At 37.1% G+C, this 72,089-nt stretch overlaps 1 protein-coding gene and 1 pseudogene across 3 annotated transcripts; both read right to left on the reverse strand.

The window, feature by feature from the left end:
• Positions 1–13,927: 13,927 nt before the first annotated feature.
• DIPK2A (divergent protein kinase domain 2A) lies at positions 13,928–49,121 on the reverse strand. 3 transcript variants are annotated; one of them, XM_074191134.1, is made up of 3 exons: positions 48,450–49,121; positions 20,791–21,094; positions 13,928–17,770 (listed from the first exon to the last, which is right to left on the reverse strand). In XM_074191134.1, exons 1-3 carry the CDS (start codon positions 49,104–49,106, stop codon positions 17,439–17,441), a joined length of 1,293 nt encoding a protein of 430 aa, XP_074047235.1. In that variant the 5' UTR covers positions 49,107–49,121; the 3' UTR covers positions 13,928–17,438. The 3 variants fall into 3 exon arrangements, with proteins under 3 accessions (XP_074047235.1, XP_074047238.1, XP_074047236.1); XM_074191137.1 differs by lacking the exon at positions 48,450–49,121 and adding an exon at positions 46,226–47,667 and having other exon boundaries at positions 13,930–17,770; XM_074191135.1 differs by lacking the exon at positions 48,450–49,121 and adding an exon at positions 21,942–24,386 and having other exon boundaries at positions 13,930–17,770.
• An 18,246-nt stretch (positions 49,122–67,367) lies between these two features.
• Positions 67,368–68,605, reverse strand: LOC141491647 (uracil phosphoribosyltransferase homolog pseudogene; annotated as a pseudogene).
• Positions 68,606–72,089: the final 3,484 nt, after the last annotated feature.

Below are 72,089 nucleotides of genomic sequence, written 5' to 3' on the forward strand. Positions count from 1 at the left end.
CCTAGTAGCTTTCTCTTCATTGGACAAAAAAGCCACATTCTCTGACTTGGAAATTTCTCGGCTCTTTGGACTTCCCTGTTGTGTATGGTATCATAGATCTAGAAGAAATTCTCAAAGGCCATTTCATCTACTCCAAACTTTTTAATTTACACTTGAGGTAGCTGAAATCAGACAAGTGAAATGATTTGTCCTAGATCACAACAGATTGTAAACATTATCAGTTAGGGTGGAATCTATATCCTCTGACTCATTTACATCAATTAAATTTCTCTAATTAAATGATATCATCAATATTTTTGTCTATTCCTCAAGTTTCTGAAATAAAAATTAACCAATTTAGGCTAGAGTTTCTGTAAACCCACTCTGCTTTATTCTGTTGTTCAGTAGTATTCAATTCCGCATCCAACTTGATTGGTCCATGGGGCTTTCTTGGAAAAGGTATTAGAATGTTTTGCCATTTCTTTCTCCAGTATATCTCTACTTTGTAGATGAGAACTTAGGCACCTAGTCAGTGAGACTGAATGTGAAATCAGATCTTCCTGACTTCAGATCCAATGCTCTATGTACTGCACCAGTTAGCTGCCCCCTTTGTGTTCATAGTAGGCATTTAATAAATGCCAGTTAACCATCTCTAATTACAGTCCATTTCTTAATATCAAATCTAAATTTCTTTCTTTACAGCTTTCATGCATTATTCCTAGTTCTGCCATAATAAGGTTGTCAAACCGGATCTGGGTTTAAACCTTAGGTAAGTTATTTAACTTCTATCAACTTTAGTTCCTCTAGGTTTGTTGTGAAGATCACATGATAATATATGTAACTTTGCAAATCTTAAAGTGTTACATGTAACAATCAGCATATAGAAACTTTGGTGGAGGTCTCAAATTGTATATTTTATTTTTTTTAGATTCTTTCAAGGCAATGGGGTTAAGTGGCTTGCCCAAAGCCACACGGATAGGTAATCAAATAGTATATTTTAAAATAAAAAAATCCTTGATTTTTCAAGATAAAACAAAATTTATTAATATTCTTTCCCTAAATGAAAAGAGCTTTCTGTGTTTATACACTATCTTTATTAATTTTCAGTTTGAAATCAATCACTTGGCAATTATGTCTTCTCTTCTTTTTTTTTTTTTTTTTTGGCAAGGAAGTGGGGTTAAGTGGCTTGCCCAAGGCCACATATAGTTAGGTAATTATTAAGTGTCTGAGGCCATATTTGAACTCAGGTCCTTCTGACTCCAGGGCCGGTACTATAGCCACTGCCACCTAGCTGCCCCATGACAGTTATTTCTAAAGCACCTATTATGTGCCAGTCACTGTTCTTGACCACTGGGGATTTTAATCCTATAAATAAAATAAAGCCTACTGAAAAGGATCTTATTTTCTAAGGAGGGAGAGATATAATATTACTCAAATGACCTGAATTTTTGCAAATAACTTTTAGCAAACAATTCTTTAATTTCCAGATGATGTCCTGGAATTTTTTTACATTCAATTTTTTAATCAATAAAAGAGTGCCTCCTAAGGTTCCCCCCCCCCCCACCATTATCTAGAAGTTAAATTATTATTTCAGTTTGAAATCCTGAAAAACCAGATTAAAATCCACCATTCCTTTTAATAGTTCAGAATCAGGGAAGAGGATCAAAGCTAAGATTCAAGGTTCTACTCATAAAATTTCTGCATTTATGTATCCTTTTGAGCAATCAGGCTGTCTATAACTATTCAACAATGGTTAAGAAAATGCAATAATAATGTGTTTTATGCTCTACTCACTAAGTAAAACCATAGTACCTATCCAGCCTGCAAACATATGGGTTACAGGAAGGAGCTATTTTTACCTGGAATTCCAGATTTCTCCAAAAAGCATTCAGTAATCATTATTTTAGTCTTAGAGAGATTAAGCTGAAATCTAACTGAGCACTTGGAAATGATTTCTCAGAGGTTAAAAAAAAATAATCTGCTTTACAATCATTTGTGTTTTTTCCCTTTATAATACTGTCGTGTTAGAATCTCGTCTGAGTTGGGATGATGTTTCATAACTGAAAAATGTCTATTTTGATGCCGTAATAGAGACATGAATTGGAAAAGGCATGGAATCCAACTACTTGATGATAATTCTTTATTCATTTGTTTGTTTGCTTTCCCTATTTGAGTAAGTGGACCAAAACTTTTGTAGAGATTACATTGTTATTTAAGAAGCTTTGTGACATTGCCCTGTTAGATAAAAGCAGAACATTGATGACTGGGGCGGGGGGGGGGATGTCCACATATAGAGAATTCCTATTCCATTCCATTTGATTTCTGCATAAAATAACCTCCATAATAGTGGCACTTTTCCCCCCTCATTTTTTGTTGTTATTTTTCACTCAATTAATCATGTCCAACTCTTCATGATGCTGTGGGCCTTCCTATGCCAACACTGTCCAAGGGGTTTCTTGGCAAAGATACTGGAGTAGTTTGCCATTTCCTTCTCCAGTTAAATTTACAGATGATGAAACTGAAGCAGAGGGTAAGTATCTGAGGTTGAATCTGAACCCCACATCTTCCTCACTCCAGGCCCCAGCTTGTCTCCTTTAGACTTCATTTTTGATTAATTACCAAAGAGGTATCTGTTATTTATCTCTGTTTTTATCTCTTTTGAGGGATTTTATATGCTTTTAACATATGTAAAAGAGGAGACAACTTGTTAAAGAAGAACCTTTATGGAACCTTTTTTTGCTCTACCAAGTCAAATGCTTTTCATAGACAATCATCAAAAATAAGAATTAGATCTTGTACACCCTACACCTTTTAGGTAATTATGTGATGTTAAGATGCAGACTGCTATACAATAGCTTTTTTGTTCTGATCTCATATTTCATTAAGATAGGAGGAGTCCTACTAAGGGATGGAAGAGCCCCTGTATTATTAAAGGTGATGCCATCAAAATTTAATGGTTGTTTTCCGCATTCTGGAAAGGCTTTATGGAATGATCCCATCAAGAAACTTTGAGTTTTGAGGATCATTCAGTTAAAGTTCTGAGACTGATAGCTAATGGTTTGATGTAAATAGTGGGGACCTAGAGTCAGAAAGATATAGGTTCAGATCCAGTCTCAGGCACTTACTAGTTGCATGACCTTGGCCAAGTCACTTAATCTCTCTCTATCTCAGGTTTCAAAATACTAAAATAAGGAAAATAAAATCTACTTCTCAGCATTGTTAGGAGGATAAAATGAGATAAGATTTGTAAGGTATTTTGCAAACTTTAAAATGCTGTTAATGCTGTCATCATCATCATCATCACTATCATCATCCAGTAGGCTGTGCACTAGTTGAGAAATTCTTTGGAACAAAAAAAAATACAAACTTGTCCTTAGACTTGAGAATCCCTTTTCTACTTTTGCAAAGAAGCTGGTAAAGTAGCAAGAAAGGTTTCCAAAGGAACTAAGAATTATAAGGTTTTTAGACAATTTGTAAATAATTCAGTTATTCCTACTCTGCATGTGATAACTTTACTAGTGATCAATGACAGACATTTTACTGGGGAAACAATAATTTCAATTTTCCTTCACACTTTGCAGATGAGCTTATATTCTGAATTATGATTGCCCTGGGACCATATCTCTTTGCTTGGCAGGCAAATCAAGCTCTGGTTGACTAAGGAAGCTTCTATAATATTCTGGCTTTTTCATATGATAACTAGTTTCCATTGGCTAAACTTCTCTAATAAATGGTGATAATAAGAGTCAATAGCTTTGAGGCAATATGAAAAGAAATTTGACTCTAGAACCAAGGACAAGAGTTGGAAAATCAGTTGTGCTCCTTTCTATATATGATCTTGAACAAGTTATTTGAACTCTATTTTGAACTCTGAACTCTATTTTCCACATCTGTGCGATAAGGGGATTGGGCAACATAACCTCCACAGCTCTTAATCTCTCAAAATCGAAGACCCCATTTTCTCCATTTTTAGCTTATTTAAATAAATCAAGTTGGATTTATCATTTCTGCTCATCTTTAATCTTTCTTATAATTTGTCAAATTTTGAACTCTAACTAGTTGACTGATCTGACTGAACACTAACAGTTGTCAAACTAATCTGGAAATTATTCCTACAGCAATAACAAGTCATTTTCTCTCTCTTAAGATATTGTATAAAATCAGTCATGAATACAGGCATTCTGAAATGACCCCCATGTTTTAACCTCTCGTGGCTTTGGCTATATGAGATCAGTCTAAAGAAGAGGGTGACCAGCAGGAGCATTAATCATATCTCCTTAGAGCTCATCACATCTCCTTAGGATTCTGTAATTGGGAAGGAACTGAGGCTTCACTAAGACCATTTCCACATTGGACTGATCAGAAAAGACCTCTAGTATGTGGGTTTGCCAAGTTCTTTTCAAGGCTGCTTATATTGGTGTCTACCTAGCACTCAGCTCTCATCTGTGGCTCCAAAAAGTTGTAGCATATGCAGTGGCCACACCTTAGTAAATCCATCTAGCATGTGAAGACTTCTCCCAACAGAATGAATGGGTGAGAAAAATGTATTCCAATGGCCATGTAGGCAGCTGAAGTAGAACCTGTGGAGAGTTTAGAGTTCAGTCAGATATGGAAGACACTAAGGTCAATCACTACACACCGGGCCATTACCAGTCAACTTACTTTTGTCTTGCCACTGGACTTTAACAATTTCAGAAGGAGTGAGTCTGACTCTGTGCAATTCTACCTGACTTAAATCCAAGGCAATACCTCTGATGTTACTGATGTTACTGATCTTCCAAAGAAATAGGAACAATAGTTAGAACTGCCTCATCTTTATAATGAAATTGTTTACTCCTGTCTCTAAAAGCAGGCTCCTGGCTGCATTTAAAGCATCTGACTTGGTTTACTACAATAAAATTCCTTTTTTTGTCTTAATTTTTCTAGGTTTCCCTTATTAATTGGACTGGGAACTGAACAGAATTTTTTCCTTTTAATAATGTAATCGATTTTCTTTTGATAAACTTGTTTAATATGTTCTTTTAGAAGAAATTACTCATTATATAAAGATGTAATATTTACCACCAATTAATTATCCTTTTGGCCACTTTCATTTCTTAAAAATTGAACCACATTTTCCTTCATCTTTTATTTCGTGTGTATGGCAAATTAATCCATAAATAAAAATGCATTTTAAATAAAGAGGGATACTGCTTCCCTCAGAACAACCTCAAAACAATCGCTTTGTTTGACTATATTTTCTACAGCTAAAAGTATCTCATTGGTAATGATTAAGTGCCAGGGAACAAGCATTGAAAATTACATCACAGGTATATTTTTAACTAGCAGCAAGCTGTCAACAACATGTCAGGAGGTAACAAACATTCCACAAAAAGGTGTCAAGAATTTTCACTGTGATGAAAGATCTGAAGAGCCAGAAAATCTTTTGGCAGTAACACTAAATATGTCCAGGAATAACCCAATATCTCACAAACTGGTATAGAAGTTTTTAAGCTAACTGCATCAAAAGTGTTATTTCTACAGGTGTAACTTGGACAAGGTAAAAAGAATGCAAAAATTTTAAAAAGAAAACCCACAAAAATGAAATAATAACATCAGGATTAGACATGGTAAAAACCTTAGCTTACCTCCTCCAATTCCTCGGTGTCTGAAGGCAGGGTTGATTTCACTTTTGATTTTGTACTATCAGCACTTAGGACAGCATTTGGGATATAGTGGACACTTGACTAATATTTCTTAAATTGAACTATAGATAAGACTAACAGCCAGTCTTTAAATCATACTTTAAGATTGGCAAAATGTTTTACAAATATTATTTCATTAGATCTTCACAATAATTCCACCAGTTGAGTGCTGAAAATCCCAAAATGGAATTATGAATAATCAGACAAAACTGGACAGCACATCTAATTTTAGCCATCTATAAAAATCAGACATGAAGGTAAAGGTCCTAGTTTGAACTAATAATAATCATAGTCACTCTGCTATGCCCACAAATCACCAGATTCAACTCAATGCATCTTCAATGGGCAGTCTTTCCAGATTTCCCTAGTTACTAATGTTTTTCTCTTTCTCCTCTTCCAATGATCATGGATATGTTGTCACTGATTGCATGTCATTCTTGTAGAATGTAAGCTTCTTGCAGGCAGAGACTTTTTAAAAAATCTTTGGCTCTGTATCCCAAATGCCTAATGAGCCTTCTGCATGATAGTCACTTAATAAATGCTTGTTGAATTGGGTTGGATTAAATAAATGGAAAAGAAAGACAGACAGATCAAAACTACAACTTATGAGTGTCTATGAAAAACACTTTTGCAAAAAGAGAAGTGGCGAAGTAGAAGTGGAGTACAAACTATGGTGTAATGTGCTTAGAGGTGGGAAAAAGAATGGGTCTATACAATAGACAGGAAAACCTGCTGATGCCCTTTCATTCAGAAGAATAATGTGAATAACTTTTTCTTAAGGGACCAAATTACCTAGATGTATTTCTGACAACTTGGACAGCATGTCTGAATAACAAAAGCACTGCTGAAGATCCATCCTGCCTAGCAATTTTCTTGGTGATTGTCAAAAGTCATCTGTACTTTAAATATGCTAACAACACATTCATAATTCAGGGCTTATTTACAGGATTTAAGGTTTCTGTGTAGACAACTAATTTTCTTAAAAATGAAGCCTGAAACAGTTTTTCTGGAAGTATTATTTAAAAAAAACACAACTCGTTCAATAATATTAATTCCACATCATTTTTTGTGAATTACCCAAGAATTCATATTTTAAAAGATTTAAATTTTGATAATTAGGTATTTTGCTGAATGGATTGTTTTGTTGTTTGTTTTATAAATAACATTTTGCAACACTTAGCAATATGGAGTTTAATGTTTTTGTTTTTTAGTGTGTATCTGATTTCAGTTTTAGTGAGCAAATTCCTTCTACCAACTGAAACCTCTTATCATAGAGAGATATTTTATAGAGACAGTATGGGTCAGTGGCAGGGTCCAAGGACAACATTCTGCCATTCTGCCACAATATGGAAAGCTGAGGACAAGAGATATAAGACAGGAATAGCAGAAAGTGTTAGGAAGAGGTCTGAGTTACTTCCAATCCATAGAAGATATTTGTCTGAATCCCACTCAGTTCTATCACTAACTGATGGTCCTTTCTCTACAAATGCAACATCTATTTATCAGGTGCTTGTGTGTGTGGAAAAGATGGGAAGTTGGGGCAAGATAGGTTTCTGATTTCAAAAAGTTTAATTTCTAGGAAGTGGATAAAGCACCAAGAGAGACAGTCAGTAATACCAATGGTAAATTTATTAGAGCATTGACAAAATGGTATGAAAGGAAAAGTTGTCAGCAGCCCTTCTATTGCTTTATAGTTTTTTGGCAGTTGGATTAGGTTTTAAAGAATGGGTATAATTTCAAAAGGTAAAGATGAATGAATGAAAAATGAATGATGAACAAAGAATTTCTTAAATATTTTACCATGTTCAAAACATTGTGCTAAGCTCTGGGGATACAAATGGAAATGTAAGACTCTCCTTGCTCTTAAACACTCACTTTCTAATGGAAGGAAACATTTATACAAGGTTTCATCTGCAAGTCAGATAGATAGGCTCCACAATTCTTAGGATGCTGCAGCAAAGCAGATGGTGATGTTTCTTCTTTGATACCATTTCCACTGATAAAATCATATCAGCTTCTGATGTACCATTTGACAATGACAGAGACTTTGGTGACAAGAACTTTTTTTCCCAGATCATCAATAAATGTGGCTGTATTATCTGCAGGAACAATGACAAAGCTGCATCCCCATAGGGTTTGCTTCTCAGGATGATAACTGAGGACACTGGGCTGGGAAAAGTATTCTCCTCCCAAAAGCTCTTGGGTTCAGCGTCCTGGACTCAGTGAAGGTCTGAGGGGACACGATGGTCAGAGCGGCAGTTATAATTTACTTGGCACATGTTGCCTACAGTCTCCCTATGGGTTCATTTTTCTGCTCTGCAATTAGCAGTGGGTTGGCAGTTGATGGCAAGGGCTAGTCCTGGCTACATATGAATTGCCTTTCCAAATACTGTGCAGATTTGTCTGAAAGTGGGACTCATAGTATGGCAGCTTTGGGTGCTGCTACTCTTGGGGCTCTTGAGCTTATCTATATGGGACCTAGTTGGTGACAGTTGGTTAGCAGTTGACGGTGATGTTGTAACCCTGGCTCCATAATTTCTTCTTAATGATGGGAAGTGGGGCTGGATTTGAAACAGAAGTAGTGACTATTTCCAAAACTCTTGGGCTGAAGGTTTGAGAGAAGAAAAAAGGGGAAAACATTACAGACATAGGAAAGATGGCAAAGAAAAGACATGAAAGCATTCAGTGAAGTAGATGGACAAGGCAGAGAACAGTCTAGTTAGCGGAGCATGGAAGACATGAAAAGGATAGGAAAACTGATAGAAAGGTGAAGAAGTGGTTTTGAATGTCAAGAGAATCTGAACTTTAATCAGTCGATTTCTCAGAAAGGTTTGGTGTTTGTTTTTTAAATTTTTTCTTTAAAGCAACAGGGTTAAGTGACTTGCACATGATCACACAGCTAGGCAATCATTAAGTGTCTGAGGTCACATTTGAACTCAGGTTCTCCTGGCTCCAGGGCTGATGCTCTACCCACTGGCCACCTAGCTGCCCCATATTTGTGTGTTTTCAATAGAGCTTTCTAGACACTTAGTCTAATTAATTTAACAAATTATAACCTAGATGTTCAGAGTCGGTAAGTGACTTGCCTACAAGTAGGGAAGTGGTTTTCCCAATAAGCATAATTGACCTCTTGGAGCCTGGGAACTCAGGTAAACACTTATCTGACTACAATTCCCTAGGTAACTACTACATTAGGAGAGGGACAAGCAGTGCACAAGGAGGCTCGATGAGGTCTCAGAATCCTTTTTACTGGATTCTCAGGGCAGTTTCAAGTCAATGGCAGTCTGGAAGGAGTTAAACTAAGCGTGATTTCAAATGTGTCATGGTGCCCTGACCCAGAAAGTGTTGGACTTAGCAGGCAAAGCACTACACAAAAATAAACTATTATCAAGAGCTGTGAGGTTCTTACTGTGCATGTTTTTCTCCCAAGCGGAACAGTTGTGCGACTAGAAAGAGGCAGGTCAAAATGGTTAATCCAGCCTCCATATAGTTGCCGAAAGGGTGATTTCCAAAGTTTAGGTTTGACCATGTCATTTTGCTCTTCTTCAATAAGCTCTAATAGCTCTCTATTAACTCTAGGATCAAAAACAGACTCCTTTGACTGGCATTTAAAGTCCTTTGCAACCTGGCTCTAATCTGCCTCTTCATCAGCCCTCACATTCTCAGCACTCTAGTCAAATTAATGTTCTTCACACATAAAATCACCTTTCTCAGTCTTTATATATTAGCTTCCAAGTCTGAAATGTACATTCTCGTCTCTCCCCCCCCCCAAGAATTTTGTTTCCTTCAATTTTTTTCTCAAGGGCCCCTTCTACAAAAATTCTTTCCTAATCCCTCCAGATGCCTACCCTCATTCACACCCACCAAAATACATTTATTTTGTATTTACTTTCAGATATATATGTGTATGTACATACATATATATAGGTATATACACACACACACATATTTATTATATGCTGCTTTCCCTTATAGAAAAAGAGGTCCACAAAGGCAGAGAGCATTTAACTTTTGTCTTGATATCTCTAGCGACTAGTAGCTTCTGGAACTTTGGAGACATTCAATAGATACTTATTGATGATAAATTGAGTAAAGGTAAGGAGGGAAATAGTAAAAGAATACTGATATGACCTTAAGTACATTATTAGTTCCTATTAAGAGACATGATTGTGAAGTCAGTTTTCTTTGAAAATAACTAGAAATAAAGCAGTAAGCACACACACATACAAATAACATGGCTTCATCAAGAGTAAATCATATCAGAGGGCAAGAATTGCATTTTCTGCAGGTTTACCCTGCTTGTAGATCAAAGGAATGCTGCTGATCTAGTCTACCTACATTTCAATAATGTATTTGAGGAAAAAAAGTTGGAAAGAAGATAATTAGATGGATTTAGAAGCAGTTGAATGTCCCCTCCCCCAAACACTGTCATTAATGGGTCTGTGTCAATTTGGAACATGTCTAGTGGATTGTGCTGATTAACATTTTTATAAAAAAACTTAAAAGAACAGATAACATGCTTATCACATGACACAATGTTAATAGAAGAAATTTAAGACCTCTTGAAGGTCCAAGCAAATCTACATCAATTGGCACATGGGTCCTTCTAGAGTTAAGGAGAGTTGAGCTGTAGTAATAATTGGCTTTTATTATTTCAACAATATGAGGTAGGTGCTATTATCTTCATTTTCCTGATGAAGAAACTGAAGTGAATAAAGATTAAGTGACTTGCCCAAGATGGTCCATAGCCAGCATGTGTCTGAGGCTGGACTGGACTCAGGTCCCCCTGACTCTACACGTGGTGCTCTGCTCATCATACAAACCATTTTGGCAAGGCTTTCACTTTCCCCCCTTAATAGGAATAGTCTCCCCCCACAAGTCTTCTCTCCTGATTGATTACAATTCTGAATATTGAGCACATGGGTTAGCATGTAAAACATAAATAATGAAGGTAACTAAGGCTTCCAGCATATGAATGACTATAGAGATGGCAATTCTGAAGCCAAACTTAACCCAGGTGAACACCAAAAACAAGAACAAAAGAATTAGAAGAGAAAAGGCCCAACAGAACTGTGTAAAGTCAGTCTATATTCTTCATAAACCATGAAGCTAGAAAGTCAGTCTTACCCAATACAGCATTATGTTCAAATAGTCTTTAGAGATGTAAAAAACTAAAATAAGGAGAGACTGTCACACAGCAAATGGTCAGTTACAAAATTCAGAACAAAGGGACTTTATAATCGGCAAACAATGAAATAACAGTCACAATTTCAGAAAACTGAGTTGGAGAAAGGAAAAACATGAAAACAAAGAACAACGGATACACTATACTTTGAAAGCAATGTTATCAATTATTTTCACAACTTTACATTTTAGAGAATTTAATAAGGATAGCTTGTAGCCTTGGAGGAAGTGTGACTTACACTATCCTATTGACATGGTCCAACAGAATGCTGCTTAGTTCTTCCTTCCTAGAGGTATTTTTTCCTCTGTTGGGTACAACTAACTCTTCCTTCTGTCCCTACTTATATAATCAACAGTATGCTTGCATCTCCCTGGCACAGTTTGACCTTTTTAGCATGGGACCTGGGCCCCTTTATCAGTTTGGAAAAGTTTACACATCTCTTGTCATATTTTTAAATATCTAAATATTCAAAATTATAATGAAATCAATTATAATGAAATAGAATCACTAAAATTGTTTTTTAACAACTTCACAGACCCTACATCAGAACTTTCCCCCATCCTTTCCTTCCTTCCTTTTTATTCAATAAACATTGTGCCTACTTTGCTGTGATAAGTTCTGGAGATACAAACAAAGGCCAAAAACTATCATTGTCCTTAGGGAATTCACAATCTAATGGTGAAGACAACATGTAAAAAGCTATTTACAGCTCTTCTGTCTCTTTACATGTGTGCGTGCGTGCGCGCGCACACACACACACACACACACAAACACTAGGAAAGAATCACTCTTATGTAGAAAGAAGACTGCCAAATCCACATTTCAACCTCCCCTACCCACCCTGGTTTCCCACTTCTCTGGGGACAGTCATCAAGAGTATCATTGTTCTTGGGAAGGGCAATTAACTGCCCAAGATATCACCTCAATAGACCCGAGATTCTCCAAACCAAAGTTCCTTCTCTGGCCACTATTCCTCTCTGGATTGTCTTTCCCTGTGAGAATATAACCTGCTTGAGTAAAGAGATTAATTTTAAAAACTAAAATTTAAAAACTAAAAGAAAAACACTAGAAAAACTCACTAAAATTTAAAAAACCTAAAAAACTCCTAAAATTAACTCTGCCTTTTCCCTCCAACAAATCTTCCTCTCCCCCCAAAAGAAAAACCAAATCTGTGAAACATGAATTTATGCTTAGCAGCTGTGTCTGGGGCTTACAGAAAGTACTTAATGATTTTTCATTCATTCATGATAGGATAAAGGAATTCTCATTATCTCTATTTTCATGCCACTTCACTTCAACTAAACTGCTAAAAAATTTTTTGGGGGGGAGGGAAGGATAGCATACATCATGGAATAGTACAGCTAAAAGTAGCATTAGAGATACTATGGTCTAAGGTTCTCAATTTTACAGGTGAAGATCTTGAGTCTCAAAGGTTTTAAAAGACTTGACCTAATTCTCACAGATTTTTGAGACTAAGAAATTAGGTCTAAACTCCCAGGTTAGTCACTTTCCACTATAGCACCCCAAAGGAAAGAAAATAATTGTAGTCAGCCCATAATTCTTTATCTATTGGATAAAAAATAAGGACAAGACTATCCAAAATCTGGGGCTAGAATCCTAAAGGCAGAGCCTAGACCATGGAAAGACCTGAAGTTTTATAGGTACATTTTGCAGAGTATGCTGAAGCTCATCCATAGTAATCATCTGGTATAACCATTATTTTTCTAGAAATCAGACTGTTTCTCTCCACTTCAGATTGATTATATGCTTCTAAAGGTAGATGGTGGAAATTTCTTTTGTTCTCACTTTAGTATCTAGTTTAATGACATATACAAAGGGGATACTCAAGAATACCCTTAGGCACTCTTTTATTAATATACATCCTTGTTTTAGGCTAGAAGAATCAAACATATTCTCTTTTCACATCCAGATACAAAAATTAGCACATCTTTAATTTGTTCTAACTGGATTCTAAAAATTGGTATGTTTAACCAAAGAATAAAATCAATCCCCCAAGTCTTGGTAACTAAATTTTACTTCATTTTATTTGCTCTGTAACAGAATTGTGTATTAATTCTTTACCACCTACTTAAGTTATCCATGGTGAATTGAATGATGTAGGTGGTTTGGGAAGTTATTTAAAATAACTACTTCCAAGCAAAAGCTAGTGCTAGGAGAATTAAGTTACTTTACAAAGTGGTCAAAGACAGGTTTTAATGTGAGGCAAGGGGCAACACAGCTTTGAGTAGAATAAAGATTCTGACTATAAAATAAAATGATTTTATATCACTTATTCTTTTGCTAAGTGTGATTTTAACATTGTTAAAAGCTATGTCAAATTATTTCTGAAAGTTTATCAAAATGTTAACCCAAAGAGTCAGGATAAGATAGGAGAGTCAAAGGAGCATGGAATAGAAAAACATTTTAACAATTTAGCAAGAAATAAACTGGAAATGCCTAAAACACAGATCTAAAATATATCGCACTTTACACAAAAGTGATTTGCTTAAGATCTGAGAGTAAATAAGGGGAAAGGTCTTGTCCTACTGCTCCCCAGACCACTTCCCACTACACCACCAGTCCCGCTTCAACATGTTCTGGAATTAAAAGGAGACAGTCTATATCAGTGGATAGAGAAGTCTTAGATTCAGAGATCCTGACTAGGGTCCCACATCAGTCATGTACTAGCTGTGGGACACAGGGCACACAACTAAGACCACAGTTGCTCATCTGCATTAGTAAATTAATTTTCCTGCATCTAGAGGTCCTTAAAATGTCTATCTCACCTGGATGTACCCATCCTACCTTCACTCACTCCACCCATCCCCAAACTATATAGTAAGTAGAAGAAATTGCTTCTGTTCCAGAGGGGAATCTGACGTGCTAATAAATATTTCATTATAAATTTGTATAATCTATTTCCAATGGTAAATAGAAGTAAAATTCAGGTAGAAGTACAGATGCAGGTCTGTCTGTAAAAATGAGATTGTGGGTCTCTCCTAACACAATGGGTGTTTTCTAACACAATCCTTTTTCTCCTAGGAGACTCTTACCACCCCACCCTCCCAAACCCAAGCTGGATTCATTCTCCTAGTTTCCAACAGTACTACAACTCTGCCTCTTATCTTTTTCCCTCCCTGAACTGGCCACAGTATGAAATGTTTTAATATACTTACATTTACTTTAAGAACTTTATGATCCTTGTTCTTAAAAATGATTATGATAAAATAACATGATCTCTAGAAAAGAGATTCAAGTCTGGTTTAAAGGTTTGCCATGAACTAGAAATCTAACAGTGAACAATTAATTTAATCTCTAAAAGTGGCAGGTTTCTTATTACAAAAATGAGGGAAGTTAGACAAATAATGTTTTATGTTCTTTACCCATATAAATTATGAACCTTTTTTTGAAAAGAAAATGAGGGAAGTTAGACAAATAATGTTTTATGTTATTTACCCTAATAAATTATGAACCCTTTTTGAAAAGAAACATAAAAAAACTAAAAGAATGTTTTTGGTTATCCCCCAAACTTTGGAAAATATTTCACACTTCAACAGAAGAGAAATAGGTTTCAATAGGGGAAGAAAAGGCACCCGTTCCATTATAAATATATGTAATTTAATTCTAACATAGAGGATTACAAGTTTTGAACATGATATTAAAAAAAGCAAAGGTCCCTGCATTCTTCCTCATCATAATATTTATAGCATATGTTTTTAATGACTAACAAGAGGTGATTTAAAATTTTCAAAGCACAGAAACAAATAACAAATGAAATGGTATTTTTAAAAAAAGTTCACTTAAAATTTTTTGTCTGCATATAACAGATACAATCCTGACCCCTATTTATTGTACAGTTTGATAAAGAAGCTTATTTTTACTCAAAATTTAGACATTTAATATAGACAATAATGAGTTTGAAAAAGGTGAGATTCATAAAGTATTCTTTATTAAGATCATTAAAAGTTGTAGAAACAACTTTGTAATATAAAGGCACAGGGAGACAGTTCTGGTAAAATATTGAAATTAAACAGTAACTTACAGTACAAAAGACAATTTTAATGCACATACAAATCCCAAATGTCTCATTCAAAAATATTTTACTGATTTTGTCTATTAATGGGTAATGGTTAAAAATATAAACTGCTGTTGTATAATAAATATCTGATAGGTGCAAATTGAACAAAATATTTATTGCTTTTCACATATAAGTTGTTCCCTATAGTTTTACAATTCCAATTTCTTTCTGTAATCTGCTTTATCAGCCTATTTCAAAAGGAACGAAGTCCCACATCAAATTTATAAGGGAAAAATGGCAGTTATGAAAAACTACCTTTACTATAGATCATTGTTGGCAGTGTTCTCATATACCATTCAGTAATCACACATTCAGATCAAACATGGGGAAAAAGTAAACTGAACATCAATTTCAATGTTAGGTTAAGGTCTTTTGTTCTTGATTTTCACTGGTATTCTAAGTTTTATGATAAAGACTCTTCTAATGAAAAGATGCTTTGTGTTAAGAATGTAGCTGCTATTTGAAGGCTTTTGAAAGTGTTGAGTATGTGGTGAATGTCTGCCACTATTAAATTTACTTATGACTAAACCTTTCAGAATTTGCAAAAACAGTTTTCAAATCATTTTCTCCAATCAATAAATGTTTTGTAGAGAGCTAGATTATGACCAGATTTTAAAATAGTCTAAATGACTTGCATAATCTATACTCATTTTATTTTTGGCAAATATAATCTAATTTTTCATGTTTAAATAAATTTTCAGAACTATCAACTCTATTTCACCCTGCTCTTTAAAAAGAAAACAAAAAAAACTCCCTTTAATTTGGTTTGAGAGAAAATTCCAATAGAGTAATGAAAATAATCCATCATGAAGCCATAATTTTGGTTTAATTCCATGCTTTTGCTACTGTAAAAACTACAGTGGCTACTATTTTCATGATTAGTATTACAGCTCTAGTGATTATTGTTTAAAATGCAAAAAACCAAGCTTTTGTAATTTTCAAGAAAAGTTATTTTGGTTGTTCATATTTCAATAACTTTTTTTACTTAGAATAAAGTCAAATACCAAATTGTACTGTAAACAGAAGTGAGCTAAAATTACCTACAACAATGGTAGGCAATTTACAGCATGATTATCAGTCTTAAATAGCCCACACAGCATTATCATCTGTGATATAAGGAAAAGCATCCTTATATATAAGCAATGGATACCATGGTTGAGAGAGTTGGCCAACTGGCTGAATAGCCTAAACCAGATACTTATGTTCAGTCTTCCTTGGAGTAAAAATTTACATCAGTCCCTCTATGACTAAAATAGTTGCCTACTCCTGAACTAGATAAACATGAAACACTCATAAACTCAAATTATTTTGCTAACTTTTAACACACACACATACACACACACACACACACACACACACACACACACACACATTCATACAGATAAAAAAAAGTCACAAATGACCAAAATTATCCTAAAATGTACAGCTCCAGAATAACTTTGAAATCAGTTACCAAAAGTTAAAAAGAAATAAAGAAAATTTACATCTTAAAAATAAAAACAGAAGACTAAGGAATCTAGGGTTGGTCAGGCTTAAGTACTTGAAAATGCTTTTTTTTTTTTTTTTTAAATCTAGCCTAGGGACTAATGTTTCTTTGGCATATGCTTTATTTACTCCACTGGACTAATTCAACTTTAAAAACAAAATTTCAGCATTTTCCTCCTCCTCTGCTAAAAGTAGATCTTAAAATGTAGTTTTCTATTAAGCTCTTTTTAAAGCCTCTAGTCAATCTAACTTAGACATTTTGAAACATATGCCAAGAACTCCCTGCTCAATTGTATTTATTGGCATAGTGGGTAGAAATTTGTACAACTACTAACTGACCTGAAGTGCTCTTATAGAGAGCTGCAGTGACAGAACCACAAGAAAGAAAAATAAAGTTCTGAACATATTCAGAATATTAAAACAAACAAACAACTGGCATATACATAATATCCAGTTGAAAGAAGTAAACACGGGAATCCTGCCCTCATAGTAAATATGAACCACATAGCAACGAATGAAAACCAGTTAAGTTTAAAAAAAAAAGCAAGACCTACATTTAGCTGCATGTATATAAATTTAATAAGGTGAACATAAAATAGAAGAAACAACTCCCACATATCAGGAGGAAAAGAGGCCTATAAAACAGGCCATTCTAACTTGACTTTCCAAGTAAATGCAAGAGTGTCACAAAATTGTGATATGTCAAGTACCCTCTGACACACAAGCCAATTAAGCTATCAGATATCTCCAATAGCTTTAAAATAATTGCTGATCTGACCCTCAGATATTCAGAGGGGAAAGTCAATGGTAGTTCCAATCTTCATAAGACAGATACACACTTGTTTGCAGAGAAGCATCATATTATCTTTGAAATGCCACATTTGATGAATGTTAACATATTAGATTTACTAGATTAAATTTATCTTTTGAAGGTAACTTGCAATTTTCAGTTCTCCCCATAGAGTGATATCTTTAGTTTTAGCCAGTGCTAGTCAAAGGGAAAGAGAAGGAAAATAATTGGCATGGACTACCTCCCATTGTTACTTAATTGTGCTAAATATTCCCGAAGTTCTTTTGCAGCTTGGAATCGGCCAAATCGCTTCTTTGGGTGGGCACACTCATCAAGCAAGGCCTCCAATCGGCCATCTTTGGCAATTTCGCCTGGTGGGTCATGAAGTAGTCCTCCAGAAGTGCCACGCCAGGTGGCATGTCTAGACAAGAGGTTCTGACAAATAGCATAATAATTGTGATCCACAGTGGCACGAGAACAAAGAATTTCTTTTGAAAATGATAAGCAAGCTTCTTTATCACAGTCATCAAACTTGCTTTCATACCACACATCCCAGTTTTCAGGTTTATCTGTGGAAAAAAGGAAGAAGAAAATGTACTATAAAGTGTTATAAAACAATTCCAAATGGAATGAATTTCATTATTTCACATAATATTAGATGACCAAGTATGCTTCCCCCCTATTTTATTCCAGAGTCATATCTTATAAGAAAAAAATTGAAAAGTAAAAAACAAAAACTAACTTGTCACACACATCAACCAAGTCCGATGTTACATGCAGTGTTTCACATTCATAATATCCCACCTCAGCAAATAAGGGAAGATGTAGTTCTGCCTCTTCTCATTATTTCATGGTATTTTAATTCTATTATTCTATTATTTTTTCTTTTAATAACTGTGTGTCATTGAGCATGGTTTTCTTGATTCTCCTTAATCCATTTTACATCATTTCAAGTTTTCCCATATTTCTTAAAATTCTTCTTATTTACTTCTTATAGTACAGTATTACATTACATTCATATACCATAATTTGTTTAGCTATTCCCTAATGGTGGACATCTACTTTATTCCTAGTTCTTTGCTACTAGAAAAAAATGCTACTATATAAATTTGCGTTTATGAGATCCCTCTTTCTGTCTTTAACATCCTATGCTTCCTAGTGGCATTTCTAAGTCAGAGGATATAGACATGTTTATTATTTTATCATAATTCAAAATGGCTTTTCAAAATTGTTAAATAGACATGAACAAGTTGATTACAGTCACATTCATACCAATAAAGGAAAAAATTCTAATGCTAATAACAGTACATAAATTTGTCTCTCCTTCTTTGACCCAATCCCCTCTTGCCAACATTGGCCATTTCTCTCTTTGTTAAGCAAATATATTCTTCTTTAGCCATAATAGTATGCTCCTTCCTTGGCAAAGAACCAATTATAGCAAAAGTACACCAATTTAAATGATGTTCTTACCATAATTTCTAAACTCTTCTGCTACTGTGTTATTTGCAGAAAAACAGTACTTTTAACCCCTTCAAAACCTCATTTATACTCAAATGATTTTCAGTCTTTCAAAAAAGATACATAAAATCCTCATGGCATGGAAAAAAGTATAATCATATTACTCAGATCTGAACTCTAGCTAGTCCACTTTATGGATATATGATTTTAAAAAAACCCTCTTCTATACACAGGCCTTGGTTTCCTCATTTGTAAAGTAAAGGGATAGGATGAGATAATCTCAAATGGTCCTATCAGGAACAAATCCTAAGATATTTGATGAGGTAAGAGATACTTAGAAATTTAAATAGCAATGTTATCCTATAATAATGACAGTAAAATTATAAGAGTTTGTAAGTCAATTGTTTGGAGATTAAAATATACATCTTCATAGAAAAATTATATAGAGGTAATAGATAGTTATATCCATCAATAGATACAACTTAACCATTTTAATATTCTTAGGGCAATTTAAAAGATGAAGCCATGTATCTTGCATCTCAGAACTTTATTTTATAATGTGGTGGAGTATAGGTAACCCACACTCTTCTGTTTCATGGGTCACACAGAAGTACTATCTGATGGGTGAGCATTAATTCAAAGAATTAGGTACTAGATGAGACTTTCTAAATCTGGTCTTTAGGCAAAAATTATGAGCAAGAATTCCTTATACAATAAAAATTCTGTTACTAGGATGTAAAATATACATATATGCACATAAATATATATATAAATGCATACACATTGTGCATGCCTTTTCAAAGAATGATGATTTATTTAATATTTCAAAACTATATGAACAGTTTTAAATATCAAATTTAAACTTAAATGGCAGAAATTAAATATCTTCAATGATTGTATTAATTTTATGCTAAAGGTTTTCATTTATATAAATAGCAACACATATGGGAAATTTAAGCAAAGACTCGTGGGGGGGTGATGGAGGGAAGATGGCATCTTTCCAAGAAACATTACTCAGAAAAATCAAAAGTAAATGACAAGAAAAATTAAACCATAGATAGTGGCCACAAAGTTTCAGCACTGCATGAAGAATGTTCAATGAAATATGCCTGAATTTGGTAGACATCATGATTCCACAGAAAGCTCAATGAATCTGCTATCAGAGAAGCAAGGTTTGAATTCTCAATCTGCCAGGTAGGAAGCCTTGGGTGAGTCACTCTTTGAGCCTCTCTTTCTCTCTTTGTAAAATGAAGGAATTGCTCTAATATCTTCTCCTGTTATATATTAATACTTAGGAAACAATCTATGATGCCTTGGATGAGAATATTTAATAGCATTTTAAAAATTATGCAATACATTTCTCAAAGAAGCAACATGCCAAGCCTCCCTCTTCAATTCTCTTTCTTGAACAATACAGGAAACCACTTTTGCCTCCAAATGCCCCTTTGCCAATTTGTCTTATTGAGAGTTAGGATCATTATGTAACAAGATGCAAACACTGACATCACAGGGCACCAGGATGAGGACTGTAGCTCTTAACTCCCTGGGACATATCAGGAATGGAACAGTTTAAACAAAACAAAGCTTCTCTGATAACAGGAGGCTCTGGCACTGCATGTCACAGTACCAGTCAATGGCACAAATTCAAAGGGATCGCAGAGATGTTCAAATCCAAGCCCCTTATTTTTAGAGTTTCAGAGATCAAAGGATTTGCCCACAGATGTAGAGCCAGGATGTTTCGGAAGTGGAATTTGGTTCTTCCAACTTTAATTCTGCATATGTATTCATTTTAGTCACCCTTAAATCAGTGTTGTCAAACTAAAGATGGGGAGCACATATTGACTTAGAAAACCACAAATTAACATCTATATTTTATTTTATTTTTATTCCCTCTGTTAAATATTTCTCAATTACATTTTAATCTGGTTCCAAGCAGGACTCAATGCAGTTGTGAGCAGCATGCGTGACCCCTCTGATCTTAGACAAATTAAAAAAAAAATAAGCAAGAGGAAGAATGGCTCTCAACTTAAGGATTCCTAACAAACCATACAAAGACTGGGGAAAAAAATTGTTTTCTGCGTTTCAATGTAAAATTTGTAAGGAATAGGAAAAGAAAATTAAAAGTACTTACTCTGTCTAATTAATCTTTTGTCTGCAACCAAAACATTTTCAGCATCTACAATGATCACTTTTCCATCTCTAGGACCAACTGCAAAATTGTCAAAACTGACATCTAAGAGGTAGAGTGCAAATTCAAAGTCATTGTTGGTAAGTTGCTCTGCAATTTCCATTAACTGCCAAGCCAAGTCGACACGTTTTTCCCAGGGTGCATTGAAGTAGCTCCACAATTCTTCTCCAACATAATTTACAGCCACCATTCTTCCACATGCTCCAAGGTATTTTGCAAATGGCCAGCCTTCATCAGACGGAAAACTCTGTAAAAGTGGGTTACAAAATATTTTAATTTCAACACAAAGGTATCATAAAGAAATTTACTTAGATTTGAAGTAGTTTTCTGATGGATGCAGAAAAAAATTAATTCAAGGGCAATTATTTTATTACTTAATGCTAAGAACCATAGAATTGTTAAGTCTTCCTTTGCTCTGGTTAAAAGTACAAACAAAACATATTTACATATTATCATAGAGTGGTTACTCCTAGACAGAGCCTGAAAACACATTTGTTAAACTTGTACAATTATTTATAATGGATAAATGGCCATTTTTAACTAGATAAAAGCACTGTTTTTGTAAACCAAGGAAACAGCTTTGGTTTTTTTGTGTGATAGTATTAGCTCTAAGGAAATTTTGTTTTTATTTATTGAAGGCAATGAGGTTAACTGACTTGCCCAAGGTCACACAGCTAGGCAATTATTAAGTATCTCAGGCCAGATTTGAACTAAGGTCCTCCTGACTCCAGGGCTGGTGCTCTCTACCTATTGTGCCACCCAAGATGCCCCCCCAGGATATTTTCTTACACAAATTATGACTGACTAAAAATTGAGATTATCTCTACCAAAGCTTTCCCAATAATAGGAATAATCATTCTTACTTCCAAACTGATACAAAAGAAAAAAAAAAAAAAAAAACGCTTCTCTGCCTAGTCATTGAAATTCCTTCTAACATCTGCATTTCTATCTTAGAAAAATGTTAGTAGAAAGAACTGATTAAGAGTCAAAATCTAGATTCAAATTCCAGACTTAGTTAATGCTTATGATTTTAAGCAATAAGTGAACTGCTGGCTCATTTTTATGTTTTTTCATCAATAATAGAGAAAGCTTACCTAGTAATCTAAAACATTCCTTCCAATGTCACATTCCAGTCATCTGACCCTTTGATTGGAAGGTCTCTACTTCATACTTCAGTTTCCATGACTTTTCCTTCAATATTTGATAATGTAGTATACAGTAGATAACTAAAATTCCACTTTCAACACAAAAGCTGCTTCATATTTCCAATGCCTTCTCTTCGTTGATTATTTCCAATTTGTCCCATATCTAGTTTACTGGTATTGTCTCCCACATTAGACTATGAGCAGCTGGAGAATAATAGGGATTGTCCTGTGCCTCTGTTATGGAGCTTGGTGCTGAGTAGGAGGTTAATAAATATTATATATTGATTGATCAAAATGGGCTTTCTCCTCCTTGCCTTTTTTTTTAGGACCAACCCTTCATTTTTTCCCCTCTAAATTATTCCTTTAACATTCAAGACTCCATTCCCTTTTTCCTTCCAAGTAGACATGTCCTAAAATAAGAATCTGAACCTTCCAAATCATCTATCTCAAGGAATTCTCTGGCTAGGTCAAGGTGACTTCTTGAATTCTAGTCTTTAGCTGAATGGACAGGCTTCTGGGTGATCTCTATTGGCTTCACTGTGTAAAAGAGAAAACACCTGCAGTCAGACAATCTGGGTTTTAGTTCTAACTCTGACTTACAAATGTGTGATATGAGCAAAGTCACAACTTCTGAATCTATTTTTCCTCATCTATAAAAGAGGGTGGAACAGTGACAGGGAAAGAGGGATAATGGGTATCAGATTAAGTAAGCATTAAAAATCCCCTTTTGTTTTAATATTCTAGGGAATCCATGAGTCTCATTCAATCTAACCCTGTAAGATTCTGACTTACCCTCGATATTGCTTTATATGTGTGTATGTATATGTATACATTGCATTTTTATAAAATTATTCATTCATTACCTCTATAATCTTCCAGAATTTGACAGTCTAGGTCATATGTCTTTTAACAGATCAAAATGTTCCTGGTTATGTTCTTAATTCTGATTTAACTTTCCTTTAGAACCCATCTTGACTAAAATTATTACAATTAATTCCCAAATCTAGAATCTTACACATCTTGACCTCCTGAAACTCTACCAATTTCTAGTCTATTGGATTTCATTGAATAGTCTTGAATTTGTGCTGTTTTCATTCATTATAAATCTTTCATTGCTACTTAGAATGGTGATTCAATTCTTATTGATTTTTCCCCCTCATTCTCCAAAGCAACTTTTTTTTTGCTCTCCGTCTGTCCCAACAGCATCTGTCTGTCCCAACAGCATCTGTTGACTTAGTCTCTTCTTTCACTAATATTGAAACCACACAGTGAGCTCTCCTCAATCCAAAAATTCTCATGCTCTTAATCTGTTCTTTATTCTTTCCAGAATTCTGACCTCTGCAGCATCAATTCCAAATGCAATTTTTCTTAGTCATCTTCTTCTGGAGTCTAACATACTGATTTCTTTCTTCTTTCTGGACTGGGGTTATACTCTCCTGATTCCCTTATTATAGCTATAATCAGTTTTTTTTTTCTTTTTTCCTGGTTCCTCTTCCTAACTTTTAATTACAAATATTTCTTAAATTTCTGTCCCTAACCCTGTTTTCCCCTGACAATTTCATCAATTCCTATAGCTTCAACTACTGTGTATGTGCAGCAGGTACCCCCAAATCTCTACCTACATTTCTGAACTTTCTCTTCTACTTTCAGACCACCACAGCCATCTGAGTTCTCTCAGGTACCTTAAAACTGTTCTTCACTTTACACTATATAGCTTAAAACAAATAACCCCACCCTTTTGCTCTCCTTAATTTTTCTCACCAGCCTCAAATACTGGCAGTGAGGTGGTGCCACAATGCATAGTGGTGGGCCCTGAGGAAAGAAGATCTGAATTCATATCCAGTTTCACCTACTTATGATTGTGACCCTGGCAAGTCACTTTTAACTTTTTGCTTCAATTTCCTCAACTGTAAATTAGAGTTAATAATAGCATCTATCTTCCAGGATTACTGTGAGATCAGATTAGAGAATAATTTCATTTGACAAAGTATCTAGCACAAAGTAATATAAAAATATTAGTTATTTTTATCATCATTATTGCTATTATTGTTATACATATCATAGGTGTCTTAATTCCTTATATATTAACTTCAAGAAGAGACCACATTTTATTAATCTCCTCTATTTACTTAAAGCAGTACTATGCATATAATAGACATTGAACATCTAAAGTTGAATCAAGTGATTGAATATCTAAAAAGAGTTTTGTCAGATGTAAAGTAATATGCAAATGTGAACTATAATCTCATTTTAATACTGAACATAATCCAAAAACTTAAAACATTACATGCCAGGAAATTACATTCATCTGAAAATTTTAAAATTGCAGCAGTAAACTACTCAGTGTCATGTGTACTGCTACTAAATTTATATTATTCAATTGAGAATTAGTATAGAATTTATAACTAACACGAGAGTAATGTACATTAGTACATTTTGTATATATATATATATATATATATAAATAGAGAGAGAGAGAGAGAGAGAGAGAGAGAGAGAGAGAGTAAAGTGTTATCAAATGTAATTAATGATACATCTGGGATTGTACCTCACTATAGCAAGCAAAAATTATATGTAGGAAGAAAGCATAAAGGTATTCAATATTTTTGAAAGAAACAAATATATTATCAGATAAACTAAAACCATTTACCAATCTATACCTTCACTGTTTGATCTGAGGACAACAATGGTTTAAAATTAGTCACATTAATGTTTTCAAAATTGAAAAATCGCCAAACAATTCACAAATACAGAAAAATAATATGGTTTGATGACATCTTAGAACAATATCTAATAGATATTTTTGAAATGAATAATCAATATAGAGTTCTAAGAATCTGCTTACATTTTTATTTATTTAGATTTGAGAATTAACTTAAATATGTAAATATTACAAATAAAGATTTTTAATGTACATGGTAAAGGCTATGTCAACTTTTTTATGTCAGTTTACACCATAATATCAACATTCTGTAAGTTTTCTTAACATAAAATAAAAGTAACATTTTATACCAAACCATGCTCATATTATGTATTTAAATTGTATGTAATACTGCATGTATGTAATACTGTATGATATAGATATACATTATAATGTATCAGGAATTAAACAATTTGTGCCCTCTTGGTCCTCAGAGTAACATGAAATGCCTAACTCAGATATTCAGGACATGCATCCAGCACCACAAGATCCACATGCTATGGGCATACTAAATAATAAACACATTCAATGGGGTGGCTAGTGAAGACCAAGAAATATTTTAGAAGAATTACCACTACTTTTATGGAACATTTCCAGAAATGGACAGAAATAACTAGACACAAAGATTAGCAATAGTCTGTATCCTCAAGAAATCACAATGAAACAAATAAGAATGGGGCATTCTGCACCTAGGGAACATATTCACTAAAGCTAGACAACATTTTTTGAAACAAAAGGTCATTTTTGATTAATGAAAAACATGAATGGCAACTCAAGAGCTTCAGATATCCCTCACTGACAGACAGGGAGTGGGTGAGCTTTCTAAAGGGCAAAGTAGACATAGTCAACTAAAAGAACTGTAGCTAAATATCTCATGTGTTGCTGTCTTGCTCTTTTCTAACTATTGTCATGTTCAGTCTTCCCAGAAACATTTGCAAAATAGAATTGTAAGTATAAAAAAAATAAATGTAGCTATATACTATATGTGTAAACATCATTCATAGTATACCTATTTTCAAGAAATAAACTAACAATCTTCACAAAGGATCACATTAAGATGTAGGGGCAAGTTAAAGTCTCAATTTTTATAGATAAGGGAACCATGGCAATGATTTATAAAATGACTTACCTAATATGAAGTGACAGATTGTGATTAAATCCCAGACTTCTAACTTCCACATAAAGATCTTAAAAGATTTAAAAATGTATAGCAGTAAATTGACATATAGTCAGAAACAGTGATAGATGTACAACTTGCTAAGTTGAAGAAACATGCAATTAATGTTCTTAATAATCTTAAATTGATCTTTTTACCTCCAAGTTCCCTTGATTTTATTGGCATTATTCAGTATCTTGGAATACCACACTCACCAAGGTAACAACGTTTAAGGTAAAATGAAGGGTGATGGGTATACAAATATTGAATGCAAGATGGTTGAAGTACATTTGCAATAATAACCAATGATCAAGAAGAAGTTTAAGGAATATTACTGAAGACCAATACAACACTACCAGCAAGGTGGGCTGGAAGGCATCAAGACCTATTGTTCCACTGGGAATCATGAAATGTAAGACAAGGAAGCCCAACACAGCTAAGAAATGTGCCAGTTGAGAAGGCATGAACGTTTCCAGTTTGCTAGGATCCTAGTTCCTGGGGAAGTGATGAGTCCTAGGTTCTGAGTCAGAAAACCTGGCCTGGGGACCAGCATCACAACTCATTTGTAATGACCTTAGGCAATTATTCAGCTTCTGGAAGCCTAACCTTTCCAGCTAAAAATAAAGAATACTGTCTATTCTAGTTATCTCATAGGGATGACACTAAGTTCAAATCAAACTCTGAGTAAAACTAGATTGAAAAGTAAAAATGTGTTCAAATATAGTTTTTGCTTATTATTTCTGGTTAAAGTGACAATTACTGGGGAGTGGTCTTAAACTCAAACTCTCAGTAATCAATCAATAAACATTTATTACACTTACTATGGGGTCAGTTCATTGTACTAAACACTGGGATCTAGGCTAAAGGAGGTAGGTACCAGCCCAAAAGGAGATCAACAGAACAGGGCAAGAATTAAATAATCCACTGGAACATGGGATAAAAGGGTTAAAGGACTTAGAAGTCATCTAGACCAACCCTTTTATTTTATACATGAGGGAAAAAAAAGAAAACATGGTCAGAAATGGTCACAGAGCATTAGGTATGGCCAGGATTGAAATCCAGATCTGGATTCTGAAGATACCAGCACTTGGAATGGGTATGAGGAATGGCTTTATGTAGAGTTAGCTTTTGAACTACCTTTCAAAGGAAACCAGAAATTTAAAGAGGCAAATGCATCCCAGATAGTGGAGACAACCTATGCAAAAAGCACAGAGACATGAGATAGGAAGGAGGGAGAGCAGGGGGTCCAATTGGCTGAATCAGACAATGTACAAATATAATTAAGCTAGAAAGGTTAAAGCATCCAGTAATGGAGAGGGCTAAATAGCTGAAGAATCTGCCTGGCTTCCTGAGGTAACAGGAAGTCAGTGGAATTTCTGAAGCAGGGGTTTAACTGGGTCATACTTTAGAAAGTTTTGTGGAGAATGGATCTGAAAGAGTAGAACTTTTCTGAGATAGGAGTCATGATGGCTAGTGGTGATCAGTGCAAAGTAGGGACACTAGATGCAAGAGATATTGTAGGATATACAATAGCTTGGGCTTGGCAAGTAACTAAATATGTGTGATGAGTATGAATAAAGTCTAGGATGACTGATTTTGAGAATCTGGATACCTTCAAAGATACCAGGTGCCCACTCTATAAACAGTTCATCAGAGGATTGAATTTGGGAGGTGAGGAGAGAGAAGTTTTGTTTGGAATATGTCACATTTGAGATTTCTATGGGCAATACAAAGGAAATATCTTGAGCACAATATCTTGCACATGATATGTATTTGCCTTTAAGGATCTGCAGCCCTGATACTCTCCTGGCCAGTACTGTGTAGAAGAGCAAAGAACGAGGAATCAGAACTTCTCTCAAAGCCCAGTGCCACCACATGTTATTACCTCATCATCTTGGCCACATTATTTTACTTGTCTTGGCTTTAACTTATCCTCATAAAGTAAGGGAGCTGAGTTGAGATCAGTGGTTCATAATTTTTTTTCAACAAAACTCCCCTCCATCACCCATGATAATTTGATATGCTTCTTTGTATTTTGTAATAATTGACTGCTTAAGATGCCATTAAAGAATTTTTACCATGAACGACTTGGATTACCATTGAGAATTCCCAATGGATGTGAGATCCACTCATTGAATTCCACTGTTTTACCACCGGGCTATCTCTAAAGTTCATTCAGCTCTTGATCTTAAATCTTATGAGCCTAAGAGCATCTCTCTATAGCCTTATTAAACCTTATTAAAATTCCAGTATCACTAAGGCTGTAATCATTAGGTTATAACAAATATTGGTTAAGTCTTTTATTTTTTTAGGGTTTTTTTGCAAGGCAATGGGGTTAAGTGGCTTGCCCAAGGCCACACAGCTAGGTAATTATTAATTGTCTGAGGCCGGATTTGAACTCAGGTACTCCTGACTCCAGGACCAGTGCTCTATCCACTGCACCACCTAGCCACTCCAGGTTAAGTCTTTTTAAACAGAGGTGCCCTGGAAAGTTGCTTGATCTGGCATCAGAGGACCAGATTCAAAGCTACCTCTGCCATTTATATAGCCTATGTGATCCTTTCACCCACCTTCAAATGTAAAATAAAGGGACTTGACTAGCAGCTGAGGTCACTTCCAGTTCTGAATATCTAATTTTAGAAACACGCTCATCCATGCTACAGTCACTTCATATGTTAAACAGTAGATTGTGCAAAAGAAAACATCATGGAGTTAATGGGTAAAAGAAGAATGTAATGTGAGAGAGGGAAAAGAGAAATAGAACAGGTTAAGAAGAGACAAGAGAAAGGTTTTGCTGTGGAGTAATAAGGGGGGGAGCCTTATTCTCATCAGAACTGGCCCAGAGAGGGAATTATATACACATTCAATTGGGTATAGAAATCTATCTTACCCTAGAAAAAAGTCGGAGAGGAAAGGGATGCGGAAAAGGCATGGGGGGGGGGGGATATAGGTGATAAAGGGGAGAGAAGATTGTAGGTGGGAGTAATAGATGCACAAACTTTTGAGGAGGGGCAGGTTGAAAGGAGAGAGAAAATAGAATACATCGGGATAGAAGGGAATAGGATGGAGGGAAATACAATTTGCTATAATGAATGTGTGGGAAAAAACTGAAACAAGTTTCTCTAATAAAGACCTCATTTTTCAAACATAGAGAACTAAGTCAAACTTATAAAAACATTCCCCAACTGATAAATGATCAAAAGGTATGAACAGTTTTCAGATGAGGTTATCAATGAAAATCTATTTAAATCACTTTTGAAAAATGTCCTAACTCATTACTGATAGAAATGTGGATTGGAACGATTCTGTGATACTACCTTATACCTATTGGATTGACTAATAAGACAGAAGGAGAAAATGATAAATGTTGGAAAGGAAGTAGAGAAATTGAGACACTGATGTACTGTTGGAGGAATTGTGAGATGATTCAACAATTCTGTAGAGCAGTTTGGAACTATGCCCAGGGGGCTATAAAACCATGCCCACCTTTTGACCTAGCAATGCCACTAGAAGGTGTATATTCCAGAAGAGAGGGGAAAAAAACAGGAAGAAAAGAACCTATATGTAGAGGGATTCTTTACAGCAGTTCTTTTTTGGTGGTGAGCAGTTGCCCATCAATCGGGAATGGCTGAACAAACTGTGATGTGTGACTGAGATGAAATGCTGTTCTATTCTAGGAAATGATGAACAGGATGCTCTCAGTAAAAAAAAAAAAAAAACTTTCATGAGCAAATTCAATGGGTAACGAACTGTATACAAAATAATATTTCAGAATGATCAGCTGTGAATGACTTACCTTTTCTCAACAATGATGTGATCCAAGAAAACTCTGAAGGACTTATGATAAAGAATTCTATCCATCCCAAAGACAGAGCTGATGGTCTCTGAATACAGATTGAAGTATATTTTTTCCTCTTCATTTTTCTTGAATTTTCTCTTTTTTTTTGGGGGGGGGAAGGAATTATGACTATTGTGGTAATGTTTTTCATGACTACATATTTTCAATCTATATCAAGTAATTTGCTTCCTCAATGAAGGGGAGTGGGATGGGAGAAAGGGAGAAAATTTGGAATTTAAGGTTTTTTAAGTGAATGCTGAAATTCATTTTTCACATGTAATCAGGGAAAAAAGAAAAGAAAAGAAAACATCACAGATAGAACAAAATGATTTTTAAAAGAGGAGGTGGAGGAAGATCTGGAAGGTATGAAATAAGGCCACTCCTGGCTTAACAGCCTGAATAAATGTATTATGTTATCCTGTCATAAAGATCTTACCTGTAAATATCCTCAAGGATCAAATACTCTTCTTAAGGGCTACAAGTGATATGAAGCATTTGCCTATTTTCCATATAGTATTCACTAATGTTTCTCTATTTGAGTTTTAAATTATTCCCTTACCTATTCTCCCTTGCAGCAACTTTGATTATATTGTAGAACTTTGTATGTATATATTCCTAATCACCAAAAAGTAAATATTTTTTTTTTGCTCTATATAGTCACCAAACTTTTTTTTACTATCAAAGTGGACTAAGAATATCACATACTTAGTAATTTGCTAAGGAAGTCATGTTCGAACTGCTCTTATAAAAGGAAGATTTTTTTTTAATTAAGAAAGATTGAGATTCTCATTAGGAAAATATCATAAGTCACTGAAAGACTCAATCCACCAAGTATATTAACTTAGTAGTGGTAGAAATCTACTACTAGGCTAAGTAGCATCAGAAGCTGTGGGCAAAATCCAATCAACATTTAGCAGTGACAGAGCAGCTGAGGCATGGAGCAAAGAGAAGTGTGAGGCTAACATTTTAAGAAATTTTCCATTTGTGGGTAGACCATTGCAAAAAGAAGGTAGCACCTTGTTGGGGGTGAAATGGAACAAGTTTAAGGTAAGTGAACATGAAGCAGACACTCAAGTCTGGGCTTCAAAACTATATGCCTTAGCCCTGGAAAGATAGAAAAACAAAGACAGATTAGGTGACTAAACAACAATCAAGAGCACATCAAGAGGTGACTGGATCTCTGCCCACTGAGCTATAACAAACCAGGTCACAAGCATGGTCTGTCATCAATGATATGAGAGATGGGAAAGATAATTAGGAAGCCCTCAAGCATATTTTCTATAAATTCCCTGATTCTAAGAACAATTCATTTTAGTAAAATACACTTTTACATGCAAATAGAATTAAGGCACAAAATATGCCCTTAGTTTTAGGGGATTTTTTCCCCTTTAATATTGGGTTGAGAAACAGGGAATTGTGAAGTAGAATGAGGATAATTTTAAAGTGGTAGGTCTGGAGGAGAGTTTTGAAAAGTCAAAGAAGTATAAGGGATGGACAAGACACTAAGAGGTAATATGTAGAAAAATGTTGTCTAGAGACATCTCTTTTCATTCTCTTGCAATATAACAACAGCAATCTTTAGGAGTAGCATCTCTGACTATAACGGACAGCAATATGTTATACTTGATGAATGCTAGCAAATTCCTTTAATACCCTTTAACATTATAGAGGAAGGACTAATAAAATACTTTTTTATTTGGCAACTATTACATAATTATATAATTTACAAATGTTACATTCAGACTAAAAGAAATTTACTAAAATATTAACTACCTGATAAAGCCTCTTCTTAAATATAGAGCATGAGACAAAATTCACAATCATATATCTCAGTGAATAAAAATTTAAAAGACACCAACACCTTTGCACATTAAATGATAGTTTCTAAAGTTTGCATTATTTTGATGAAATTAGTACAATAACATTTCAAAAGCTTTCTAATTTATGTATCTCTTTAGATATCTATGTAGGTAAGTGATCAGATTAAGTGAAACAAAGTAAAATGTATGTAAAGTAAATCAATTATTTAAGGTGCTAATCATCTTCATGTTGAGGACATTTCCTATCTTAGAGGAAACATTTTGTTTCCCCTAGAAATAGAAATGGGTATAATAGAAATCCATCTGAAGAAAATTCCACCTATCATTAAAAATCAATTTAATATTGCTAAGTGTTATTTGCTCCCCCCCTCAGATATATACACATAAAGTATATATTTTAGCATTACTGGTGAATTTTATTTACAATGACTCCTCTTGCTCCCTACTTTGTCATTTCATTGCTCAAAGGCACCTCAGATAAAAATGTGGCAAAATCATATCAATTAATCTTCTCATTTGTGAGGAAACTTTGGTGTTATATTAACAGAAAAGGAAGAATTTTTTTGCTAAAAAAACTTATTGCAAAAAAATTAATCATTACTCCTTTAATCTATTCTAACAACTGAGCTGCCTAAATTTAAAAAGGATATATGTAAAGAATTTTTTTAAAAAATCCTTCGGTATTTTGTAACACTATATTACTATAAGTGATTTGATGTTTTAATAAAAGAAGGGGTAGGAATAAAAACAGAACTGATGCTAGCAAAGATGATTTTTTTCCTCACTGTGCTCTGTTCTAGGTATCACTAAGCTAAATGAATTTAGATATCTATTAGAAGTTCCTCCAATAATACAATGGAGATGTGGTAGTAGTGGTCACTGGAGCAGTAGTGGCTAACCACAAAGGAAGCACTTACTGGGAGATGTGGAGTTATTCAAAGACAGCAATTACTTCAGGAATTATGATGGAGAGAAATGACAACTATAGTCTCCAAAAAAAGGCATTTATCCATGGAATTCAGTAAAGTTTAGCCTAAAGGGAACATCACAAAAACAATACAAAGGAAAACAAGGACTTCTATTTTCCAGGGCTTGTGAGGTAACAAGGGGAGAAGGTGCCCATGATTTTAAGGGAATCTTTTATACAAACCATATTTTGGCTATGCAAGACTAGTAAATGTTCTTTGCTAAAAAAGTTATTAAGGCTATTGGTTGATTGAAAGAGCAAGCATACCACTGGAAACTGGTGAACTGGTAAGCAACAGTACTAGCAACATCTAAGGGCTACCTGATGATATTCTAGTGGGAGGAGTCAGTCAGTCCCCTCTGCTGGGGAGCTAATAACAATAAATGAATGAAGTTGGGAGAATAGTTTCCAACTATGAGCAGCTATAATATTATTCCTTTGCATTAAGATACCATGAATTATCCAACCAGTCTACATATAAGATTTGTGTATAATCAAACATCATTTTTTATTTCCCTTAATTTCTTCTTTTTGATAAAAATATTTCTTTTCTCCACACTCTAACACATTTGTGACCTCAAAGCAGGCATTTACACTAAGGAAGGTAAAGGAAAGAGAATAAGGATTTAAGAGGTGTCTACTATGTGTCAGGCAATGAGGCTTACAACAGCAGCCCTATGATGTGTGCTCATTAACCTTATTTCACAGTTGCTGATACAGAGGCAGCTGATGTTAAGTACTTTGCCCAAGGGAATCACAGCTGGTAAATAAATAAGGTCGGATTTGAATTCAAGTTTTCCCAACTCCTGGTGCAGGGTTCTATCTAGTGGATCACCTAGCTGTTCAGCAAAGCTAATTATAATCCATCCACATCTATCTACACTATTCAGCTCTTATGCACGTCCTCATATAAATTCACAAGAAGGGGTTCATGTGTTGAGGGTGGGGGAATGGAGGGGATGGTGTTCCTTGAATTCTCTTGACATTGCATGATACCAGGGACACATCTTATGATTGACTCATCTTTTTTTTTAATCCTTTTTCTAGCCAGATATCCTGCTGATACTTTCTATGTCATTTCTTCAGTGTAATTCCTCAAGTATGATGGACTGCATGCAGTCTGTTTAAACTTACCACAACCTTCTCCATTGCCTTTTGGGCAATTCTCAGTTTCGGTTCTTCAGATTATTATATTTCAAGACTCACAGGAATATAACATTGACAAAACAATTAGTGTCAAAAGATGGTCCTTTGTTTTAGGGAGATATGTAGTCAACAAAAGCAGAGAACAATTTCCCAGAAACAATCCAGTTTGGTTTACTAACTCATTGTCCATTTCAGCACATTTTCGAATTGTAGCTTCTATCTCAAAAATAATTTTTGATAGGATCTAAAGCTTGTATATGGATCAGAACAGACAAGAAGAACCTAGTTGCTAGCTTTTCCTGACATGGAGTGCAATATTGACTCCTGCCGTACATACATTGCTTCCAAAGGACACAAAGAATGTATTTGTTTTAAAAATCCTCTTCCACATGACAATCCTTCATACAGGTGGACAGAGCTATCATGAAATTCTTCTCTTGTCCAGATTAAGTATCTCCAATTCCTTCAATCAATAGTCATGATATGTACTCAAGGTATATCTAGAGTTAATGAACATTGAACTCTTAAGTCAGCAACCCTGAGCTTTAATTCCAGGGCCTACTATGAGGGTTGGCATGACTTTTTGATCATTCTGGGCATCACCATCATGTTTTTTTAAAATAAATATTTTAAATGATATATTAAGACACTTCCAAGATCTAAAATTCAGGAATTTTACAAACTCTGCACTAGAATGAAAACCAATAGCTGAAAAGCAATGATCCAAAACCAGCAGCATCAAACTCAAATAGAAATGGGGAATCATACAAAAGGATCCCTGTAAGCCTCTTGACTTGTTAAGATGTAATTTAATTATCTATGATTTGCTAAATTTATTTGGTAAACATTTCTTAATTACATCTTTAATCTAGTTCAGGCTGAACTCAGGAATATAGTGGTCATATCTGAGACCTCTGATCTAAACAGTTCCTTGAAAGAGAATACTTTTCTGATCAATAGGAGGATGACTTTAAGGACCCCTCCTTCCCTATGAAAATATATTATCATGAGTTGCTATATTAAGATGTTGCTGCTTAAGGTAAAAAAAAAAAACAATATAAAGTATGTAAAGGAAATAACTAAAGAGTATGAAAACATTACCTGGAAAAATCTACATCACTTGGAAAAGATAAATAAGATTGTCCACAGATATAAAACTCTAAGGGTAGAATTTAGTTTGATGACACAATGGATAGAGTACTGAGCCTGGAGTCAGGAAGACTCATCTTCCTGAATTTAAATCTAGTCTCAGATACATGCTGTGTGACTCTGAGCAAGTCACTTAACCAAACCTGTTTGCCTTAGTTTATTTTCTGTAAAAGGTGATGGAGAAGGAAATGGCAAACTGCTCTAGCAACTTTGTTAAGAAAATCCCAAATGGGGTCAGTAAGAGTCAGACACAACTGTTGAATTTAAATATTTTAAAAGCACACTACCTTTTTTAACAAAGTCTATTCATTTTACAAAAACATGTCAAGATGAAAAAGTAAAGGGAGTAGTATCATAGATTACTATAAAGGGGAAAAAATGTTCCCGAGGGGTGAGATTTCAAGGGGAGAATGAAGAGATCAGGGACCCAAGTTAATGGAATGGTTGCGTAATTGCTTCTAGCCACTGGTGAGGTTCAGTGCCAGGGGTTCATTACATGGAGTCCATAAACTTGTTTTTTGGAAATATTGTGAAAACTGAATTTCAATAACTGGCTCTTTGTGATTTTGGTATTTTGTTTTGTGCATTTGGAGACAGTATTCTGAAAAGAGACCCATTGGCTTCACTGATTGCAAAAGAAATCTGTGACACAATAAAGATAAAAATACAGAATTAACATCATTATAATGTATTGGTTCTGAGAACAACTTTACATAGAGTTTTGCTTACTCCAGTGATTTGAAATCTTACTTGAAATGAGTTAAAAGGAATTATTCAATTTAATGAAGAATTAAGACGTGAATTCAAAGCTAAAAGCCTGACTTTATGGTAGAAGTAACAAATTAGGCAAGAAGTCCTTAAAATATACAGAGTTGTTTTTTTTTCCTTCTTTTTGGATGGTAAAAGAGAAAGTGACACATTTAAGTTTAAAGTTCAAAATGTCAGGATGCTTAAAATCAAATACTAGTATTTAAAAAGTATATTCTTATTAACTTTGAAGATGCAAACCTAAAATTTCAGCAGTCCTATTTTTCTGCATTCCTCTGTCCTTATAAATTTGAGATTAAAATGACTGCAAGATATTTTAATATTTCCCATGTGAATAAATGTTCGTTTTAAAAGTATAAGTAACCTAACATTTGAAAAAACAGTTTATTATGTAAAAGTAAAAACAAAATCCTCCCCTCATACAATATTGTTATAATATTCACACACTACATTGTAAAACAGACAAATATATCTTTGTGGCAATAAAATGGTCTTTGACAACAAGAGAAAAGGGAACCCTGCCAACATCTGCACATGTACAAATGCCTCGTCTTTGGCTACTTTCCAACTGGCAAGCGACAGCCATTTCTGTACTTCATTACCCAAGTCACAAGCAGAAGAGGATAAAATATATGAACGAATGTCACAATGAGCAACTTTATATTCCTACAATGATTCTGACAATGTTAACTGAAATTCAGATATGCTACCCTGTAAGAGAAGTTCTAAAATGTCAGTTTATAATTTGCTACCTATCTCTCAGAAACATTTAATTAAAAGGATTCATATTATGGTTGATATAATAAGTTTTCATTGATTAATCAAAATAATTAGATCTCACTAAGAAGAAAATTTCATTTAACACCCTGTGGAACTCTGGTAACTCAACTAATAAAGAGTATTCAAAACAGTAGTCTTTCTAAAAGCTTAAAATTTGAATTAAAAGAAAACAGTGACTTGGCCCAAATGACCATGGCCAAGCAGAATTTCAGAAACAACCAACTTAAAAAATCGTAGCTTAAATATTAGATATTAAACATTAAAAATAAGTTGTTTCATTGATTCCCTGCCATTAGCTTATAGTGTTTATAAACTTAGTTTATATGTTTCTAAAGTAGGACAAGGACTATAATGTCCATGCTATATTTAAGGTGGAAAACTGAAATAGTGTTCTACAAGGAAGTGTTAATTAATAATGCATACACTTTATAAATGTACAAATTTAATAAAAGATTTATCTAATTATTATATCTTTATTCTATTTAGAGAAGTTTTGAGTAACTAAAAATAAAGATATTCCAAAAAACTCGAAACTTCTCCAATTCCAGTTATATCAAAGATAGTCCGTCTTATTGTTCAAGACATCAGATTTGATTTGAAAATGGCTAATATTTAATAACTTTTAAAGAAGTAAACATTAGTTTAAGATTATATGTATAGCTTTGGTTTATGTTTCATTATTTAACTTTACTTTTACAATGTATGAAGATTTTGTAATTTTTAAGACAACCTGTAAAAGACATCTACATTACATTTCTGGCAATATTTAAGAATGGCATTTTAGCATATTAGAAGTTCAGCAATGTTGAAAATAAGACAAAAATTATAAAATATCTTGCGTGTTATAATATTAAAATATTTCTGACACTGAAGGGAAAAAAATATCCAAACCCATTATGCCTAATTCATAGTCATTATTTTTGTAAAAGCAAACCACAAGGAAATCTCACACAATACCAGTAGCACTGTTGGACACTAGATACTGACTTGAAGCCAAGATTCCAGAATGAAGTAAACAAAATCTTCTAATAATGGAGAAAATGAGATTAAGATTATGCAATATTAATAACTATTGTTAAAATTAGGGGGGGGGAAACACCTAAATACTCATGACTTTTTTTAAGTGTTTCCATACAAAGCAAATTTAACACCAACAGAATTATAAATTCCTTCTATACATAAACCATAGACTAAACGTTCTCTGGGTATTAGAGCACCACTCAATAAATACCTGGGACACACAGCACAATAACAAGTAAAACTTTTAAGAGTTAATAGTTAAGGACATTTAACTAAGTATTTTAAGCAGTTATGAAACTTCAAAATGTTACCAATGCTTTGAAAACCTTAGTGGAAACAAAATGCAAATTAAAATTATCTGCCAGGCTTGTGACTCAAAATCAAAGGATATTAAACTACATATTAAAAACAGTGAGAGATTTTGTATAGAACCAGACTGATTCATATAAATATGTGCATCAATAAGATCATCTTCAATTTACATGGAACTTCTTTTCTATCTCCCCCCTAAATTGTAGAAGCATTTTAAAAGGTCTAATTAAAGTTAAAATTTTAACTTGTAGCCACAAGTCCCTTTTGTCAAAGGAATATAATTTTTTTTCAAAATTCTGATGAATGGGAATATGGTGGAATAATTAAAAACAAGAAACAGAAGCTTAAAGCAAAACTTTAACCATAAAAATTAATTCTTTAGAAAAATCATCCTTATCTAATTGTTAAAATATGAAAACTTAAAATCTGGTAGATTTTCAGCAGAAACAAATATTGCTAAAAACAAAAATGTTAATATTGAATGTTCTTGAAAAGTTAAGGCTATCAAAAGTGCAAAACTTTAAAAACCATGTATATTGTGTATATGTGTGTGAGTGGGACAATTCAAATTGAACTCTAAATCCCATTGTAGTAATGCATGTTATAACAGCTGTTCATCAAGATTAGTGGATTGTGTTGGGGGGAAAATAATGTAATGTATTCACAGTTGTATGAATTGTCTGGAAGAGGAATGTAGCAAAATCACAGGAATGACTTAATGCTTATCTAATTTTTACTGATATTTCAGTGGGAAGTTAGTTTCTTGATTTCTACTGCAAAGTATCTGGAAGATTCCATTACAGTTACTCTAAAACCATAACAAATTTCCTGTACAATCAAAAGACTTAAGTCCCAAGAAATAATCTGCTTATGTCAGGAAATATCTTAAAGTCAGTAAAATATCAGTATATAGAGGCCCTGAAATTCACTGGAATAGAATTTTATTCTATAACCATCCCTGCCTCATGGTGCCATATAATACAGTGAGTGATTTCATTTCACTAAAGAATATTTGACCTTTTTTTTTGAGTCCTGATTTTGGTTACAGACCTGGATCTTCTACCTGACCCTTCTTGATAAACCCTTTAATTTAGCAACCAATACTCTCTACCAGAATTTAGTGGCAAATGCTAGTTTTTACAAAAAGGCATCATTCCCTGAATACCTTACTACCCATTTCAGATCCTAACAATTTTAAACTGTGCTTTGGAACATAGCAAGATTAAGACAAACATGTTCCACACCATAACTTTAAACAATTATAAGAAAAATGGTTAAGATACAGAAATATAAGTAGATTTATCTAATTCTAATTGAAAAGAAAGATGCTTCTGAAAAAAGCAAATGCTTTCTTTAAATGAACAAGACCACAAAAATGGGCACAGAATATGCATGTTTACCAATTCCAACCTGTCCCTTTCCTAGTCATTCACATATGTTCTAACTGCTCTGCAAATCATTATAAATGAATATATGCAAATTCACACACACACACACACACACACACACATACACACATACACACAATCTCTGACTTTATAAGTTCAATGAGAAAATGCATTTCCCCAATGCAGATGTGAAACTCTTCTGCAATAGTTACAGTACTGAGGGGCTAAGGGGTCACAAATACTCATGGATAATTTGGGATAGAAGTTGAACCCAATCTTGGTTGCTCTAGACACAACATATGTGAAATAAAATGCATCAGGGTCTTAAAATAGAAGTATAAAGTAGAGATCCTCTCCACTGTGTAGAGCACTCAAACTACCTTTAAAATTTCCTTCCAACTCTCTGGATCCAGATGCCTCAAATCTGATAAGGTGAAGGCTAGTGAATCTTTTACCCTTCAAGTCAACAGGCATTCAGGAAGTGGACACCACCCTTCAATCACTGTGCTAAGCATTTGAAAAACAATGCATAAAGGAGATACACACAGCATGCCTTAAAGAGAGGTGAGAAGACTCAGCTCATTTGGTATGGAAGCTTTCTGGGATCATTTGCTTTTCCATATAATAGACCCCCAGGCTTTCAATCCCTTAGAGAGGAAAACCCTAACTAAAATGATAGATCAGTAAGTGCTAATCAATGCTTTTCCATTCCACTCTTTCTCTTTCATTACCTGGAACTTGATGGTCACAGCTGTTAACAAATTTCATAAACAACATGTGAGGGAGGTGGCAGCCTTGAGACAGGTAAGTGTAAGCTGCTAAACCATTTCTCTCTTTCTCTACTCTCTTGACTTTAGCTCTTTGCATAATACACCTAGAATTTAGCAGAGAAAAGTGAAAGACCAGGGCAGTGAAAGAATGATTCCAAGTGAAAAAAAATGATCTGGAGTGAAGTGCCAAGAAGCTATCAGGAGATCCCAAAGTAAGAGACTTTGCACAACACCCCAAAAGCATGATTTCTCACTGGTTGGTAGAGTTCTTATCTCCACTTACAGGATGATAAATGTAGCAAATCAACTGATATTGTCCCTTCTTTCACTTCAATTAATCATCCCTAGAGTTTTGTACTTGACAGTGGTCCCAGGGCTGAATACTGTAGGAAACAGTAAAGAATTTGTGAAGCAAATTAATGCTCCATTTGGTTCAGAGAATTTACTCAGAACTCAAATTCTCTAATTTGAACAAATGAGGCATTTATATAGATGAGGACACTGAGCTGCAGAAAAGGGCAGGTGACTTAGCAAAGGTCATACTAGAGGACCCGTTTACCAAAGCTACAAGAGGTTCAAGATCAGTTGTCTGGTCAGTAGTTAATCCACTTTTGGGGCCACAACCTAAGTATTGGAGAGGCTATGCTTTACAATGGGGAAATTAAACTCAAGGAAATCATGGTTCCTTGAAATATTCCAGAAATCCAGAGTTAGAATGAATAAAGCTTTTAGTCAGTGTTTATTAGGTACAAAACACTGTGTTAAGTACTGTCCCTGCTCTCAAAAAGCCCACCTTCTACTGGGGGGGGGGGGCGAGACAACTGCTTTGAAAGCTTTCAGCTCAATATCAGATAGATGGAAGAAGCCCTTATGGCCCTTAGACTAGTGCAGCAAAGCAGCTGCTAAGGCTTTTTAGTGTCATTTCTATCGATAAAATCACATGAGTTTCTGATGTTGAACCACTGACAGTTCCTAGGACTTCAAGGACAGGCACTTTCTTTTCTATATCTTCCACAGACATGGCTGGAGAGAACCTGCTAGGCTGTATCCTCAGGAGTAAAGATTGAAGACCCTGAAATTGAGGCATTGCTATTCTCATGGTTCTTGGGCTCAGGGTCCTGGACTGCCTCCATCAGGGAATGAGGGGAGATGGTGGTCAAAATGGGTGTGGTGGCAGCATAATATGGAAATGTGTTAAACATGATTGTACACATATAACTAATAACAGATTACTCATTGTCCTGAGGAGGGGGGGCAGGGAAAGGAGGGAGGGAGAAAAAGGTAGAACTCAAAAGATTAGATAAAGATAATGTTGGAAACTATATTTGCATGTAACTGAAAAAAATAACATCCAAAAAAAAAGGATATGCATAGTGGCTTGTCCTGTTGGGCACAAGAAGTCACTCTCCCTTGGGGTGCCCTGCTACTTCAGCTAGGCTGACTTGCCTTCCCCTTAAGATACAGTTAGTGGGCAGCTGGGGTGAGAACACAGTTGACTTGCTCTCCACAGGAGCCCCTTCTCCAGGTGATGCCTGTGAGGAAAGAAGCTCTTGGACCTTTTAATCCAATCCATATCCAGTCCTTAAAGAGAAAGTACAACAACTTACTGACATATTCATTCAACCATTGCTGAAGACCTCCAATAAAGGACCACTGCACTTCCCCAAGAATACTATTCCTCTTTTGGATAATTGTTATGAAGACTTTCTTGATATCAAATCTTAATTTATTTCACTATTTCTAATCCAATATTTCCCCCAGTTCTTTAAATGCTTAAAGACAGTCATGTGCTTCTGGTCTTCAATTCTTTCAATTATTTATTATACATCATGGATTCAAAGCCCTTCAACAGTCTGATTGCCTTTCCTCTGGATCAGAAGCTCTTATGTCTTGATACCAATGAATCCCTTGTGGCAGTCTGGTGAAGTCACTACTTTTTTCTTTTTTTCTTAGAATATTTTTAAAATGCATAAAATATATAGAATTTCAAATGAAATCAATTATAAAAATACAGTTCTCAATTTTAAAAAAGAGGTTCATGGACTCCTGCTCTTAATGTTCCTCAGAGTTTTCTAGCTTGTCAAGGACCTTCTTAAATGTAGTGCCCACTCCTGAACCCAGTATAGTACAACAGATCTGTCAATTCCTTGTCCATATTTCCAAAGGCTTTAGCCTTCTTTGCTATTAAATCACAATACTGACTAACTGCTTTTGTCCTGAGTTAAGGGCAAAAAAACCCTAAAATAGTTTAACAAATATTAGAATTCATCAATATATGTGTGAATGTGTATATATATATATATATATATATATATATATATATATATGTATATGTATATGACCCTGCAGCATCCCTAGGCACTGTGACCTTTTCACCTAAAATCAAGGTTCAGTTTTTCAAGCTTGTTGATTAGTGTCAAACCTCTTTCAGAACTCTCTAGTTTCAAATTGCAGGGTGAAGAATGAATCAAAGAAGCATACCAATGAGAAAATAATAGTATCAGCTAACATTTATATATTGTTTACTATAATTATTATTTCATTTGATCCTCATAACAATGCTAGGAGGTAGGTACCATTTTTATTTTATTTTATCATTATTTTTGTTGTTGTTCAGTTACTTCAGCTCTGTCTGTTTCTTTATGACTCTATCTGGGGTTTTCCTGGCAAAGATATTACCATTTCCTTCTTCAGTTCATTTTACAGATGAGGAAATTGAGGCAAACAGGGTTAAATGACTTGCCCGATGTAACAAAGGCAGTAAGTGTCAGAGGGCACATTTGAGTTCAGGACAAGGAGTCTTGACTCCAGGGCCAATAAACCACATAGCTAGCCCATCACTATTTTATAGATAAGGAAAGTGAAGCAGATACAAGTAACTTGCCCCAGGTTACACCATTAAGTTAGGGTCCCAAATAGAAATGAACTCAGATCTTCCTGACTCCAGGCCCAGAGTTCTAGTCTCTATGTCTCTTAAATGTTTTTAAAAAACAAACAAAAAAAAAAAAACCCTAAAAAATGTAGGTACCAAGACAGGGCACTTTTTCATCTTATTTGGGTTTCTCTTCCTTTAAAGGATGCTCTTGATGGTTATTTAAACTTAATTCCAGCACAATAACTACAGCTAACATTTACACAAACTTTAAGTTTTACAAAATACTTTCTAAATATTACCTTATTTAAGCCCCATAACAACCCTATGAGGTTGATGCTATTTCAGAAGCTGAAGCTAAGTGATTATTAAATTGCTTGCTCAAGTTTGCAAAATTCCAATCTCAACATTCTATCCAGATTACAGATGAGGAAGTTGAGCAAGTCAAAAGTTAATTGCCCAAGGTCACAGCTAGTAAAATTTGTCTAAGGCTGGATTTAAATACAGCATATAGAACTTTCATTTGGAGCTATGTCAAAGAAATGAAGATCTTTCCCTGTAGAAATATTCTGGAAGGCAAGGGAAAAAAAGGATTCAAAACTAACTAGAAAGGGTCTAAATCTTTAAAATGTCACTGCTACTTTAAGGTAATCCTTAACCAGGTTTCAAATTAATCTACCAATCTCTGATAAAATGTTTCAATCTAAAGTCATTCAGTTTATCAGATTAAATTAGTTACTTCTCTCCCTTTATAAACAATGTGTAAGCATTGAGTTTACTGCCAAGGTAAATTTTCTATGAAGTAGAACTAGTATTGATTTCTCCTCAGTACACTCAAAACTAATACTTAACCCCATCCCTGTCCACACTTACTGTTCAGTCATAAAGACAGGCACACAATCACTGAGTAGCAAAGATACACCAGCTCTGGAAATCTATTTCCTACATGTGTATTAGTTACACAGACCTAGACAGAGGAGCTGAAATGGTTCTTTCTCATGGAGACAATCTAGAATGGGAAATAGGTGTGGAGAGGGTAAAAGGAGAATTAGCCAGGCAAACAGGACTAGAATTATTGCTGTTTGAAATTGTCTTTTATCTTCTACAAATCTAAAGTTTCTACTGCCACTTTTAGTTTTTCTCTTCTTAAAATACTGCTATAAACTCAAAACTTTTAAGGTATCTGAAGATGTAAAATCATCTTGCAAATATTCAACTTCTGCAGTATCCTTCAGCGAGGCAATGTGAAAGTACTGGAAATGCAAAGCAAGGAAAGGAGGTGGGGGCCAGAGCTAGAAGGATAGGGCAATCCCTTCTTTCACAACACATGCCACTGCTGTTCTTTGTGGAAAATAGACTGTTCAACTTGCATATGTACTCAGAAAATAAAAGGGTAAGTAGGAAATTCAAGTTTTAAACACCTCACATTCTATACTGCTATAAACTAATGTAAGGAAGATCACAGAAACTTTGACACAATTTAATGGGATTACTAGTTCAAAAGTTTGTAGTTTTTTTCTAAACTGCAAGTCTAATTTAATCAAGAAGAAGTTTTCTCTTTTGAGATTTGGCAATTTTTATTTTCAAAATAAACTCATAAGGAGGCATCATGACTTTTTTTAATCACCAAGTAGCTCCCTCTCCTGGAAAAATTTCTTAATTGTTATGAAGAATAAAAATGCTATTATATGTCCTCTCTTGAAAGAAAGTGAATGAATTTAAAAGAAAAAAAAAGGAAAAATAAGAGGCACAAGAACCACATGAGAGTAGATAGTAATGTATATTTTTACAGTTAAATTCAAACTCAGAGTATTGTCAAGGATTTATAGAATCCTGTTTTGAGTAGGAAATTTAGAAACAAAGACAACATAGAGACCAATAGACTCAATAGACTTTTTAATCAGCAAAATAAAAAAGGGGGGGGAGGGAAATGCTCGGCCACACACTGGCCAAGGGACTTTATGAAAGTCACCTAGGCTCTAGGTCCACTTGTTTTTGTCTGTAAAATGAGAGGGCTGGACTAGATGACCTTGAAGGTCTTCCAGTTCTGGCTCTTTGTTCCTATGTACCATACATTGCTACACATGTATATATGTTGGAGAGCAATTCTCTGATTATTAGTAACCTAACAGGTCCTGAGGAAAGCATTTTATGATCAACAAATCCCACACAGGTGGCACTCTATTATAGCTACACACTTAAACCCAAACTCTTATCTTATTAAAAACCTCTCAAATCTTTAGTGAACTGACCTTGATTTTTCTCATATAAATGTATTCTCTTATTCAAAAGCATGCCATTTTCTGCAAATTTGCACACTTTAGTAAAAGGTAAAAATTACATAACTGTCCAGGCCAAATTTATGAGTGGCATAAACTGTAATGGAAACCTAAATGTTTTCCTTAAATGATTCCATTTTCCATTTCACACCATAAGTAATATTACAAAATATTAGTACAGTAATGATGGATTTGAATTACCAGTACTAACAGCATCATTTAAAATTACTCCAGCCAACAATATGACAACCACACTAAAAGTTAAAAACCACCCATCTAAAAAAGTAAATACTGCATGTAGAATGTTCTCTACCCAAAGCTCTTAACTATAAGTCATCTATTTATCTATCCACCCATTTGAAGTAATTATTGGGATGCTTTAGGTTTAGTTACCACTAAGAACAATACTTCTGACAAAAACTATCACTACAGGTTTAGAATAAAGTGAGGGGAAAATTACAAAACATAAGCTCAGTGAAGATTTTGTTTTCTGGTTCTTGTAACCAAAAAAAGCTTTTTTTTTTTTTTGTTTAAGTTCTCATGCAACTAAGTCTGAAGGGGGGACTAAACCCCCATATCCCAAGTTCTGGGAACAAATACTTTATAAAGAGCCAAAGAAATCACTTCAAACCAGAAACAGGAACTAGAGCAAAGAAAGCAACGCTTAGTGTTAACTTTGGAAACTTTTTTGAATATATATCTGAGATACCATAATAATCATAATGATCCAAGGTTCTGGGACATTCTTAAAGAGATCTATTTTGTAATGATCGGTTCTAATAAGCCAATCCTCAAAAATATAGTCAACAAATCTTAGTTCATCATTTACCTTTTCCTCAAATGTCAAAGTGAAGCTGTAATTTTTGAAGACAAATATCAAAAACTTTGGAAAGTTTTCTGCAGTATACTTACTCAGGTATATAGAGAACCCTACTTATATAAGAATCATTAGAATTCCTATTTCATTAACAGAAAACAGTGTCAATGAAAGAACAAAACATTCAGGATTTGATTCAAGAACACATATATTATAGATATCCCTTTCCTTCAAGGTTACCTGGTTAGATTTTCTTCAAGAGAGTCCTGATTAAGATTTAACTTTAGTTAAAAGTTACAGAAGTATTTGGAAAATTCTTCCTTGCTTTGAAATGTCAAGTCTAACATGCTCCCTTACCAGTGAGCATTATCATTATATATATATATATATATATATGGTTTTCTTTTTATGAAACAAAAATATCATAGTCACACAATAATCTGTACAGACCTGTCTCCCTGTATGCTTGCATCAAGGTCACATTTGAAGCATTTTAAAAACCAAATTGCTTTCTTTCTCCAAATCTCTGCACAAAAATACTCCCCATGTTTGGGCCCCAAGTCTCTTAACACATGGAAGGCAGTAAAAGAGAGAAAGGGGGAGGGGCACTCATCCACATAAAAGGCACTTTCTTGCTCCTGTCTCAAACACTGTGACTCAGCATAGGATCTCAGCCCAGCCCTTTATTTCCTAATAGATAGACTGCTGGACCATAACCCTAACCAATGCAGGTAACCATGCAGCCGCATGAGTGAAAACTCCCAGCCAGCGGGCTCTGGTGCCGGTAAACTGTAAACAGTATCCATCTAAAGAGCAACCCAAGCAAGGGGATCCAGAAGTGCCGGGAAAGCCTAGCCGGCAGGGGCCTGAGCCGTCTGCCCTGGTCCGGCCCTGGAGTGTCTGGAAGGGCAGGGCATGGAGGCAAGACCAAGCAGCACTGGGGGATTCTGCGAGTCCTTCTGCTCCCTAGTCCTGGTTTTTCTTCAAAGTACTTTACTCCCTTCCTTCTATTCAGCAGTTGATGTTACTAGTATTTACATCATGCTTGATTTAACTTTCACTTTAAAAAAATCCCTTCCTCTGTTTTCTTAACTTCCCCAACTTCCTCATAAGGCCACTGGGAAAAGGGGGGAGGTGAGGGCACCCAAAAGCTCACGTTCAAAAAAAGGAGTTTAATCAGACATAGATCCAATTCCCAGTTGCAAAGTAGTTAAAGAAGTCTGAGGTCATATCAAGAGGAGCCCGGAACCAGGAGGAGACCAAGTTCCAGAGACCAACTCAATAGCAAACTGTCTAGAGACTCTGAGGCAAAGAAAAAGAGAAGGGAGAAGGGCAGAATTAGACTCACTCCGGAGACAGTCTCTGGAATATTTAGGGAAGAGAGAAGGGCGGAAGACTCATTCTCTAGACTTTTCTACCGGACACATGCAGGCAGGGAAGAGAGAACTCCCTTCAGGGATGTTCTCCGAGACAGAGACAGGGAAAGGAGAGGAATAAATCTCACTCCAGAGACATTCTCCCGAGGTCCAGGAAAGAGAGAGAAAGGTAAAATTAGACTCACTCAAGAGACATCCTTAGAGACAGATACAGGGAAGAGAGAATCAAGAGTCACTCCAGAGACATTCTCTGAGAAGAGAGAAGAACTCACTCCAAATGCGTGCTCCAAAGACAGAGATACAAGGAAGACATTAGATTGAGTGCAGACATTCTCAGGGACAGACTAGAGGGAAGAGAGGAGACTTTGGAGACATCGTCCCGAGTCAGAGGGAAGACGCGCTCTGCAGACGGAGCTCTGGGAGACGAGGCTCGCTCCTGAGACGTCCTCGGAGTCAGGAGCGAGGAGACTCTCGGAGTCAGGAGCAGTTCCCTGAGAAGGGAGAAGGCTCGCTGCAGAGGCAGAGACGGAGGGGAGAGAGAGGAACGGGACTCGCCCTGGAGAGGTGCTGGAGAGACGGGCTCAGGGACAGGGAGGAGACGGTCCAGAGACCGAGGGAGAGCGGAGCGGGGCTCGCACCAGAGGCAGAGGGGGGAGAGAGAGAGAAGCGGGGCTCACTCTGGAGACACACTGTGGAGAGAGGAGACGGAGATGGAGGGAAGAGAGAGGAGTGAGACGTGCTGGAGAGACGGTCCAGAGACAGCGCAGAGACAGGAGAGAGAGAGTGGAGAGGCTCGCTCTAGAGACACATTGTAGCAACAGAGAAGAGATAGAGATAGAGGGGAGAGAGGAGTGAGACATGCTGGAGAGACGGGCTCAGAGATCGAGGAGAGCGGAGCGGCTCGCTCTAGAGACACATTGTAGCAACAGAGAAGAGATAGAGATAGAGGGGAGAGAGGAGTGAGACGTGCTGGAGAGACGGGCTCAGAGATCGAGGAGAGCGGAGCGGCTCGCTCTAGAGACACATTGTAGCAACAGAGAGAGCGGAGAGAGGAGCGAGACGTGCTGGAGAGACAGTCCAGAGACAGCGCAGAGACAGAGGAGTGAGAGAGCGGAGCGGGCTCACTCTAGAGACACATTGTAGCAATAGAGAGGAGCCAGAGATAGAGCGGAGAGGAGCGAGACGTGCTGGAGAGACAGCGCAGAGACAGGAGAGCGGAGCGGCTCGCTCTAGAGACAGAGAGGAGACAGAGCTGCAGGGGACAGCGCGAGGGGCCGGGCCGCCGTCGGGCCGCCTACCTGCAGCACCAGCGGCTCGGGGTTGAAGGCCAGCGTGAGCAGCAGCTGCATGCGCTCCGAGTCCTTGAGGTTGCGCAGCAGGAAGCTGCCCGAGTCCTTGGTCTCGGCGTAGCGGCGCACCAGGCGGTCCAGCAGGCGCTGCGAGGGGCAGTGCACCAGGTCGGACCAGCCCTCCACGGCGTCGGGCGTGAGCAGCCGCACGTCGCCGTTGAGGCGGGCGAACTCGGTGCGCGGCATGGCCTGCAGCAGGTCGCAGCGCGGGCGGCCCGTGGCGCGCTTGCAGATGCTCTGGTCCAGCTGCGCCAGCTCCCGCTGCGAGCCCAGGCGCTTGAGCACGACGCGGCGGCGGCCGCCCTCGCGGGGCTCCCCGTACTGCCCGAAGTACACGTTCTTCACGTTGAGGAAGTCCAGCAGGCGCAGGCGGCCCCACGCCTCGAAGGCCACCTGGCCGTTGAGGAAGCGGCGGCACCAGCTGGTGCCGAAGCAGGCCGGGCACTTATTGAGCTGCAGGAAGCGCCGGTCCGCCAGCTCGTTGCGCTGCCAGGACGCCAGCAGCGACGGCGAGTGCAGCGCCATCAGCACCAACAGGCTGCCCAGCGCCGCCAGCTTCAGCGAGCGGGACAGGCGGCCCAGCTTCGGGGGCACCAGGCGCCACATCCCGCGCGCCCCCGGCGCGGGCCAGGCGGGCGGGCGGCCGCGGGGCGCCGACGGGGACGGGGCGGGCGAGGGGGCGCGGCGCGGGGGCCGCCCGGCGCGGGGGAAGCCCGCGGCGGCCGCCGCTCCGCCCCCGGCACTCGTCCGCCAACTCCGCGCGCTCGCCCCGGCTCCCGCTCGCTCTGCCCCGGCCGCGCTCCGCCCGCTGTCGCCCTGCCCTGCGCCGGCTCCGACTCCAGCGGCGCCGCCTCCACGGCGGCCAAGTTATAGAGGAGCCGGGCGGGGGGGGGGGGGAGGGAGCGGGCAGCGCGGAGCGCGCGCGCGTGCGCGGGGCCGGGCCGCGACCAGGGAAGAGGCAGATCGCCGCCCGCTGGAGGCGCCGGGACTGGAGGGGCGGGGCCGGGCTTCCGCCGGACGAGCCGCGCGGCCGCGGGGGCGGAGCCTGGCCTCCCCGGGGAGGGGGCGGGGCCCCGGCGGGCCGGCCCGGGCGTGCGCGCGCTCCTGCGGAGGGAGGGGCGGCTTCCGGGAGGGGGCGGGGCCGGGGCGCCGCCTCCCCGGGGACTGGGCGCTGCGCGGAGGGGCGGGGCCGAGGCGGGGCGGGGCCCGGGCCCGGAGGGGGGAGGGGCGAGCAGCCGCTCACGTGGAGCCTCTGGCCGGCGCGGAGCGCGCTCGGGCGGCCCCGCCCCTGCCCATATAAGGACCGCGGGCGCGCGCCCCGCCGCCAGGCCGAGAGGAGGCGGAGCTGGCCCCGCCCCGCGGAGCGGCGCGCGCGCCTTCGGGGGCGGGCCTGGCGAAGGTGGGCCTTCTGGTTGGTCGGGAGGCGGAGCCGCGGGGGCCCCGCCCCCTGCCTGGAGCCCTCGGCTCGGGGCCGCTCTGGAGTTCCAAGCGGGGCGCCTGGGCCCCAAGTTCCCAGGCCCGGGAGGAGCGGGAGGAGCGGGAGGCGGCGGCGGCTTCGAGCAATTATGAAACAGGGAGAAATCCCTGCAGAAGGCGGGGCGCGGGGGCCGGACGCCCCGGGCCTGGGACTCTATCAAAGTTTAGTTTTGAAAGGGCCGGAGCTGCCCGCGGGCATGCGTGGAGCCCTTTGTGAGCCCCGAGTGGAGCGCTCCCCGGGCCCGGCCCGCGTGGCCAGGTGAGGACCGGCCCAAGGACCCGAGCGCTCCCAGAAAGTGGTGGAAGCCGGGTCTCGTGGTCTTCTGCACCCGCCAGCGCCGGCTATGTGCTCCGACGAGCCCCCGGCCCCGTCCACGGCAAAGGCTCCAATGCGTGGAACCCCCACGGGGACATCCCGGCTCACAGCCCAGCCGCGGGCGAGGGGCCCGGGCAGTTCAGCGGCTGGTTCCAGTCCCGGGGCCCGAACTTGGAAGTTCAAAGTGTGACGTGAAGCGTGTTTTAAAAAGTTGTTACTATGTATCCCCCGGCCCTTCACAGGCTTCTCCTGTGGGACGCGCAAGGTCCTTGACTACTGCGGCTGCTTTTCAAATATTTCATGCATCATTGGCGTCGTTTCAAAAAGGCACCGTGGAATGGAGGCTACACACTTTGGGATTAAGAAAAATAAGTTGTACTTCAGATACTGTACATTTACATTATTTTGCTCAATTCCTTAACTTTGCCTAGTGCTTTATTGAGGAGTGTTCATTTGGGTAAGGATTTCTTTTAAACCAACCTAACTGGACTGGAAATAAAACCACAAAGAGGATCACAGTGCCTCAGCCATAAGAGAAACACAAGAAATAATTATTGACTAATACCAGCATTAATATCCAAATTCCCTAAATAGTGAGCTCCATTTTTTTTCCTTTTGTCACAGATCATAGGATGCAAGTTTTGGAAAGGACCTCACAGGCTAACTTGACTAACCTGTACTGGGTGAGAATCCCCTATAGAATATATTGTATATGCAATATACTCAATTTATTTTTACAGTCCAAGGCTATGTGAGACAGACTAAAGAGACATAGCCTTTACCATCGAGGACTTTCTATTAGACACTTGGTACAGGTACTGTAATTAGTAAGCCCAGGTGGATGTTATCACTGATATATTTAGGTAGGATTGCATAACACTTTTCAGCAGTGGGGACAATTACAAAGTGGTTGTAATTTCATCTTCCACCAAAGCAACCTCTGTTCTGTTACCAATCTGATTTCCTATTTTTTCTTTTCTTAAAATCATTCATTCTTAAATCACAATTCCTATCACCCATTTAACATTTTTTTAATTAAAAATTCACCATTATAGAATGCTTCAAGTGGGAAGAAACCTCAGTTTACAAAACATTACAAAACATACTTGAAATAATTACCATAATTTCACAAGGATTTTTGGACATCTTTTAAAGCCCACATTGCTGGGCAGCTAAGTCTGAGTAATAGACCCAAACTATTATTTTGACAAGGTTTACTTAGGTGTTAAATATCATAGATTTGTTTGAGCAGAAGTTGTATAGTCTGTTCAATACTCCAGGAGAAGAATCCTTTTCGCTGGGGGTGAGAGCATTTAAATGAACCAAGTGTTTGTACTGTTTTTGATAACATCCTCTGCAATGGTGACCAGATTATCCAGATGCTTGCAGAACAAACAAATAGATGAAGGAAATAGAACTTACTTTGTTTACTATGTGCAAAGTGCTGGGGATACAAACAAAAAAGGTAGAAGTATAAGAGTGCTCACATTCTCTTCGAAAAGCTGACATCTTAATAGATTTCAACTTCAAATCAGATGGAACAATCCTTGGGATTGACAGTTCATGATCCTGACAGTGTATGGCATAGTAGATGATTATGTATCACTTTTTAATATTGTATCTGCTGATAAAATATCAGTTTCTGATAAAAATGTCAAAGACTTTGGTGCTAATAACTTCATTTTCTTCAGTAACCTGTACAGCACTCACAGAAATCTTTGCCAGACTATACAGGGATTACTTTCCAGGCAAAGTCTTTAAGGGTTGGGCTGGAAGCAGGATTGACCTGGTGGCCACTCTCAGAGCTCTTGTTTAGCCTTGTTGACAGCTCCACAGTTATTTCTCCCCTCAATAATGGATGGAGGACTCAGGAAAAAGATTTGAAGGGAACTGCAGTTCCCAGGGCTCACTCCAATCCTGAATCTTGAGCTATTTCCAATGGGATCAAAGGGAAGGTGGTGACAGAAATAGATTTCACTTCACTTTGAATAGCATTCCCTTGTACCTCCCTCATGTTACCTTATTGTTCCAGCTAGGTATCATACCTGCCCAGTAGTTGGCAGTTCATGACAATGTCTGCCTCTCCACATGAGTTCCTTAACTAAAGATGAAAAAATGAGCTCTGATCATAGTATTGGACCTTCCTTTGCAAAGGTCCCTTCATTACAATTTTAATTTAGTCTCTTTAAGGCTACTATTTTAATTATTAGCTTTCTATCTCAATTAGATTTACAACATGAAATACTTCATAAGCCAGAATTCCTGTTGTGAAATCAAGACTTGGGAAATTTAAGCAGCTTTCACTTACTCAGTCCTGTAATTATGATACAACCTCTTAATTAACTTTGGAGTTGGAAATGTAAACAAGTGATTCATGATTTATTAATTATTAAAATCCTGCTACAAATATTGGGCATTTGGTCCTTAGCCCATGAAGCAGACGGTATATCCAATGTGACTAGACATAAACACCAATAAGAATTTGCTTATTGCTAACATATAAACAACATTTTGTAATAACCTCCTTAGTATCCTGTGTTAAAGTGTTGGGATTTTTCTTTTTTTTTTAATTGTTTTTTTGAGTAATGAGCAAAATCTAGCTTAGATGTGTACTACATGCAACTTTGCCAAAAATAGTGCCAGTGTTTATTATTAGTCTCTGGCATTTTAAATTCTACGAGCTCTTTCTAATATGCTCTTGCTTTCTTAGGTTCATATCTGATAAGATCATTATTTTTTTGCCTTTAAAATATCAGTCTTTATTCAGAAGGCAGAATATTCCATTTTTCTCATTTCAGCTAATGTTATATAGTTAATGTTGTCCTAGAAGATGTTTCTTTGGGTTGCTCATCAGTGGACAAGTAGCACTTTCATCTTCAGCCTCATTTAAAGGACTAGGGTGATTTTCCACAAAATTGGGAATCTACCTGCATTGCTTCAACATAATACACTTTGGACACTATTGCTTTCTATTTTGAGCTCTCTGCTAATTGAAGGTACAATATAATGTATCATTAAATACCTTTTGATCTTTATAAATAGTTCTCAGGCCTTTGGCCTCAGTCTTTCTGCCCTGCCTTAGAGGTCTTTCTCAGATTAGGTCTACCCTAATGTCTAGCTCCTAGTTACTGTTCTGATAACCCCAAACCAATAACTCTCCTTGCTTCTACCTTCAGAGACTTGGGGCCTCATGGACTCTACCCATTTGCATCCCTCCCTCAATGAACTTCTCTTTGATAATAATCTGCCTGAATTTATTTCTCACTTATTAGCATACTCGCATTCTATTATACTTTTCCTGTCCCAGTAATACTGAGCCCCCAACTGACATTTTTCAAACAATCTTTCCAATCCCTTACACACTCCCCTTGATACCTTACTTCCAACCCAACTCCTTCATTGCTCTCTGAAATACTTGTTCCATAATGTACAAACTTGCTTTCATTTCTTTTAAGTGAAGATTTAACCTTTTCCTTTCTCAATCCTTCTGATTTTGGCACTCAGTGAGACCTGGCTCCTCTTGATTATAGTCTCTCTGGCCACTTTTTCCATTATTAATTGTTTTTTCATCTCCTATTCCGTTTTGGGGGTTGGAGAATCAGAATAGTCTTTGTTGTCTGTGGTCACTGTCACTCATTTACCTCTACTCCTTTGTTCATTTCAAGTTAAGAGACTTGCAAGTGTTTGAGCTAGAACTTGAACCCAGATCCTCCTGACCCCAGGGCCTGAGCTCTATCCATTGTTCTCACCTAGCTGCTTCTCATTCAATTCACTTTTTAAATTACCGTGATTTGAGATTCTTGAGAGTTATTATCTACTGTTCTCTTCCTTCTTCAGTGAGTTCAGTGCTTAGCTTATGGTCTTTCTTCCTGTCCAATTCCTGTCCCCATACTTCAGGACTTCAGCATCCAGTTCACTTGCAAGTCATAACTTCACCTTCCTGATGTCATGGCAAAAGACAAATAACAATCTGTGAGTAGTAGTAACTGCCCCACTGGGGATCCAACTGGCCCACTTGGGCAGTGTCATTCTTCTCTCCCTCTCTCCCTTCTCGTTAATTGATGGATAATAGATCCCAGTCTAAGCCTCACTTAGTCATAATTTGGGTTTTGATGGTTCAGAATAAGTATAAAACAGCAACTGTTTCTCTTTAGGCCAGATACCCTGAGGGTCTTTCACTCCCAGATTCACCCCCAGGTTTGTTTGTTTTTTTTTTTTGACTAGGTAAAGGAGGTCATTCTTTGCCTCCTTTCTTACCTATTCTTTATCACTGACTAGGTAGTGCTATAATCAGATTGAGACCACTGAAAGTCCTTAGGTTAAAAAAAAAAAAACAAACAAAAAGTCTTCCACTGCATCTAGGGTCATCTCCCTTCTATCCAAATTAACTTCCAAATCATGTCACCTTCTCCTCTTTGAGAATAAAGGATAAACAGCTCCCTTAAGCATTTTAACTACCTAGCTCCTCAATTATTTCATTTCCTGAGACCTAAAGTACTTCAATAACACCTCAGCCACACCAAGACATTGTGCCATCATCCACAAGTTCCACTCTGAATTCTGAACTCCATCTTTACCTTTGCCTTAAAAGCCCTCTCCCTGCTCAATTCATTTCTAGGCCATCATCACCACTGTGCTGACTCTCCTCCTTTCCTCCCCTATGTCAGGTCTTTGGTAAACCACTTCAACTCCGCACTGTCCTCCACAATCCATTCCCTTGTCCCTTTATCCTTAAGTCTGTCCTATTTTGCTATCCCCCCAACTTCATTTTATTGCTATCATCTGATGCTGTTGCTCTTATTTGTGAACCCCAGAGTGAACTAAAGAAAACGAGGAAACTGCCACATTGGACTACCACAAATGTGTTCTATAATAAGCAATAACAATAGCATTTATTCAACATTTTAAGGTTTGCAAAGGCTTTACATTTATTATTAAATTTGATTCTCACAATACCTTTGTGGGTAGGTCCTATAATCTTCATTTTATAAATGAGGAAAGTGAAGTTGAGACTAAATAGAGGCTGAAGTAATTGGACCCTTGATGAAGTAAGGCAGTATTTTATATCTCCTTAATTGAGTTGCTATTTCATTCACCAAAGCTGATTCTTTCAAATGTTTTCTGCTTCCTTAATCCTCCCATGGCACTTCTGCCCTACCTTCTCAATTTAGAATTTTGGTGTATATTTCACTAAAAATAAACATCAAAACCCACAACCACCTGAGACCATTTCTTCTAGAATTCCTCCTCCCCAGCATCACATTTAAAATCACTCAGTTGTTTTCCCCTCTCCTTTACCCTTGAATCACATGAAGGTATGACCCCATTCCTTGTCAAAACTAATCTTGCTACTTGCATCCATGATCCCATTTGATTCTGTCTTTTCCAAGAAACTGCTCTATCATTCCTATGTTCATGCTAATCTTTGCTGTCTCCCTATTTCTTACTTCTCTGCTACTGAATAGTACTCATAACTCTTTCATCCTTTGAAAAACCCTCACTTGATGAAACCATCCATAGTAGCTACCACTCTCTACTTCTCCTTTCATTTCCAAATTCCTTGAGAATATGGTCTACAGTTGGAATCTCTACCTCCTCTCTTCCTGATCTCTAAACTGCATCCTGGTCCAGACCTCATCTTTCAACTGAAATTGCCTTTAGGAGGTTTGACAATGATCTCCTAATTGCCACACCTGATGATCCATTGGTCTCAATAGTCATCCTTTTTATCCTTACTTCAATCTTTGATGTGCTGATCACCCTCTTCTCTTAGATACCCTCTTCTCCTTAGGTTTTTTGTGACATTGCTTTCTCCTGGTTCTCTTCCCACTTATATCTTCAATATCATACAGGTCAAGATCACTTAAGAATTGATATTCCCCCAAAAGGTTCAGTCCTGTTGTTCTGTTGTTTTTCATTTGTGTCTAACTCTTTGATTTCATTTTGGATTTTCTTGGCAGAGTTATTAATAGTTTGTCTTCTCTAACTCATTTTTCCCAGATGAGAAAACTAAGGTAAATATGATTAAGTGACTTAACCAGGATCACACAGCTAGTAAGAATCTGAGACCAGATTTAATTCAGGAGGATGAGACTTCCTGATTTCATTCATGCCCAGCACTCTTTCCACTGAGCCACATAGCTGACCCCGAGTCCATCTATTCTCTATGCTGTCTAATTTCATGATCTCATAAATTCCTATGGATTCAGTTATCATCTGTATACAGATAATTCTCAAATCTATCCGTCCAATCCAATCTCTCTCCTTACCAGTAACTTATATCACTAATGTCGCATAGACATCTTAATTCATCTGGCCAAAACTTATCCCATAATCTTTACCCCTAAAGCCTACTCTCTTCCTAAATTCTTAATTATTGAGACAAGGGCTTCCATGGTCCCAGTTACCCAAGCTCTTAGTCTAGGTGCCACTCTAGATTCCTTGCCCTCACTGATTCCACATTTATACTCTGTGGCTAAGTCCTGTCTCTTTTGTCTTCTTGTCATCTCTTGTATATACCTCCTTTCCTCTAATACTGCAAGCATCCTGGTCAGGCGCTTCATCACTTCGTGGCTAGACTGTGGCAATAGACTAATGACTACTCTTTCTTTCTCAAGTATCCTTCCTCTCCAGTCCATTCTACATTGAAATGCCAGTGAGGATCCTAAAGCACAGGTCTTACCATGTCGCACTTCCCACCCACCCTCTCAGATTTCACTGGCTTCTCATTACCTCCACGATCAAAGATAAAATCCTGTATTTGACTTTTAAAGTCTTCATAACTGGGCCCCCCTTCCAGCTATTATAGTCTCTTACATTTTATGTTACTTATACTACATATGTCACTGTATTACTTACGTTACTACTTGTTACCATACTATTTGCTCTGTGATCTAGCATCATGGCACTTTTGCTTTCTCTGGCCCTCAATATAATAGGTAGCTAGGAGACACAGTGGCTAGAACTCTGAACTTGGAGTTAGAAAGGCCTGAGTCCAAATCCACCTCAGACATGTGTGACTCTGGGCAAGTCATTTGGCCTCTGTTTGCCTCAGTTTCCCCAACTGTAAAATAAAGACAGTAGTAACTATTTACTTAACAGGAGGTTGTGAAGATCATGTAATTTGTGAATATATTTGTAAAGGGCAGAGCACAGTGTCTTCCATTTAGTTATCACTTCTCCACTCTATTTCCCCTTTTCCTTCAGTCTAGCCTCAATGTTTGAAATGCTTTTCCTCTCTGTCTTTGCTTCCTGGATCCCTGGCTTCCTTTAATACCCAGCTCAAAACCAACTTTCTGCAAGAACCCTCTCCTGGTTTCCTTTAGTGCTAATTCTTTCTCTCCAAGATTATCTCTCTGAGATTATGTCCATGCATATTGTGTGTGTGTGTGTGTGTGTGTGTGTGTGTATATACATTTGCATGAATATAAAATGTACTTATTTGTTTACATGTTGTCTCCTCCAGTGCAATGTGAATTCCTGGAGGCCTGGGTATGTTGTTATACTTTCTTTTTGTTAACCTCAGTGCATCCCAGTGATTAGCATGTCTGAAGTGAGTAAATTAATAAATCCCTGTTTACTAGTAATAAAAATAATAGTATTTACATTGCGCTTTAAGGTTTGCAAACTGCATTGCAAGTATTATTAAATTTTATCCTCACAACATCCCTGAGGGTTAGGAGCTATAACTATCCCCATTTTACAGATGAGGAAACAGAGGTTCACAGGGTAGGGAAATTGCACAGAGTCATAACTAATAGATATCTGGGGCCAGATTTGAACTCAGATTTTCCTGACTCCAGGTCCTGTGCTTCACCTAACTAAACTGATTAGAAATATAATTGGATTTTTTAGAAGAAGCTCTGATGCTTTGTCAGAATTCTAACCAACTTTCTCATATAAAGGTAAAAAATATCAACAGATTTTGAAATTTTATTATAAAATATAAAAATTGTAAAACAAAAGATAAGTCATTTTAATTCAATGTATGATTAAGGGAAGAATAATGGCTATTTTTAAGAATTTTAAGATCTTGAGTAAAATCTGTTCTGTAAATATAAATTTGTCTTTTGTGGAATTAGTTCTATAGCCCCAGAGTGCTATTTTAAAATCATTATTCTAGTTTTATAATTGAGAAGCAGCATAGTATAATGGATACAGGACTAGTTTTAGAATCAGGAAGACCCATGTTCAAGATGAGTCTCTAACGTATTTAGTCATGTTACTAGGTGATCTGAGATCAACTACTTTGCTTTCAGTGCTTCCAGGTAAGTTTTCATAGTGAAAATCACAAATGGGTTACCAGTCTGCTTCAGTGAAGGGAGTTTCCATACTGAGGAACCCCATACCAAATTGGGGCCAAAATACATGCATGCATATTTATAACTTAAATATGAAGATATTTATAATTATAGAAAAGAGTGATTAAATAAGCAGTTTGGAATCCAAAGATATTTTATGTTATTCATAGAAGTAATTTTTTTCTACAGTAGAAAAACTACATTGTGGATACAAATTATATATATATATATATATATATATTTATAATAATTAAAATAGAAACTATCTCTGAAGTTATTTGCACACAGGAATTATTTTCTTTACATTGTCTCATTTAATTAAAAATATATATGGGCATTTTCATTTATTCTCCAGTATTAACTTGTGACATGATTGTCCTTATAAACTATTACAGTATATTCAGTGATCTAATTATAGAAGTTTTCAGAACATGAAGTATTACTTTTCCCTCCCTCCTACCTCTCCCCACCTCCCACTAGAGAAAAAATACAAAGCTCTTATATAAACAGCCAAGCAAAACAAATGCCCATTTTTGGACATATCCAAAAATATATTTCTTATTCTGCATATTAGTCTGTCACCTTTTCATTATGAGGCAGGCAGCATTTATCAACCAATAGATTCAGTTGATCATCCATTATTCAGAGCTTTTAATTTTTAGAATTGTTCACTCTTACAATATTCATGTTATAGTATAAATTTGTTTACTTATTACATCATTCACGCCATCTCAGGTTTCTCTGAAACTCAGTTTTTAAAGCATAATAATATTTCCATTATCATTTACCATATTTTTTTTATCATTCCCTATTTAAAGGGTACCCTTTACTCATTATGAAAAGAGCTACTTATATTTTTATGCACATAGGAGTTTTGGGGTTTTTTTTCCTCCTAGATCATAGTTCTAGTACTGTTGATAGGTCAAAGGAAATGCTTGGTTTAGTATCATTTAGGGCATAATTCCAATTTTTAAAAAATTATATTTATTTAAGGCAATGGGATTAAGTGACATGCCCAAGGTCACACAGCTAGGTAATTAAGTATCTAGATTTAAACTCAGGTCCTCTTGACTCCACCTAGGCTGCCCCCTGTTTTTGATATAGTTTTATTTGGTTTTCTTTCCCTGAGAACAGTCTATCAATATCCCTTGACCATTTTCCAATTTAAAAATTGTTCTTATCTTTATAAATTTGAATCAATTCCTTATATATCTTATAAATAATATCTTTATCAGGGAAATATTATCAAGATTTCTTCCTCTGTTATATCTTGCCAACTATAGGGAAACATTTTTTGGACATTTGTTCATAATATTCAGAAGCATCTTTATAGTTAGTTGTTCAGTCATGTACTCAGTCATGGCCATGGGGACCATAGCATGCCAGGTTCTACTATCCTCCTAACTATCTCTCAGAGCTTCTCTAACACAATCTAGCCATCTCATATCTTCCACTGTTCCTTTTTCCTTTTGCTTTAAATTTTTCCCAACATCAGGATCTTTGACATTTAGTCCTCTTCTCCTTATGTGGCCAAAGTATTTATACTTTAGCTTAAGTGTTTGATCTCCCAATGAAAAGCCTGAATTAATTTCTTTAAGCATTGATGGATTTGATCTCCTTGCTTTCCAAGGGATCTTCTAAAGTCTTCTACAACACCCTAATTCAAAGGCATCACTTCTGTGGTGCTCAACTTTCCTCATAGCTTAACTCTCACAGTCATACATTGCTACTGGAAAAACAATAGCTTTGACTATAAGGACCTTTTTCAGGAAGATGATGTATCTGCTTTTTAGTAATGTGTCTATATTTGCCTTAATTTTCCTTCCAAGGAGTAAGCATCTTTTAACTTCATGGCTGCAGTTGTCCCCTGTATGATCTTTAAACCTAAGGACATCTAACATCACATCCATTTGTTTCTCTATTTGCCAGGAAGTGCTGTGACCAGTTGCCAAGATCTTAGAGGGGTTTTTTAATATTAAGTTTCAAGGCATTTTTTACAGCCTCCTCTTTCACTCTCATCAAGAGGCTTCTTAATTCCTCTTTACTTTCTGCCATAAAAGTGGTATATCTGAGATTATGGCTATTTCTGCCAGTGACCTTAATTCTAGTTTTTATTTCATCCAGCCTGACATTTCATATGATGTAAGTTAAATAGGCTGACAATGTATAGCCTTGTCATACTATTATTCCAATCAATTGTTCCATGAAGCAACATTATCCACATACATGTTTCTCAAGAAAAAGTGATATGATTGGGTACTTTCATCTCTTTGAGGACTTGCTACATTTTGTTGTGATGGCTTTGGTGTAGTCAGAGAAGCAGAAGTATATATATTTTTTCTGGAATTCCTTTGGCTTTTCTATAATCCAGTGAAGGCTGACAATTTGGTCCCCAGTTCACAAGTCTAGATTGCAGAATCTATTTTTTCTTTAAATTTATTTATTTTTGAATTTTACAGTTTTTGCCCAAATCTTGCTTCCCTCCACCCACCCCCACAGAAGGTAGTCTGTTAGTCTTTACATTGTTTCCATACTACATATTGATCTAAATTGAATGTGTTGAGAGAGAAACTATATCCTTAAGAAAAACATAAAATATCAGATAGCAAGATTACATAATAAGATAAGGTTTTTTTTTAAATAAAGGTCTTTGGTCAAACTCCACAATTCTTTCTCTGGCTACAGATGATATTCTTCACTGCAGATACCCCAGAATTGTCCCTGATTGTTGTACTTATGAAATGAGCAAATGCATTAAGGTTGATCATCAACCCCATGCTGCTATTAGGGTGTACAATGTTCTTCTTGTTCTGCTCATCTCTCTCAGCATCAGTTCATACATGTCCCTCCAGGCTTCTCTGAATTCTTATCTCTCCTGGTTTCTAATGGAATAATATGTACAGAGGCGGCTCGGTGGCGCAGTGGATAGAGCACCGGCCCTGGAGTCAGGAGTACCTGAGTTCAAATCTGGCCTCAGACACTTAATAATTACCTAGCTGTGTGGCCTTGGGCAAGCCACTTAACCCCATTGCCTTGCAAAAATCTAAAAAAAAAAATAATATGTACATATCGTACATATGTACTTAGACCACAATTTGTTCAGCCATTCCCCAATTGATAGACATTCCAATCTCTAATTCTTTGCTACCATAAATAGGATGCTAGGGGTATTTTTGTACAAGTGATATTTTTACCCTTTTTCATGATATCTTCAGGGTATATACCCAGTAGTGATATTGCTGGATCAAAGGGTATGCTCATTATGGATAGGACAAGCTGGATGGGTGTAATTCCAAATTGCTCTTCAGAAAGGTTGGATGAGTTCACAGCTCCATCAACAATGCATCAGTGTCCCAGGTTTCTCACATCCCTTCCAATGTTAATCATTGTCCTTTCTAGTCATATTGGCTAGTCTGAGAGGTGTGAGGTGGTACCTTAGAGATGCTTTAATTTGCATTTCTCTAATAACTAATGATTTAGAGCTATTTTTCACATGACTATGGATAGCTTTGATTTCCTCATCTGTTAATTGCTTCCTCTTAACCTTTGACCATTTGTCAATTGAGGAGTGGCTTTTTTTTATAAATTTGACTCAGTTCTCTACATTTTTTAGAAATGAGTCCTTCGTCAGAAATGCCAGTTATACAAATTGTTCCCCAGTTTACTACATTCTTTTGATCTTGGTTACTGTGGTTTTGTCTGTGCAAAAGCTTTTTAATTTAACGTAATCAAAATTATCTAGTTTTGTCTTTAATGATGTTCTCCATCTTTTCTTTGATCATAAACTGCTTCCCTTTCCATAGATCTGATAGGTAAACTATTCCTTGATCTCCTAGTTTGCTTATAATATTGTCTTTTATGTCCAAATCCTGTATTCATTTCGATCTTATCTTGGTATAAGGTGTAAAGTATTGGTGTAATCCCAGTTTATGCCATACTAACTTCCAATTTTCCCAATAGCGTTTAGGGAAGAGAGAAGTTTTATCCCCAAAGCTGGACTCTTTGGGATTATCAAACAGCAGATTACTATAATCATTTCCTGCTATTGCATCTAGTCTATTCCACTGATCTACCAAACTATTTCTTAGACAATTCCAGGCAGTTTGGATGATTGATGCTTTATAAAATAATTTTAGATCTGGTAGGTCTAGGCCACCTTCTTTTGTACTTTTTTTTTCATTAAATCCCTGGCAATTCTTGAGTTTTTATTTCTCCATATGAATTTATTTATACAATTTTTTTCTAACTCATTAAAGTAGTTTTTTGGAATTTTGATTGGTAGGGCACTAAATAAGTAGTTTAATTTTGGTAGAATTGTCATTTTTATTATGTTAGCTTGTCCTATCCATAAACAGTTGATATTTGCCCAGTTTTTCAATTTTATTTTATTTGTGAAAGAAGTGTTTTGTAGTTGTTTTCATAGAGTTTCTGAGTCTGGCTTGGCAGGTAGACTCGCAAGTATTTTATATTGTCTGAAGTTATTTTGAATGGGATTTCTCTTTGTAGCTCTTGCTACTGTATCTTGCTGTTAATATAGAGAAATGCTGAGGATTTATGAGGGTTTATTTTAGATCCTGCCATTTTGCTAAAGTTGCTCATTGTTTCTAGTAGTTCTTTAGGTGATTTTTTTTAGGATTATCTAGGTATACCATCATGTCATCTGCAAAGAGTGAGAGTTTTGATTCTGCCTTCCCAATTCTAATTCCTTTGTTTTTCTCTCTCTCTTTTCTTATTGCTGAAGCTACCATTTCTAACACAATATTGAATAGTAGTGGGGATAACAGGCATCCTTGTTTCTCTCCTGACCTTATTGGGAATGCCTCTAGCTTATCCCCATTGCTTGTTGATGGTTTCAGTTAGGTACTGCTAATCATTCTAAGGAAAAATCCATTTATTCCTATACTCTCTAGTGTTTTTTAGAATTGGTGTTGTATTTTGTCAGAGGCTTTTTCAGCATCTGTTGAGATAATCATATGATTTCTGATAGGTTTGTTATTGATATAGTTAATTAAACTAACAATTTTCCTAATATTGAATCAACCTTGCATTCCTGAGATAAATCCTGCTTGGTGTATTGTGTATTATCCTAGTGATAACTTGCTGTAATCACCTTGCTAAGATTTTTTTATGATTTTTACATCAATAGTCATTAGGGAGATAGGTCTGTAATTTTCTTTCTCTGTTTTGACTCTTCCTGGTTTAGATATCAGCACCACATTGGTGTCATAGAAAGAGTTAGGCAGAGTTCCATCTTCACCTATTTTGCTAAAGAGTTTATATAGAATTCGAACCAATTGTTCCTTAAATATTTGATAGAATTCACTTGTGAATCCATCTGGCCCTGGAGATTTTTTCTTAGGGATTTCAATAATGGCTTGTTGAATTTCTTTCTGAGATAGTGTTATTTAAATATTTAATTTCTTCTTCATTTAACCCGGGCAACTTATATTTTGTAAATATTCATTTCACTTAGATTATCAAATTTATTAGCATATAGTGGGCAAAATAATTCTGTATTATTAGTTTAATTTCCTCCTCATTGGTAGTAAGTTCATCTTTTTTCGTTTATGATACTGTTAATTTGGTTTTCTACTTTTTTAATCAAATTAACCAGCGTTTTGTCAATTTTATTGTTTTTCATAAAAGCAACTTTTTTATTTATTAATTCAATAGTTTTCTTGCTTTCAATTTTATTAATTTCTCTAATTTTTAGAATTTCTAATTTAGTTTTAATTGGGGGGGTTTCAATTTGTTCTTTCTCAATTTTTTAGTTGCATATTTAGTTCATTGATTTCCTCTTTGTCCAATTTATTCATGTAAGCATTTGAAGATGTAATATATTCCCTAACAATTGCCTTGGCTGTATCCCATAAGTTTTTATGTTGTCTCATTATTATCATTATCTGGGATGAAATCATTGATTCTATAATTTTTCATTTGATCCCTTTCTTCTTTAAAATTAGGTTATTTAGTTTCCAATTAGTTTTAGGTCTATCTCTCCCTAGCCCACTATGGCATGAGTTTTTTATTGCATTATGATCTGAGAAGGATGTATTCACTATTTCTGCCTTCCTGCATTTGATTATTAGATTTTTATGACCTAGTACATGGTCAATTTCTGTGTAAGTACCATGTACTACTGGGGAAAAAAAGTATATTCCTTTATGTCCCCATTCAACTTTCTCCAAAGGTCTATCATGTCTAGGTTTTCTAATATTCTATTTACCTCCTTAACTTCCTCATTTTATGTTTGGATTTATCTAAATCTAAGAGCAGGAGGTTCAGGTCTCCCACCAGTAGAGTTTTGCTGTCTATGACATCCTGTAACTCATTCAACTTCTCTAAAAATTTGGATGCTATATTACTTTGTGCATACATAATTAATATTGAAATTGCTTCATTATCTACAGACACACACCCCTTCTTATGGCCTTTCTTCATTTTCCTAGGATCTGGGGGGAGAGGCTTTTGAGGTTCCTAGAGTATTTGTTCATCACTGAGTTTAGTAACTCCAAGTGGGCCAACTAGTACAGGGTGCTAGTTGCTTTCTCAGAAGTGTCTGTGATCTTGATTTGAGGCCTTCTCCCTCGGCCTGGAGGGGGTAAGAACAGCAGCAGGTCTGATCAGATGAAAGTAAGATTCAGACCATTCTCCCCTCCTCCTTTCTTCACCTCTATTGCAGTAGGTCCTTTGTACCTCTTTATGTAATGTGATTCACCCCATACAATTTCCTCCATCCTCCTGTCACTTTACTGTCCCCTTTTTTAAGGAGGTATTGTTTGGAAATCATTCCATCTGAGTCACAGAAAAGTCATTAGTGTCCATTATGTTTGGCTAAGTATATTCTCTTTAATAGAGTTATGAGAAAATCTTTCTCCCATGTGGGGATATAGCCAGTTTCATCTTATTGGATAGCAGTTTTTTTTCTTTACCTTTTTTTAACCTTTTCCTGTGTCTCTTGAGCCTCCTTTTTGATGTCCAAATTTTATATTTAGCTCTGGTCTTTTCATCAGGAAATGTTGAAAGTCTCCCATTTTGTTAAATGTCCATCTTTTCCCCTGGAAGAGAAGTCTCAGTTTTCCTGGATAGTGGATTCTTGGCTGCATTCCAAGCCCCCTTGCTCTTTGGAATATCGAATTCCAGGCCCTTACATCCCTTAATGCTAATGCAGCCAGTTCCTGTGTAATCCTTACTGTGGCTCCTTGGTATCTAAATTGTTTCTTTCTGGCTACTTGTAGGATTTTCTCTTTTATCTGATAATTCTGGAATTTGGCTACAATATTCCTTGGCATTTTCATCTTAGTATCCCTTCTCAGAGGGGATTGATGTATTCTTTCAATAACTATTTTGTCCTCTGGTTCCATAATATCAGGTCAGTTTTCCATCACTAAATGTTTTCAGAAAGCCCAATGATTCTTATGTTGTCTCTCCTCATTCTATTTGTGAGGTCAGTAGATTTGCCAATGAGGTATTTTACATTTTCTTCTATTTTTTTCAATTTTTTTTTGGTTTTGTTTAACATATTCTTGTTGTCTCATGAAGTCATTAGTTTCCACAGTGTCTGTTCTTTTTTTTAGAGAAGAATTTTCTTCATTTACCTTTTGCAACTCCTTTTACACTTGGTCAATTCTATTTTTGAAAGACTTCCATTTGACTAATTGAGGTTTTGAGAGAATTATTTTCTTTTTGTATTTGTCCAATTGTATTTTCCAAGGATTTGTGTTCTTGTTGTGAGATGTCAATTTTCTTTTTCCAGGTGTTCCTTTTTTTCTTGAGTTTCTTTTTCCAATTGATTTCTTTTTAGATTTTTTCAAGGCAATTGGGGTTAAGTGGCTTGCCCAAGGCCACACGGCTAGGTAATTATTAAGTGTCTGAGGCTGGATTTGAACTCAGGTAACTCTTTTTTTTTAGAATTGTTTTTTTAAAATATCAATGCAAAATAGGGTACAGGTTTTTACAAGCAATTGACCAAGAAGCTTTTGTTTCAAAAATGATTCTTTCTCCATTTGGGAAGCCAGAATAGCAACACCCACAAATTATTGGGATTATACAAAGCATGGCCTTCTTTTGTCCCATTTCGGCACATTACAATCGACAAAACTTGCCAAATGACTTTTCCAGGTCCTAGTCTCCTAGTTAAAAATCATCAATATGAATCACATCATTTTAATTTACTTATTGGCTAAAAGACCAAGCAAAAAACCATTCTGTCTGCGACCACCCCCTACCCTGCCCCACTCACACCCAACCATCATTTCCTTTCTCTGGATGGATGGTATTTAACTGTATTTAGCCCTCCTGTGTCGCCATTCTGTCTTCCCTGGGGTGGTCAGTGGTGGGGGGGGGGGGGTCACTGCTCCAGCCCAGTTGCCAAAATGGCCCCCTTTTCCTTCACTACCCAGCCAGGTACGCATTGCTGGGGAAACGAGCCACAGAGAGAAAAGATGGACCAACTGAAAAGTCAAGCACACATTCTAGGGCCCACATCTTGGGTCTGCCAGCTGGATGGGAAAGAAAATGAAAAATTCCAGAGGCATTCAGTTTTGTTTATGAGTCACCAGAAAAAGCCAAAACTGGGAAAGTGAAGAATAGAAGAAGGTGGAAAGTGGGCTTAGCCCATACACACGTGTGCAGGCACACACACACACACACACACACACACACACACACACACACACCCCAGGGGAGCAAAAAGCATACAGAACACAAAGCAAATCCCAATGGGTCTTAGAGAACTGACTTCTTGGTTTTATTTCTAACTACAAGAAACTTCAGAGCAGGGCAGTTCAGAAACTAGAGAATACATTAATTCATTGAAGAGTCCGTTAATTTGCATAAGCACATTATTAAAATTCCCATGAATTCTAAGAGCTGAGTGTGCCTTATTACTGCACTTGGTTCCAATGGTCAAAAAAACCCAAATTAAATGAAGATACCACCAATATTTTCTGTTTGGCCCAGAAAGAGAAATTCATTTAAATAGCCCCTCCATTTGCATTGTCTCATCCCATTCCCCAACCAAAATGGGACAAGAGGAAACTTGGTACACTCTTATAATATCATATAGGGAAACTAAGTTTTCCTTGAAGTTAATCTGTTCCAAAATACTTCTGTCCAAAATGTGTTGGTGCAACAGAATGGACCTCTGTGGTTAAAATGGTGATGTCTGGGAACTCCTGAATGATCGACGTAGCACCATGAAGAGTAGAAAAGAGACTAAGGACAATGATGAAATTGGGTTGAACACCGTGCTCTATAAGGACTTTTACAGCCTCAGTGACAGTATTTCCAGTGCTTAGAATTGGATACATCAGTAGGACTTTTCTCCAATAAATGTCTGGGGGGAACTTGGCATAATAGACCTTGACTCTTTGGGTCTCCTCATCACTCTGGATCAGAATCTTTCCGATTCGGATTGAGCGGCAGCAGTCCCGCAAACCCTGCTCCATGGCCTCTCCGCTTCTCATTATGCTGACCCCACAATTCCCCTTCTCAAATTTCACTCCTTCATACTTATAACCTGTCGGAGTGGTCACTGTGCACTCTTTGTACGGCAGCTGATTCAGCCCCTCTTCCACAACAAGCCTAATCAAACGGTCCGCAGAAAACATGAAGTCCCCTCGACTGGCTGTCTTGTCCAAGATGATGGTCTGGAGCTCCCAGATCTGGTCGTTCATGGGGAGCAGCTTGAGCTGCGGGCCCAGCGGGCAGGAGGACTCCTGTGGTTCGCCCTCCTCCACCTTGGGGGGCCCCTTCCCCTGCTGGGGGCCCTCGGCACCGTCCCCGGCCGGCCTGACCACGGCGCCGTTGGCCCAGGCCGGCTTGGCCGGCCCCCGGCCAGCTCCTGGCTGGGCCTTTTGCAGGCTTCTGGCGGTTCGGGGCACAGGGAGGCGGTGGCTGCGGCTCCCACCGCCCCCGGGGGGACCAGCTGCTGGTTGTGACAGGGCATGGCTACGGGCCGCGGAGCTGCTGGGCCATCCACCGGGGGCCATGGCCGAGAGAGCCTGAGGGAGCTGGGGGCGGCGGCAGCACGCGCCCGTGCTCCGCTTCCCTCAGGTAACTCTTGACTCCAAGGCCAGTGCTCCATCTACTGCGCCACTTAGCCACCCCCTCCAATTGATTTTTTAAACTCCTTCCTGATTTCTTCTAGGAAGTCTTTCTGGGCTGGAGAGCAATTCATATTCTCATCAGAGGTTCTAGATCTCTTATTCATGGTCTTTACCATCTAGATAGTTTTCTACAGACCTCCCCCCCCTTCTTATGGCCTTTCTTCATTTTCCTACGATCTGGGGGGAGAGGTTGTTGAGGTTCCTAGAGTATTTGGTCATCACTGAGTTTAGTAACTCCAAGTGGGCCAACCAGTACAGGGTGCTAGTTGCTTTCTCAGAAGTGTCTGTGATCTTGATTTGAGGCCCTCTCCCTCAGCCTGGAGGGGGTAAGAACAGCAGCAGGTCTGAATTATCCTTGAACAATGTGGCTGTGCCCTGGTTCTAGAATGTCAATCTCCTTTTCAACTGGGAGCTCTGCCTACAACTGGGCCTGAGCATGGTGAGGGGGGAGAGTGGGGGAGACTGTTACTATGTTTGTTCTGGGAAGAGGATTCCACTGAAAGTATGGAGCTCATGCCCCAAGCTGAGTGGATCAATGGCCGGCTGTACTCTGCAGCTCTCTGTGCTTGGGCCCCCCAGACCTCCACTCCCACGATCAAGCCTCTGGCTGATCTTAGGTTAGTCCGGCTCTCACCCTGCCCCCACTAGCTCTCTGCTTCCTGCCCCATGGTTCACCCAAGATCTCAGAAGACAGACCTTATAAGTAGGTATTCTTCTCCTAGCTTCTCTTTTTTGGGTTTTGTCAATAGGATTTCTGTTAAGAAGTTTCTTTCATACTATTTCTGTGGGGAAACCAGGAAACCTTAGCACAGTGCCTGTATTCTCTCCACCATCTTTGCCAGAATTTTGCAGAATCTTAAGTGAACCTTGTTGACCTATAAGTGGCATAGTTATTAATGATGTTAAGAGCTTTCTTATTCTTTTGTGTATTCTTGCTATCTCCTCTTAATCTCTAAATCCCCCACTTTGGGTTTCTTTGTTATCATGCTCATTTTTATATCACTTTCACTTGATATCTCTAAAATTCTTGAAAACATTGCTTGTCTTTCCCATTATATTCTTTTCTTCTATTTCTTTGTATTGCTCCCCTTCACATCCCTCCTTGCTAGTCTCTGAAATTCTGATTCCAGTTGAGTATATCTTTCTCTTTCTCCTCTACCTTTGCTTCCTTTCTTCTTCTAGCTATTTGTAAAACCTCATCAGAAAGCCATTTTACTTTCTTGATCTTTTTTCCCCTTTAGAATGATTTTTTTTTGTTGCTGCTTCCTATATTATATTGAAAAGCTCTGTCCATGGTCTTCTGATACTCTTAGAAAACAAATCCCTTAAATCTGTTCATCATTTTCTTTTCCTATTCATAAGGGATATTATTTAGGTCCTATCTATATTGTTGATGTTTTCCCCTACTTTTTTCTTTTTAATCTGAATTTCACAATAAGAAATTTATTATCTAAGCATTAGTCAGCTCCAGTTTTTTTTAACTGACTGTATAGAGCTTCTCCACCTTTGGCCGTGAAGTATATAATCAATCTGATTTCAATATTGACCATCTAATCACGTCCATATGTAGAGCTGCCTTTACAATTATTGAAAAGAAGTGTTTGTCATGACCAATAAGTTATCTTCCCAAATCTCTCTTGTTTTCTGCCCTGCTTTATTTTGTATTCCAAAATCAAACTTTGCCCATTATTCAAATTACTTTTTCATTTTTTACTTAGCATTCCAATCGCTATGATGTGATATTTTTTGGGGGGATGTAATTTCTAGGTATTATAGATATTTATAGAACTGACCAGTTTTGGTCTCTTTGGTATCAATGGTTGGAGCATAGATTTCTATGACTCCGGTGTTGAACAGGTAATATTTGGTCATTTTTGAGATTATATATGAACTAAATTCACTCAATTCTATCTGTTTAAGTTTACTGACACCCAAGATGTTGTTTAATCTTTCCAATTCCTGTTTGATCACATCCAGCTTACCTTGATTTGTAGATCCTGTATTCCAAGTTCTTATGCATTATAAATCTTTACAGCATTGGGTTTTTCATTTGTCACAGACACATTCTCAGCTGAGCTTCCCTTTGTCTCTGACCCAGATGTTTCATTAATATTGTCATTATATGTTTCTACTCTTTCCCCAATAGATACTTGACACTACCTTCTGATGTGAGGGAATCAACTTCTGATGTCATCTCTTTTGTTTTTTAATACTGCCCATGGGGATTTCTTGGCAAGGAGATTGGACTGATTTGCCCTTTCCTTCTCCAGTGGATCACCTTTTGTCAGAATTCTCCACTATGACCTGGATAACCCAGGACAACATAGCTCATAGTTTCATTGTGCTGTGCAAGCCTGTCTGCAACAACAAAGCAGTGATCTGAGGGCAGGGTGGGGATTGGGGTTGCTGGCAATAATCCTTTGATCATTTATCCCTTTTAATTCCTTGATTAATAACAATTGAAGTAGCTCAATGAATAAAATTTTTGCAGTAATTTCATTTTTTTTTATTCTGTGATTCTGATTTGTGTTTCAGTCACTTTGGATAAAGTCTTCAAGATTGTACTTTGCTCTTTAAATCAATACTTTCATTTAATAAACAGCAGCATTTTATAATCCCTATATCTCTAGCATTTGTATCCATAGAAATTTTATTTCTATGGTATTTTATGGAAAATCATCCTTGGAAGTTTACCTGATTCTTCCATGTGTCTTTTTTGAACATACCCTCTATGCCTGCTTAATCAAGTCTCAAAAAAAGATATTATAAAAATGAAAAATAATTTACAATTGATGGTTATTGTTTTTTACCCTTAATCTTTTATTTACTTTATTTTTACTTTTATAACTCTATCCCTTATAAGGTTATGTCTGCATACTTTTTTTGGTGTTTTTTAAACTTTTGGTGAGTTCATTTTAAAATTTATTTTTTATCCATTTGCACATGCATATTTCCAAATTACAAAATTTCCTTCCCCCCTCCCTCCCCCCCCGCCCTCAGCAGGGAACTGTCAGGTTAGCATTTTACGTACAAATTTTGATAAACATATTTACAAATTAGTAATTTTTGGCATGATGAATTAAGATTGAGGGAAGGAAGATATATATATATATATATATATATATATATATATATATATATATATATATATATATATGATAATTTTTATAAAGTGTTTTTTTATGTTAGTTTTGTTTTGTTTTGTTTTTCTTCCTCCGGTTGGGGATAGTATAGTCCACAACCAGTTAAATACAGTTGTCTTAGCTCTCTGAACTGTCAAGAGGAGCTGCTTTCAATCAAGGTTGTTCATCTCATAATGTTGCTGATGTGTACATTATTCTCTTGATTCTACGCCCTTCTCTCAGCATCGGATCCTGTAAATCATTCC

Source organism: Macrotis lagotis, chromosome 6 (assembly GCF_037893015.1).
Source record: "Macrotis lagotis isolate mMagLag1 chromosome 6, bilby.v1.9.chrom.fasta, whole genome shotgun sequence".
NCBI lineage: Eukaryota > Metazoa > Chordata > Mammalia > Peramelemorphia > Peramelidae > Macrotis > Macrotis lagotis.

Coding starts and splice junctions, on each gene's coding strand:
- DIPK2A (XM_074191134.1), bottom strand. CDS start 49,106: ATGTGGCGCCTGGTGCCCCCGAAGCTGGGCCGCCTGTCCCGCTCGCTG. Junction 21,095..48,449: donor CCGAGCCGCTGGTGCTGCAG/GTAGGCGGCCCG, acceptor CCACTTTTACAG/AGTTTTCCGTCTGATGAAGG. Junction 17,771..20,790: donor CAAAAGATTAATTAGACAGA/GTAAGTACTTTT, acceptor TTTTTTCCACAG/ATAAACCTGAAAACTGGGAT.